The sequence below is a fragment of the Vanellus vanellus genome (assembly GCF_965231255.1).
Source record: "Vanellus vanellus genome assembly, chromosome: 3".
Taxonomy (NCBI): domain Eukaryota; kingdom Metazoa; phylum Chordata; class Aves; order Charadriiformes; family Charadriidae; genus Vanellus; species Vanellus vanellus.
The window spans coordinates 38,614,796-38,686,884 of NC_138907.1; the positions used below are offsets into that span (position 1 = coordinate 38,614,796).

Consider the following 72,089-nt stretch of genomic DNA (forward strand, 5'->3'; position numbering starts at 1 on the left):
CAATATAGGACTGTTGCCTTCAATAAATTATTGCTGGTGATGTCGCGGGCGCAAAAGCCCAAACCCATCCTATCTTTCAGTGGAACGGCAAACTTTGTGACTAACAAGTAGGCTTTAGGCTTTGTTTTTCCAATTGGCTAAAACCACATCCACAAAGGCCACTCCTTCTGATGAAGTGAGTCAAAGTGTCTCTGGCTGTATCTCCTGGCCGTAGAGAACAGTATAACCTGAATCAATATATTCCTGTGCACCAAGGCAACCAAAGATGAAAAAGCTATGTAACATTTGCAATGAAACATTCCTACAGTCATCCTACTGTCAAAAATCATGTGCAAAAGAAGGACAATTGATGTTAGTAATTCATCTAGCTCTAGAAAGCAGTTACTGTGTTTTCCTTGATTTAAATCATAACTAAATGATGTCTGTCCAAGGCTTAGTGTGCCCAGTGGGGCAGATGTAGCCTTGAACTGCCTAGAACCTCCAGTAAATCCATGGCTGCCTTAACACATCATTAACAGAACAGTTTAATACCGACAGCATTAAAAATGATCAGATCCTTCAAAGGCCAGCCAAACAACACACAAACTCATTTCCAGGCTGCCCAGGGAGGTTGTGGAGTCCCCTTCCCTGGAGATTTTCAAGACCCGCCTGGATGCAGTCCTGAGTAATGTGCTCTAGGCAATCCTGCTTTAGCAGGAGAGTTGGACTAGATGATCTCTAGAGGTCCCTTCCAACTCTGATAATTCTGTGATTCTGTGATTCTGTGATTCTGTGATTCCAGAACTGACCTCTACCTCTTTACAGTTACCTTCCTAGTCCTCTCCAAAACCTCTTGTACATATTTGCTACATGGTGAGAGGAAGTCCTGATTCCTTACCTTTTTGCCTGAATTCAGGAGCAAATTCCCATGTTACTGTGCTGATACAGTCTGTGTTTTTTTCTCTGGTCGGTCTAAACATTGTGCACAATTATACTCTTTGTCAGAAGTGCAATCCAAGGCGTGGAGAAAACTGGTCTTGCGCTCTTGGGCTGTGCCTGCACTGTCCTGTTTTGAGCTCTCCTTGGGCTCGGCAGTGATCAGCACGGTGTTGCAAAACTGTGCTCCAGATGGGCAAAACATAGGGGAAGACACCACAGGGGGAAAAAAGTGGGGGAGTCCTGGGGGAAAAATTCCCCTAAGAGCACTGGAAGACACGAGTAGGCAGGGTGTAGCCTGCATTCCTGATACAGGGGAGAGGCACGGGTGCTGTTGGTGATGGGTTTGGGGAGTGACCCCACCATTAGGTGTGCCCTTGGGTGGATGGGTTATTGCTGCCCTGAGCATTCTGATGGCCAGGGCTTGTGTTTCTGGAGCCTCCTCTCCTTTGGCATCTCTTGAGTCCTGCTCCAGGTATGGCCTGACGCTGCCAGGTCTCTTATGTGGTGGCCATCAGTGGCTGTGGCAGCATGCACGGAGCCATCCGAGGAGCACCAGGCAGGGATGGGGTCTGAATTCACCCTCTGCATTGCAGCTGTTGCCACATAAGAGATGGCCATCGGGGCAGTTGTGCTCGGTGCTGTGGCATGCCACTGCCTCAGGCCATGGCAATTGATCTCACCCAGTGTACTTTTACCTCCCCACCACCTCATGCAGCCTCCCAAGACTTGGGGATGATCTGAGTCAAACTCCAGGTGAACTCTGGCAACCTGCTTTTTTTTTTTTTTATTGCCTGGTCCATTCCCTAGTGACTCATCTGCTTTTAATGGAGCTGCTTTCAAGTCATTCCACTGCTAGTAAAACCTATAAAATCTGATGGTCTGAAGCAGAAGTGAGAATGGTCTACTAGGGTGAAAAATAAATGCAGGAGTCATAGACTTGTTCATCTTATTACCTTACTGAAAGCTAGAGATAGGTGAATATATAGTAATGAGAGTGCATCTGAATTAACAATACAGCAGCATTAACTAATGATACTGGTACCCCTCCTCCCCCCTAGTCCCTTATGCTTCAGGGTCTCAAGTCAGGAAGTATTGGTTTCCCCTCAATCAGTAGTTCACTACGTCTGACCTCTTTCCCGTGCAGGAATACACATGTGCTTGCTCTCTCTCTCTCTGCCTCTCACAAAACCCCAAAACATTTTTCTTCTTTCATCATTTCCTTGACATTCTATCATCAGTTTTCTATTTTACCATCCAATTTAATCAGAGTTATTTAATATTAATGTAATTTTAAAAACTACCATGTATTACAGTGAGGGCCAAGCTCAGAAGACTAGAGCAGAGGAAGTTTCCTATTAGGCAAATGGTCATGTCAAGTACAGCAGCAGCGAGACCAGTAGTAAAATTCATGAGTGTCTTCTGACAGGTTGCACAAAACCCACACTGAAGCAAGTATATAAAACCACTCTCTTTCCTTCACCTTTATCCCTAAGTGGTGTTCTCCTTTTCTTCCTCTTCTAGTTTAACTGGATAGCTTAAAAACATGAAAAACCTTCAGTCTTTCTCCCTCTCACACACTCGGGGGTGGCATCTTCCCTCCGTAGGCTGGAGAGAGGTCAAGTTCTTTTACTGAGCCATGTATCATATGTAGGGAGAGAAGAATTTGGTGCCACCTGCAGCAGCTTGAATGGGAATAAATTATACCTGTATTAGATGTCTGTGAGCTGCTGTCAGATCAGTGGTTCTGTTTTCCTTGTCTGTCTTCATTTTGCAAAATGGTAGGTGAGGACCTGAACTGAAAAGCTATTGAGAATCAGGTTTGTTATGCTTTTCGGCCACACATTTTGAGAGAGAGAAAGCTATTTACTGAGGAATTTCATCTGAAACCTGGAAAACTTCTTGCCAAAACACAAGTGGGAAGAAAAACTGAAATGAGCGCTTTATATTACAATCTTTAAGAAACATCGTGTTTAGTTTGCTTTTAGAAGCAGCTGTTTATTGCTGGGTGGTGACAAGGCAGAAGGTAGCAGTGGAGGGGTCGCCCTTCCACAAAGCCATTTACCAATTTCTACTCTAAAAGCAATCTTTAAAAATAAATGAAAAGTGAATGCAGTCTGTATGAATTCAGAGATGACCTAGCGTACAGTTTACAGCTGCTTAAAGAGGAGAATTCAGTGTGTATGTGGGATGCTGGAGAAGTGCCCTCTATTTGGATATGCAAAATAAAGATCTGTTTTGTGAAGGAGCTGAGCACTTGGAACTTTCTACTGGCATTACCCTACTAGCCAGATAAAACAGATAAATGCTAATCTAATCAATCTATTAAATAATTATTTTTCAATGAAATAGAGACAAAAACAATCTTAGTAGCAAAGCTCTCCAGTCAATACCTTTGCATAAGTAGTGTGTGAGTGCAGAATGCTAAACAGAGGCTACACTGATATTTGTGTATATACAGAATATACACACACATATGCCTTCTCCCACCCATATCTGTACTAGAAGTGGAAAGATAGGATAGCTGTTGTATGAGCCAAGAAAAACATTTATTTTGGACGGTACCTTTTAAGAACTGACTTCTCTGCAGAATTCAAAAAATGTGTTTGAAATTAGAGAGGTCTGTTTATGGAGGATATAAAAAAATAGATGGACAAGGAAATCACTTAGGGAAATGCTAATCCCCTCCTCCACAAACTGCCCTTTGCTATGACCCTGACCTTTACTTCTGTCACTTGAAAAGATCCTTAAATATTTGTTGTGATATTTTGGGAATAGACAGGTACAGATAGGGCTATATGCAGGCTACTCTGACTCATTCCCTCCCTGCAGATGAAGGTATAAGGAAAAATATATCTAAACATGCATACGGCCACATTATTTTCCATGCAGTAAGACATTCATGTTTAAATTCACCAGTCCCTCCCTAAGTTATTAGTTTTTATTAGTGCAACACCGAGATCTGAAAGAACACAAAATAAATAAGTAGTTATTTCAGTAATCATCATACTTGTATATTTTCTTACTACATAATTACTTAACTGCCAGTGCTGTATGTGGTCACATTGGGTGCACACTTATCTGAATGCAGTTGTTCTGTCACAATCTGCAGTCATCTGTACTGGAGATGTCCAGTTTGTCTACACTCAGTGTGATATGTTTCACACATGCGACTGTGAGACATGCAACTGTGAGAACAGTTTCTACTTTTATTAACGCTAACTGTTACCATGCCTGCAACTGCCAAGTGCTATGCAGCAATTACAGCAAGCTACTTAATATAGTGGCCAGTGGGAGAGGAGGAGACTCTTTCTCTCTTAGTGGCGTAGTCAAACACAGCAGCTGTTTTAGAGATAAAAACATGTACACAGCTGGCTTCTGGGTAGTTGCTTTTGTTCTCTAAAACATTCACTTGCTGTAACTGTACCTAAGCAAAGGATGGATTTCACATTCTTGGCATTATATTTGAAGATCTCTTGTTGATTTTTGGAGTGTGAGTTTCTGTCGTGCACTCCAAGTTTTCATTATATGAACATCAAACAATGCATATGTTATTATGTTTCTTAAACTCACAGTTTCTGAAAGCCTTTGGAATCTGTCCTTCTTTTCTTTGCGATAATCTCAAGACATAACCAAAACTCTTTTGAAAAAGAAAATACCTTGGAAAGGATATATTGTCCTAGTCCAAAGCATATTGGCTGCTACCCCTTTGGGAATAAGGCTCCTTTCAGATGTGTTGCTGTTTGTGTACCTGAAACTGCTGCTTATCTGTGCAAAAGTAAGCCACTCTGTTTAACTGAGTGACAGAAAACATAAAATAAATTTGATACCCTGTAAAGAACACTATGTTTTGTTGGGTTTTTTTATTGTTATCGAGTTTACATCATATCAGTAATTTGAAATTAATGCTGAACCAATAGTACTGATTTTAGGAAGAATGAGGACTGTGCCATTCTGCGATAATTCTTGATATGATTATTTGATTTACTATAGGGACATTACCAGGCACATGTACTTCCTTTAACTGTTTCTTTCCTTGAGTTCAGGGTTAAGTTGTAGTATTTCATACCTGCTTTGCATGACCACAAATGACCCGTCGCATGTGTCACATGTCACACGTGACAAAACAACTGAAACCCAAGCCAATACTTTGAAGCTCCTACTTGCAAGTTGCAACTCTTAAGAAGGCGTTGTGGCCGCCTCTGCTTATTTGTCATGTTTCTGCAGTTAAAGTCTTACTTATTACAACTAAAAGATAGCTTTTATAAGCTAACTCAAAGCTGAAATGTGACTTGTTTTCTGCGCGTCACATGGAGGAATGTGCTATCTTTTCAAAATTAATTTATCTTGCTTCTTGGAATTGCTTTGCAGCTATGCTGCGCAGATAACATAACAGGGTCAAACATGCCTTCTATCTCCGAGAGAAAACAAACAAACAGCTGGGAGTGATTCCCCAAACAGTCATTCATCATGCAACGTTCAGAAAGTCATGAGTAGAGATGCTAATATAGCTCTCGCTTCCAGGGTTGCTCTACATATGTAGGACAATTGTCTTCCTTACAATAGCAATTGGAAAACTGGAGCTTCTGCAGTTGTTGTGTGCTTATTTTTAGCCAGTTACTGTTAACCCAGAGTCTCCAAACAAGTCCAATAGCAAACAGATAGAGCAAAAATGTGAATTTGTGATGTGTGTTACCAGTTTTGTCTCTGACTTTTTGCACAGAAAACCCTCTTTTTTCCCCCATCTCTATATTCTCCGGAAGCAAGCTGATTAACAAACATCCTGTGCTAATGTTTTAGAACACACACACAAACATAAACACGCAAACACACACACTCCAAGTGACAAGTTCTAGGTTGGAGAGATTGAATATTGGTTAATTAGTTCTCTTGAAGCCCTATCTTTAAAGGACAAATGTTGATATTCTGAACATTTCTTGAGTGAGTTCTGGTGTTTTATAAACACAGTTGTAAATTTAAAAAACTGAGGTTCAGTAACATAAAATATACCACACTGGAAAATCCACATGCTGTGATTTTACCAGGGGTGAGAACTTACTTTTACTCTAGAGAGCACAGAGACTTCTAGCAGTTCAAATAATAGAAAAAGCAGAGTGCTTTACTGGCATTTTTAGGTCATGTTTCAATACATACTGAAATATTCTCTTTTATTCCAGAGTTGTTCCAGTTTGAATTATTTTCATATTTCTTCGAGCAAATTCTGTTATGGAGTGTCGAACTCTCATTAGAACTATGATTTATTTTCTCCTTTCAGTTATGTAGAGCCACTGAAGCTGTGTGGCTATATTGGGAGCTAACTGGGTGACAGATGCACAGAGGTATAATTAACGTAGCACAGACCAAATGCACATCTACTGTAAGAATTATATTTTCACTTAATCGAGTATGTATTCATTGCAAGAGTGAGGGCATGACTTCTTACTCTTTCACCTTCAGAGTTTAAAGTCATAAAATTCACTATGCAGGAAAAACACATCAGTGAATTCCTGGAGAAGAGAAGGCTGTGGTCTGGAGAAGAGAAGGCTCCAGGGAGATCTTATTGCAGCCTTCCAGTACCTAAAGGGGGCCTACAGGAGAGCTGGGGAAGGACTTTTTACTAAGGCATGTAGTGATAGGACAAGAGAGAATGGCTTTAAACTGGAAGAGAGCAGGTTCAGATTAAACGTTAGGAAGAAGTTTTTCACTGTGAGGGTGGTAAGGCACTGGAACAGGTTGCCCAGAGAAGCTATTGAGGTCCCATCCCTGGAGGTGTTCAAGGCCAGGCTGGACGTGGCCTCGGGCAACATGGTCTAGTGGGAGGTGTCCCTGCCTATTGCAGGGGGGTTGGAACTCGATGATCTTCAAGGTCCTTTCCAACCTAAACCATTCTATGATTCTATGATTCCATGATTCTATGAATAAAGAGTTCAGTAACATAAAGGAGAATCCGCTTTCATTTTTGCATGTAAAATATATATATATTTTTTTTTAAAAAGAAAGCTGCTATTACAAGTCCTGTTATGTGTGGCTGTAGCAGCTTTCCAAGTGAGTCATCAGTTGTGTTTGGATCCAGACTTTCAGCTTTACTGTGCAGACACCTGTGACTTGAATGAAAGGATTTCCTACATTAGCTGGCAGAAACAGTAGGCTTTTATAGTCTGAGGATCATCCACTTGAGAAGAAGAGCCAACACCCCAAAACAGTGAGTTGCAACCTTAGGAATTGTTTCGTGGCTACATTTGGCAGAGCCTTTCCCCAGGCGTCGTGGCTACTTGGTCAAAAGGAAGGACAGATGGATTGGATTCGCCTCGTGTTCTCCAAAAGGGCAACCTCCAGCTCCCCATTGCTCCTCAATAATACATGCTGCAAAGTGCATGGGGTCACCACAAGGAGGTGGAATACCTCAGATGACTCAGGATTTCCTGCACCAGGTCCAGTATCAAATGCCACCTGGACCTGAAATATGGAATATTTCTTTCCCCCATCTATAGAAATTATGTAGCTCAATGGCATTGGAAGTATCATTAGATACATACCTGCATTTTCCAACACCTTTTACTTTAATGAAGTCTGTATTTCAACATCTGTTTTACCTGTGAAGAGAACCTAAGATAAAGGTAAACCAAGTGTAACTGCTACAAAAGGAATTTAGTGCTTTTGGACAGACCCTGAAATAGAAGAGGATCTGGTTAAAAGTTTCTTATGACAGTTATTTTAAAGGATGATTTCTCTTTAATTAAAAAATAATACAAAACCTGTTTTCAAAAAAGAAATCTATTTCAGTTTTGGAAAACAATTTTTTTTTCATTTATACTGATTTTTGTGTGAAGGATTTTCTTCACTCTATGAAAACCAAAATGGAACAAAAGATTGACATAAGTGAAGATGTCAGTCTTTTAATATGAAGATGTCACATGGCAAAAAAAAAACCCCAAACCACTTTCTGAACAGTTTTAATGAGATTGGAACTATTCTGTTCATCTCAGTGGAGTTTTAGTAATTTCATGTTAATTTTCTTCATTTTTTTCCTATAAGAAAGGGAAGGATTGAAGATCTGCACAATTTATCGTGCTTGATATCTCATTTTGGCTGTCAGTCAGCAGCAGGCTTTTGTTCCCAGGGCAGGTCAGCTGCGAGAAGGCAGAACGACCACAGGTACGCCCTCGTGCCGGGCACCGGCCAGGCAGAGCTTGGCCAGCATTTCCAAAACCTACAGGCACTTGGGTGTCTCCTGAGGTGACTGTAATGAAATCTGGTCCCACATATTCAGTAGATGGAGTCCTTTAAAATGAGCCGTAGCAGCTAGTTATGTTTTTGTGTTCATTGGTCCTAATTGTATTCCTTGCTGACAGCCACAGTGTCAACACATGTGCTCCTGCAATGTGCTACGCAAACGTGAAATTACACAGTTAAGTAGTCAAAAGTCAGGATGTGCAAGCCGAGCTATACCTTTGCTCAAATACCATTACCCCTGAGTTTTAGTCGTTTCTTCATGGTTCTTAGTCATACTTGGCTCTGATTGATTAGAGCCTTAAGGGCACATTTCCCTTTGCATGGAAATCTCATTGAACTTTCTGTTTCATGCTGATTAATCTCATTCAGTTTATGCCTATTTCATTTTGGGACACATATCAGTCTCTGGGAGTGGAGAGTCCATCTTTGCCTATAGGGACCAATCGTTTGGTTGCAATTAATCTATAATAATTTGTAGTCTCAGGTCAGTTCTGTACAAGAGTGCTTTTCACAGCTGCCTCTGGCTTGCTGGTATGAATTCGGAGGGACACAAATGAGTAAAAATTCCCTTGCAAAATATGACTTAACTGCTGGACAGAAACAAATGTTCATATCTCAATTTCTGGGGTATTCCTCCTAAAAGGTTTGAGAGATTGCAGGAACATTTTTTCTCAACTGTAAATGAAATCCTTTTGTAAGTACAATTCTTTTATTATCCTGGGCTAGGAACAAATTAATCAGAAAGCTAGAATTTTTTTCAATTCTCAGTTATTACCATCTTACACACTGTAACTATGTTGATTTTGCTTTTCTTTTCAGAGACTGAAATAATGCCAAAAAGCCCACTCTTCACTTCATAGTATTTGAATGGATAGACACTTCAGACTTTAACTGTGCTGTTATTGTCATGTATCGCAGACTATTTTTTTTCAAAGTAAAACATTTCTTACGTAAGCAGTATTTTCCCACACTATCACAGGTTTAGAGGGTGATTTTATGAACTTGGAGGGACCATTTTAGGCTACTAGACTAGATGAACCCGTGGTCTGACACAGTTCAGTCATTTTGATGTCCATATATAAACAACTAAAACGACTGGGGGCACAAATCCACCTTTAACCTTAAGATAGAGACTGTTTTCATACTCCAGACCAAAAAGTGGCAGATTTGTGGTATCAAACTGCACTGATTTATTTGGTTACGTGTTCCACTCCGTGTTGTCAACATACTCTGTATTAGCAAAAATACAGTGTGTACCAGTCCCACATATTCTGTACAGTGCCCATTTACACCAGGTGCCGCAATCTTGCATCTTTACCTTCTTGAATTGCAATAGAGATACTCCACGTAAGCTTGTTTTCAAAAAAAAATTAAACCGTAGGTCATACGCTGATAAGCTTTTCCCACATGGTTATAAATGCAAGTGTTATTCTGCTTCCTCGTCACAGAATTTAATTAACTTACACATCTGTGTCCGTAGCACCCGTTGGGCCCCTCAGTTTGTTAGTCACCAGTTCAAAACCCACTCAGAGGCTGGCAACCCAATGTCGGCTTGCCGTAAGCCAGAATCTCTAGCATGCAGAGAGTCCATGTCGTTTGAAAAGAAATGCTCTTTATTTTCAGCAAAAAGGGCTGTTGTTGAAGTGAAAACTCGAAGTTATACATGCTGTGCCAGAATTTTATAGAAAAAAAGTTCTTAGATGAGCATCGTGCGGTCTGTGTGTGCTTACAAAGAGGTATGTTAATGGAAAATATATTGACAATGCAAGCAAAATTAACACAAAATGTGAAACATTAGGAAAATATAAAGCAGGATACATCTAAACAGTTGGAGATATCTGTTGGTGCTTCTTCCAGATAGTGAAATAAAATTATTAAGAGAAAACCAGAAAGATTTTTTTAAAAATTTAATATTGTTTTTCTGTATCAACTAGCAAAGAAGAGCTACACTTATAAAAACTATCCGACCATAGGCCTGAGTTATCCGAGAGCTGCGGGAAAGGAATCCCAGCACATGGATGTTAATGATGATGATAAGTAAGAGGGAAGGGGATGGCTGTTGCTCCTTCGGAGCCCTGCTGGAGGGCTGCAGGCTGGTGTGAGGGCATCTGCTCTGCTCCTGCTCACCAAGAGGGTGGAAGTCATGGGGCTAATTTGTCAATGGAGAACCTCATCCTCTCTTCCTCAACAGAAGTAATTATTCTGTGGCCTTTTTGTGTAACGAATCAGGTATTTGAATCTCTGACCTGAACAGTCTGAAGTATCACTGGACTGGCAAAAATTTCTTTGCTTAATTTTCCTTTTGGTTTTCACTTGAACTGCTCTCCTTTTTTGTCTCTAGAAGGCTGTATTGGGTGGCTGTTCATCCTGCAAACTTTGGTGAGCATTGGGTTTTCTAATAAAATGTCACTAAAGCGAATGTGTAAAAAGAGGAGGAGACAGGGGTGGAGGCTGCAACAAAAGGCTGAGGAGCGTCAGTGGAAACAAATGGTGGGAAGTAAACTTTTCAGTGTATCCAACCCCTCCCGGCACTTTTGGGAGGTGAAGTCCACCTCACTCCCGGCCTGGAGTGAGTTCCTGCACTCTGCTTCCATTGGCGTAAAACCAATTACTCCTGGCTGTTTGTATCTCTGCACATGGGGTGAAAGGCATATCAGGCCCTGCGTGTTTTAAATTCAGAACAGAATATTTTACACAGCTGCACTGTGAGATTTTCATTCATCCATATAATAGCTATATGCTTTGTCCTTATAAAGGTGGTTTATGATTTTTGTCGTTTGACACTATTGCCACTGGGCTATGCAATTCTTAAAATGTATTCCTTCCACAATTCCACAAAGAAACAATTATCTAAAAAGGAAAAAGAAAATAGTTATTTCTGTTTGAGCATAAAGAGGAATAGAAGAAACCTGACAGAATTGAATATTTTAACTTCTGAGAAGTCTGAGATTTACCAGGGGCATTCTGGTCTTGAGGTTTAAAATATAAATTATTGGGAAAGCATAAAAATATTCTTTTGACAGAATACTCTGCCTTTTCTATTTTCTTCCAGCTGTGTATTTTTGCCTATTTTTTTACTGAAATCTTAATTATGAAACTCACTCTACCTAACAATAGTTTTAGCAAGTAGGTCATCAGCTTAGTCCTTTAGCAAAACTTGTTGCTTCCTACCATATTGTAGGCAATTGTGTAGATATTTCAGTACGTTCAACTGGAGATAAATTATCCTGGAAGACATTCATGGTTGTTTTGGGGTGTGCACTAGAGCCAAAGCAGTATTGCTATGGAAAATCATCGAAACAGTGATGCCTCAAACTAGCAAGTCTCCATAGCAACTTAAAAAAAATAATGACAGCTGTACCAAGAAATTTGCTAATAGAAGCCCTTAACACATTTGTCTAGACTCAGTTATACTTCATACTCATTATAACCAGTAGAATGATTGTAAGAAAATGAAGTGTCGAGGAATAAATATGGAATATCGTCTTTTTCTGGAGTTTCACACTGACTTCAGTTAAGTTATCTGACCTTGTCTATGGCCAATATAACCATAACAGTTAAGTGTAAAAATGTTTAATAACATAGCTCAATTAAAACTTATTTTATTCTAATATGTACAGCATTTAATTTGTTGTGTGCTATATAAATAGTAGAAATTTCTCATTTAGAAGCATAAAACTAGGTCTTCTGAAAACAGATAGGAAGATTCCCACGCTCATAATGTTAAAATTATTGGCTGTAACAGTCTACGTTGAAAAGACTGAATGAAAAATGCAGCGGTAGGAGAGACACTGTTTTAAAATGGCCTCGCTCAAGCCCAAGTTACTGACCACTGATAAAAAATAGAGGAGGATTCTGTAAGATCAAAGTCACATTGATAAAGCACAAGAGAGATTGCTAGCTCTGGTCTGCTAGAAATGTCCAAACACGTTAGAGAATAAGGCAAATGGCTGTGCTGCCATTGAGCTACACTATGTAGCAAGAACAAATGTTTTGATGGGTTGACATCAGTTTGAAAGACGTATGACATCGGCTGCTGATTTTAAGGCACCCTCTGAACTTTTAAAATTCTACTTAAAAATTTCCTATATAAACACAAATTGTATTTAATGGGACAGAATTCTATATGGGACCTTATGAAGTGAAGGGTTAATGAGAGAACTGAAAAAATTGATGAAACTGATTTTATCTTGATTACATTTCTATTGTGAGTTCTGCCAAGAATACATATTCTTGGGGGTTTGAAAAGGACAATTTAATAAAGCTGAAAATAATTTTGAGACAATCAACTGGAGAATATGTAAACAGAAAAATGAGAAAGATAATTTTCCATTGTTGAATAACATTTTCCTAGATGCCCAAATTGCACTTTTCAGAATGATGTTGTCGCAGTGACTTAAGGAAAGAACAGTATGGGTCAAAGTAAAAGCATCTATAAATCATAGTGAAATGTGAAGAAAACAGCTGGAACAATCATAATAACAACTGTCTTGGATTTTAGAAAGTAGATAGTGGAAGCAAAATGTCAAAGACAAAAATCTATGGTTAGCAGGTTTAAGAATGAAAAGGTAGTCAAAGGAGTTCAGTCGTACTGGGAATGCTGATAGTATTATTGTTCTGTGACTGTTTCATGATAGCAGAATTGACAAGAATTCACGAAAAGAATCTCAGTCACTTGGTGTCTGCATTTGAGGAAAGCCAGATGGTAGAGTCATATGACATGACGATGTAGTCCTTTTAATTTTAACCAATTACACAGCAGTTTATTAAAGTTAGACATTTAAAAATATGCATGTCTAATTAACTTGCATCCTATAGTTTTAAAAGAACTAGCAAAAGACCCCCACGGGCATTTAATGCTGATGATTACAGCCTTGAAGGGGGGGAATTTTCAAGTTGGGAAAAATCTAAAGTTGTGCCAATATTTAAAATGATAACAGGACTAACTCAGGAAATTAAGGCCCTATCAAACTGAGATTGCTCAAACACAATTAATGTCCATCAACATTAGCTTTGCCAAAATAATTTTTGTCAGACTAATTTGATACCATCCCTTGATGAGATTACAAGTTCTTTTCAATCAAGATAATATTGTTGATGTAATAAACTTTTTGAAAGGACATGCATACACACCAGAAGACATTTTGTTAAGAAAATAAAGCAATAGAAAATCCACCTAATGTCCATGAATTTAATTAAAAATTAATAGGTCTTACAACTGTAAATAAGGAACCATCATGGTGAGGGTTTGTTCCTTGTGAAGTTTTCCCCCCTTACATTATCTTTATTAATGAGACAATAAAACATGACATTTTGTTGATGAAGTTTTCTTATACCACTAAAACCAGTGGAGAATTAAATGATAAATAAGGCTGGTGAGTGACAGAGAGCAATCTGAACTTCTTTACAAAATGGAACAAGATGTTTTTTGGAAGCCCGGGCAGTGAGGAACAGTGTGAGCCATGCTTGTAGGATGGAAGAGACTCCATGCTGGGAAATAGGGACTGAAAAGGATTTGATTTTATGATGGATAATCAGATACACATGGAGCTCCCGCAGTGCGCCGCGGCCAAAGTGCTAAAACGATCATTGGGCTATAATCAGGAGAATATGAATAAAAGCAGGGAGCTCGTATTACTCAGGTGAAGATTTACAATGAGAGGAAAGGGAAGGTGCTACATGGGCCATAGCTCCTTGGCGAGGTCTGGCTTGGGGCTTCGTGATCTGATGGAGGAGAAAGTGGGGCACGGCACAGCCCCCCCCTCATGCCTGTGCTGGGATTCAGCAGCCTGCCACCGCCGTGTTTCATCACTGCTCATGGTACCCTGTTCTAAAGGATGTGGATATTTTTAAATTTATTTTTAAAAAATATATTATTATTATTATTTATTTTGTTGTCTCTTAAAAAAAAGGGGGGTTGACAGGAACTCTGGATGAGTCTAATAGACTGGAAAATGTGCTGAAAATGAGGGACTAAAGTTCAAACTGACTTATTAAAGAACAGGAAAATGGTGCAAAGGCATCTTTAATTTCTCTGGCAAAGACTAGAAAAATCCATTGCCTGGAATTAGAGATATTTAGGCTTGAAGTAAATGACCGCATAGAAGGGAACTGACCACTGGAAAAACTTACCGAAGACTGCAGTGGACTTCCTCTGAACAGATAATTTGAAACCATGATCAGTTCCCAGTCTGGCTTAGCTGCACTACTGGTCTTGATACAGAAATTTAGGGGAGTCCTGTGATGTGTGATGAAAGGAGTCATGTTAGATAATCAACGGATCCCTTCTAATATTCATATCTTTCAGTCAAAGATGTGAAACGGGCATGTTATTCTGTTGAGATGATCTGTGACAAGGACTTAGTAGTGTTCTTAAAAAATGTGCTTTGCAAATAATTTTGTTTTATAAGCTAAATATCAGGCATGTAAGCCATGACATGTTCTAATTCTTCACTGCATAGTAAAAGATTGATTTTTCTGATTGACATAAAGAATAGAAATTTACTTAGATTACAAACGCTGTAAGAAGTGTGTTCAGAGATCCTCATTTCTGTTCATGTAGGAAGGGGAAAGAGTAATGCACTACAGCTCTAGAGATTAACTGTGGGAGTCGGGAGGGTCTGTCCTGCTGTGGAAATACAAACGACGGCCCCAGCCTGCCTGTGGGGCACCCTCGTCCCCTTTGCATGGGGTCATGCAGGAGACATGTAGGGCTGGGCTTGGGGACAAGGGGAGGAGGTAACGGAGGGTTTGGAGAAAGGGCGTAGACAGAGACTCCTGACACAACTGTGATTTCAGAAAATATTCTCCTTTGTGCTTTTACTTGCTCAAAGTGTTTATATTTTTGGTCAGTTCTACTTAAAATTACATATTAACTCAAGCCATTTTGTTTCTCCTTTCTCATTGCACCTGCTGGCACCTGTTTCACCTCGTTATACCTGCTGGCATAATGTTCCTTGCTGTTGAGTCATAGCTCTTACAGCTGATTCAGCCGTCCATTCCTCTGCCACCTTCCTGCTTGGAGTAATTCAGAGCCCAGCCTTCGCACACACCAACAAGTTAACAAAAAAGGAAGAAAGCCTTTTAAAACACACCAAGACATCCTGCTGCTCTTATGGTCGGTCATTTGGTCTGTGTTATAGAATGATAGAATCATAGAATAGTTGGGGTTGGAAAGAACTGTAAAGATCATCTAGTTCCAACCCCCCTGCCGTGGGCAGGGAGACCTCCCACTAGACCAGGTTGCTCAAAGCCCCATCCAGCCAGGCCTTGAACACTTCCAGGGATGGGGCATTCACAGCTTCTCTGGGCAATTTGTTCCAGTGCCTCACCACCCTCAAAGTAAAGAATTTATTCCTAATATCTGTTCTAAATCTATCCTCTTCCAGTTTGAAGCCCTTACCCCTCGTCCTATCTCTACAGTCTCTGATAAAGAGTCCCTCCCCATCTTTCCTGTAGGCCCCCTTTAAATACTGGAAGCCTGCTATAAGGTCTCCCCGAAGTCTTCTCCAAGCTGAACAACCCCAACTCTTTTAGCCTGTCCGCATAGGAGAGGTGCTCCAGCCCTCTGATCATCTTTGTCGCCCTCCTCTGGACCCACTCCAACAGGTCCATGTCCTTAGCAACTTAATCTGCCAGTTCCATCAAGACCCATGGTTGGATTTGTATACCTTCGGGTTCCTTAGATGGTCTCGAACCTGGTCTTCTCCTACAATGGGCAGTTCTTCATTCTCCCAGTCCCTGCCTTTGCCCTCTGCGACTCAGACAGCGTGGCAAGAGTACTTGCCTGTGAAGACCAAGGCAAAAAAGTTGAGTACCTTGGCGTTCTCCATATCCTGGGTGACCAGGTTTCCTGTGTCCTTTGCTCCTCCTTTCCTGTCCCCAGTGTTCCTTTTATAACTGACATGCCTATAGAAGCTTTTCCTGTTGCCCGTGACATCCCTGGCCAGATTTAATTCTGTCAGGGCTTTGGCTTTCCTAACCTAATCCCTGTCCGCTTGGACAATTTTTCTGTATTCTTTCCAGACTACCTGTCCTTGCTTCCACCCTCTGTAGGCTTCCTTTTTGAGTTTGAGTTTCTCCAGGAGTTCCTTGTTCATCCATGCAGGCCTCCTGGCATTTTTGTCCAACTTCCTGTTTGTTGGGATGCATCGCTCCTGAGCTTGGAGGAGGTAACCCTTGAATATTAACTAGCTTCCTTGGGACCCTCTTCCCTCCAGGGCTTTATCCCACGGTACACTACCAAGCAGATCCCTGAAGAGGCCAAAGTCTGCTCTCCTGAAGTCAAGGGTAGTGAGCTTACTATGAGCCCTCCTTGCTGCCCTAAGGATCTTGAACTCCACCATCTCGTGGTCACTGCAGCCAAGGCTGCCCTTGGGCTTCACATTCCTCACCAGCCTCTCCTTGTTGGTGAGAACAGGTCCAGCATGGCACCTCTACCTGCTGGTGTTATAAGCATGCTATCTATCTGTACTATCAGTGGAATGACAGAAACTGCTTTCTTGTACATTGTTGGTTGACAAAAATTCCAAGATGATCTCTACAGTTCGTGAACTCCAGCTCTGCTAAAAGAAAAAAAAGCTGAAGTGACTGTGGAACAGCATGGAGTAGATTTGGGTGGCTGGGGAGTGGTGCTGTGGGCCTTGGGAGGAGGCACCACTCCAGGTTGCCCCTAGAAAGACCAAACCCCCCAAAAGATGAGCATCCTGCAGAGATGAACAGAGAAGGGTAGGTTTCCTATGGCTTCTTCAGCCATCCGGTAGCGTTCACGACAGCCTGAAGAGCCAGGTCCCTTCAGAAGTTGCCTCAGAAAATGCATCGTATCTTTGCTTAATTCTCTAGGTTTTAATCTTTTCCCCCCCTTTTTTTTTGAGATTAATCCCCACTGGCCTTTTGAAATATTTGTAGAGTTTTCTTGGTTTACACTCTGCCTCAGAGACATTTATATAAAGGTGCAGCCTCAGCATTACTTTGCTTATACGAATGCTTGAGCGTGTGCATGTACTATCTACATCTGGAATGAGGGGCTGTATTAAAAATAAAATAATTACAAAAATAAAATGAAATGGCCTCACATGGAAAGCATTTGGAAAGGAAAATACCAGAGTAAAAATGGAAAAATAAGTACGTGTCAGGCCAGCTGCAGGTTAGGAGCAGCTCTCCGAGAAGCCAGTGGGATTTGCTGGTGCCCTGCATGGGAAGGCAGAGACAAAGCGAGTGCAGCTGGCCCGCAGCACTCTGGTGACCAAGGCTTTAGTCATGCCTGCAGGAAGGCTTTTAGCATTAACCTTGCTGGCCTCAGGAGTATTCCTCAGAAGCTAAAGACATCAACTTTTGCAAGACTGTGCCCATAGATAGTAATGACCAAAAGGGACATCCCTGGGGGAGGCGGCAGGAAGGTTTTGAAGGTGAGGGGGCCAGCAGATATCTGGGGCGTGGGGGAGCATCCGTGCCTTCCTCGGTAAGAAAGGGAAGTTCTCCTAACAGTCAAATTCATATATGAAACCCTTCTCACTTTATTCCTGCACAAGGGTAAAGAGACCCTGCACTGCAAAGCCATCGTACGCAGAGGTATTTGTCGGCCTCTAAGTTAAGAAAGGATTTTAATACTTCCCTTGAGGGCATCACTCACATGATTGAAGTTAGGCATGATTTTAGGAATCTCAGAAAATCAGCCACCTGATAAACTCTCTGCTTCAGGTTAAAATAAATGACATTAAAAAGCATGTTTTGTGACAACCAACATAAAGAAGAGATACTGTAGCAACAAAGCTTTGTCTTAAAAATTATTAAATTGTTTGGTCTTTCAATAATTGAAGAGGCTTCATTACCGTGCAAACAAAAAACAGGTTGGCTATTCACCTTTTGGAAGATGGCATTTGCATTGCTATAATAGAAGAGAAGAACCTTAGAAAACTAATGAAGGAGCATAAAAATGCAAATTACTGCAGCTAATTGGCTGTGCCTTCTTACACCTTCTGAATTATTAATTTATGACTGAGTAAATCTGCCCCTTTTAAATAATATAATAAAGGATAACATTGTGTTCTACGCTGTTGACTGTGTAGTGTTTGTTCCCTTAATTTTATGGTGAGTTGCTCTTGTTGTTTGCACTAGCAAAGTGCTTGCAGCGTTTTGTAAAACTCTGCAGGTCCAGCACTCTTCTCCAGACTGACATCATTATATTTCCTATTTCTAATTCCTCATTGGGAAAAAAAAAAAAAAAAGAAGGACAAAAGATGATGCCATGATTACAATAATGCTTATTACATCTTGTGCCATTGGCACTAGCATTTAGTTGGAAAGCAGGCACAGAACGCTGCAGACGCCTATTTACCTGCCAATATGTGAGTAATTCCATCCATTTCAGTGTGGTAACGTACATTCGTCAGTGGTTGCTGCCCAGGGGGTTGAAGAAATCAAAATGCAATAAAATGTTTGATAACAGGCTTGATATATGTGCATTTTTTCCTGAATATTATGTCTTCTGTCACGCAGAAAATTTGGGAACGCTCTGAGGAGCTGCTTGTTGTATCTGGGATTTCCAGCCCTTTGGTGTACATGAGCACAGTTTTGCAAGCGCTAGATATTCCCGTGTATTCGCTGTGTACACGTATTCACGGGGAGGCCCTCACGTTCGCTGTGTACACTCACCCAGGCTGTGCAGAGCCCGAGCAGCATGTCCAATACTTTTTTAAAGGGCCAGACTTTCTGAACTTGCGTTGTAGTGCCCGAATGCTCTGCGGTTACCTGAAAAATCTTGGATTCACACGTTTAAGTAATTCTGTGGGACAAGGGCTTAGAAATGAATCTCAGCTTGCAAGATTTGCTTTTTCCCTGATGGCTTCACATACATCCCTATGGCATGCCTAAATTAACAATTTTTTTCATTTTAAAAAGATATGTTCCAGCACTGGGTGCTTTTTCACAGGTGATGCCTGTGTGACCAAGATTGGAAGAATTTGGCCTGAGGGATGGAGCACTGCTTTAGAGAACTCAGGCAGCAATCACAGGCAGTTGGTGGGAATGCCTCTCCTTTTCTCCTCCCGTAAGTCCTTTTGAGATAAAACTTCTCATTTTCTATTTTAGCCCTGCAATGATTTCTCATTAAAATGCAGCCAAAACAAAAGTTTTGTTGCGTTGATTACATGGTGCTTAGTGCGTGCAACTCCAAAACGCGAAGAAACCCGTGTCCCAAGGGGCTCGTTTGCTTGTCCCAGCCACCGCCGTGGCTGGGGTGCCCAAACCAGCCACCGCAGGGAGGCACCTCATGGTAAAAGCTTTGCTCAGCTTTAAGTGGTCCGGCCAGATAAAAGCTTCAGTTATGAAGCACAAGGGAATAGCAGTGAGTCTGGGAATTTCTAGTGTTAGAGGTAGGCAAAGGAAAGCTGAAGGATATGAAATCTGACTTATTTTTATTTTGTTTATCTTTTAGGACTTTTATAATTTGACTGCACACTAGTTTTGCCAAGCTCTCCTTTTACAGTATCCAAATATCTCACTAGTATCACTGCATTTCCCAGGTGGGAAAGGACCGCTATCTCCAGTTTGTAGAGATGAAATTGAGAGATGTGGGGTAGGTAAAATAGCTGCCCAAGGCTGCCTGTGGAAACTTGGGCTGGAATTTGGACTGCCATCCCAGTTTCTGCACAAGCCACTAAGCCATCTTTTTTGCAGTCTGGGTTTTCGGAGTATTTTCTAAACAAAAGGAAAGAGTACAGGCCTCTCTCCAGGATGGCAAAAGGCATTGGCTTCTTATGCGCCAGAAACTTGGTGGCCATAGCATGCCAGTTGTTGTTGAGCAAATTTCCCTTTATTTATATATAGCACTGAGAAGCTCTCTGTGAAGGATCTGTCAAGCTCATCAAACCTACTACCATTTGAAAGGGTAATATTAAGCGTGAGGTGTATAGTAAGCATTACTTAAAATATTAATGAAGCATGTAATAGCTGTTAAACTAAAGCCAACAGGAGCAGTGGAGAAGATACCCAGATGTATTACGCAGAAGAGCAAGGAGGAAAACACTCCAGGGATAAGTATTTTGGTAAGAGCCTTTGGTAATTAAAGACATTTAGGCACAAAATGATTTGGTCCAGATAGATGTGTGGGGAACGTGGCATTTACCTAAAACTTGCTGATAGCGGCTGCTTCAGCCATCTCTGAACACCTGGAATCACTAGGAAGGAGGAGAGTAGCAGATGTGTTTATGCTCTAGGAGCTATTGAAGAAACAGAAAAAAGACTGGGAAGAGATAATACGTATCCATAGATCCACAGAGAGAATGAAGAGGAGTACAGGGACTACTCATTTTCATTTGTCAACAGGCCAAAACCTAAAGGGCTTAGCCTGCAGCAAATTAGATTTAATATCAAGGAAAAATATGAATTAGTCATGAAGGGAATATTTTAGAATCAACATCATTGAGACTACTTAAGGCTAGACTTCCTAGAGCACAGCTGGAGATGGTTTAAGGTCAATTTAAGCCTCCCATCACAGAAAGGGCAGTGGAGCTCACTGGGAACGGGCTCCTCTCATGTTGCAGCCACAGGCGGCCTTTGAACCTCAGCAAGGGTTTTCTTCTGCCTTCTGGAAAGTGACAGCCTGGTAGAGTAGCCCTCTCCCCTCCTGCACGTTTTAGCCCATTAGCTGTACAATTTTTAAACTGTTTTATCATTAGCACCCAAGGGAATGCAGTCCTCTGGAAATCTGCCGTTTTCCATGCCTTGCTGGGGAGGAGATGGAGATGTTCGTTCACAAAGGCATGGCGTTTTCTGCAAGATGTGCAAGTAGTCACAAACAGCCTCTTTAAGAATGGGCTTTTGGAGGTGAAGCCGGAGTAATACTCATTATCCCACGAGGAAACACCCCGCATGGTGACCGAGAAGTGCTACACTGACCACTCCTTCGGGAAGAGGCACATCACTTCTTCCCGAGCTTGCTCCTTCACACCTAAGGTGACTATTATTTATCTATGCTGACAAAGTTGTAGTACCACCTGGTCAGGTCCTCACTAGCAGCATAACCCCCTCCTTTACTGGGCTGAGGGAAGAGAGTGCATCGCTTTCATCGTGCCAAGGGTCTCTTGGTGGGAAATACGTGATGGGTGCTGGCGCGCTCAGCCTGACCCACGGCGACAGTGCCACCATCACATCAGGACACATCGAGCAGTGCTGCAATGTGCTGATCCCAGAGTGCCCTCTAGTGCTGACAGCACGGTGGGACTCCCACCCTGCCGAGGGGAGCAGGTCCCCAACATGGCAGTCTTGGTCATGGCATGAGCCGGGCTGGCCCTGGTGGAGTGGGAATGAAAGCCACATAGCACCCGGGGCTCCACATCTCCCGGGCAATATGGCTCGTCTGGTACCCAGCCCTGTGGAAAAGGAGCCTGGACTGGCCATAATTACTCCTACTTTTTCTTTTGCTGTAGGGTGTTCCATTTTCACCTTAATTTTCCGTAAAGCAGTTGAATACAGAAGATACAAGGTGATGGACAACCCACACTTGCAATATTTGTGAAGAATAATACCAAAACCTTTTCATTTATGCATATAATTTTATATAAACTCATTAGAATCTGTTGAGCATATTCACTACATTTGGATAGGGCAGCTTGCTCTTCATAGTGGTGTCACTGTTGCTCAGCAACTTGTATACCTGGGACTATTTGACCTAAAAGATGATGATTTCACCATGTGCAATGCAAACAGACTAAAAAGGAACATGGAAAATATTTTTATTTCTTCGCTACCCTCACCTCCTTTCTGTTGTCATTTAACTTCACAGCTGTTGGGAATTTTACTTTTAAAATGACAAATGTGAGGCCACCTTATAATAGTGGCCATTGCCAGGTGGCTTCTGATGCCAAATCCCATCTTTGCAATTTCTAAGTCTCCTAAAGTTTTAGTAGAATTAAGATGAGATTCTCTACCTCATCTTAAATTTAAGTCTACTACTCCCAGCTGGAAAAAAATTTTGACAAACCAGCAAACCTATGAGGAACAGCAGGGCAAAGAAACCTGTGTGACATGCCAGCTGTGGAACCTGCCACATCTTCTGTTAGGAGGTTGCCGGCCGTGTATTGGGGTTTTCTTTTCAAAGAAGATGCTATTACCAGTTATGACCACTGTGGAGATAGACATGGGGTGTTGTCCTGGTTTGAGAGACACAGGACTAATTTATCTTCTAATGCTTGGGAAAACTGCATTTTTAGAAGACTCCAGTGTCCGAATTTGTGAAAATATTTACTTTACAGCCAGCTATGGTGTGCGGGTCTCAAGGTCTCAGTGTTTTTGAGCTAGCCAGGTGCAGGGATGAGGAGGAGCGAGACCCGGGCACTTGACTCAAGCTGGCCAACAGGATTATTTCATACCATCAACGTCACACTCGTTATGAATTAGAAAGTTTGCTGCGAAGTTCGCGCTCTCTCTTCCTTGATGGCTGCCATCCTGAGAACTTCGTGCCCTGGTGCCGGAGCCCTGAGGCCTTCCCTTCCTCCTGAAGCTGTAGCGCTCGCAGTGTCCGACATTTGCTGTCCACTGCTGGGAGTGCACAGCTTCCTACTGATAGAATTGGCTGAGTATAATCTTTGCATATTCTGTATTGGTGTCGGGATCAATATCAGTTCTTTAGTGCTGTTAATGTTAATTATCTAATCTTATTCTATTAAATCTGTTTATACTTCAGCTCTCGGGTTTTCTTGTTTTTCCCGATTTCCCTTTCCCAGATGGGGAGGGGTCATCGGGTGATAGAATGATTGTCTAAATGACAACAAATTGTTATGGGTCTCTCAAACCATAACAGGTGTAGATGCAGATCCTGTTGTCGTTTGACATGTAGGAAGATGGGGTTATAAATAGGCTCAAGAGGCTCAAGGAAGTAAGTGACGTGCCTGTCTGTCTGTCTGTCCATCGCCGAAGGCCTGGATGGGCTCATCAGAGAAGAGCCTGGGTGAGCTCTTTTGGGAAGAGCTTTACATCTCTTCTCGAAAGATTCTCCAGCACTGAATGCACTGCTCTCTGACTGAGAAAGTTATTGACAACATGTCTTTAAGCACTTCTCTGGTAGGAATTTCCATTTTGTGTAATCTTCAGAGTCAGTCCATCCACTTCATTCTGTTTGTCACTTTACTCGCTGTTGTGAGTGAGGACTGCTACTTCAGTAGCCATCATTTGCTACTGCAGGTAGTAACCAAGCAACCAAGAAATGGTTACCTAGCGGGGCAGATCATTAGAGATGATTTATTTAATCAGAAATAAGTCATTTAGGAGTAGATGAAGACATGGTATTTACCCTCGCTGAGAATTTGCTCCTGTCTGTGTAATCGGTACCAAAATATACCCGAAAGGTTTTATGGACTTGTTTGGAAGTGCCTTCTGGCATTTCAACTAATATTAACAAAAAATTAAATACATCAGTTTTGATATAGTAAATGTTTTCAAACATGACATCTCACCACATATTTCATCTTTATAGCAGCAGAAGTTAATTGTCTCAAGAAGATAAGAGCGTCTTGGGGAAGGAGGCCATCAAAACTGGTAATAATAATGCTGAACGTTAACATGTTATTATTGAATTAAAGTGCATATTCTTTTTTCCTGTATTTGAAATAACTAAAACTCACATTCGATCACTATCTAATCTGTTACTTGGAAAAACAGAGGGAAACTACAGCTTTAGTACCAAAGCATGACAGCACTTATCTTTGTGTTGACTAGTGGCAGAGCCCTAATTAACCAAGTGATTTGTTAGGGGAAGGGACTTTAGATGAATGACTTGGGTTACATCATGTGAAACACAGAAGCAGCTTCTTAAGATATTTTTCTTTGACTTGCTCTAGAATTTCTTGAAGAATTAGAAGTTTCTTTAAGTATCAAGAAGTCCACTGTCTGTTAATTTTGTGGAAAAGTGACAGCTAGGATAAAGTGACTCAGAACTAAGTTCAGGGATTCCTGTCGAACTAAATGTTTACTCTAATAAAAATAATTATTTTGCTTTTATTTTGGATACTTTAATAATAAAAACTGAAATACAGATCTGTTTTTCTTTGACCCTATTTTTTTTTTTTTAAATTTCTTATGATTCTTTGGCATAGCTACTGACACAAAGCCAAAGAAGAAAGCTAGGGAGGCTCCAGACTAACTAATTTGATGTGGCAGAATAATGGCCTTTACAATCACTTTGCAAATGCTCCATCTTGCAGCCACTTGGTTTATGGGAGATCTGTAAAAATACCAAAATAACAAACCACGGATACAGATACCTTGTGCAAATTAAACTTTTAACTGAATTTCTGTATCTCGAAAACTTGTCACTGCTGGGTGTCAATCACAGCCCATGGTTCATAACTGTGCTACACCTACCTGATGAATACCAGAAGCTTTGTTCAAGCATTTCTCTTTTATTGAGTGATAGTTTCATTAACTGAAGTTAAGTGCTTCTCAGGAAAGTATGTCAATCTGTACATAGCTATAGGAAAGAAGGGCTGAGGTCACTAACTCATCTCTGGGGCTTTGTGTATGTTATATTGACGGCAGTGCTGTAAAAATGTCGGTAAGAAATATTGGTTCCAGAGGAGCAGATTTAAATTGCTCTGTTGTCTTTAGCAATTGGTTAGTGTCCTCAGATTTCTGCGCATAAAGTTTTTGCTTCGGAGTAGGCCGTAAAGCATGTACAGACCAGACCTGCTTTCTATAACATTTCTAAAATGTTGTTGCAAGCCTAGTTCCTTGGATGTTATTTGCTTGTTTTGGACATTTGGAGTGCCATGTAAAGTTTGCTTTCTTCCTCTGAAATGCTATGGTTCAGGACTTTAAAAATAACAGGTTTGCAAAGCCTTACCTTCAGATATCATGATTTAAAGATGCTGAGTAGTTCCATTTGGTGCCAGAGAGCTCAGTGCTTTAGAAAAATCAAATTACTTATTTTTCAACCTAAATTTAGACACTTCCATTAAGAAACCCTAATGAATGTTCCAAAGGAATAAGTTAATAGAAATTAATTATCGCCCTCACACTTTTCTTTAGAAAGAAATATTTTGTGTAATGAGAAATCTGGTGAAAAAAACCCTACAGATAAAGGTACTTTAAAATTTGAATATTATTAGAAACTAGTGTGAAGGCCACCTGGATGCATTTCTTAACAGAGATGGATACAACAGAATGCAGGATGGTAAGAGAAAACCCCCCAGATTCTGTGGCAAGACTCAAGTGGTTTTTCCTAAGCAAACAGGAATTCTTCAAAAAATGGTAATTCTGCCCAACTGAATGAAATACAGAGGACAAAAAAAAAAAAAGAAAAAGAGAACTCCGAGATGTGGGAAACGTGAACCACAGATAACCAGAGATACAAAAGACCAAGTAAAACTAAGTCTTCAATAAAGTGAAATCAGAAAACCTGTATGAAAACCTGTAAGTTTGCTGAACTACAGTTAAGGAGAGCGAGTATTGCAGTATGGTGAGGGATTTGTCTCAATCTTCATCACGTAGATTATTGGGGAATATATTTTTCTGAAACCTTTTCTTTCTAAGGAAAAAAACGAAAGGATGTTGCAGGTCAGGGTGCTGACACCTGGAGATACTGGAGTAATATTCAGATGTTTTTAAGCCAGATATTGTGTTTCATTTGATAAATCATATCCTTTCTATAAAAAATCACTGAACAAGTTAACACAGATCTAGTGAAGAATGGGATGACATTTTAATTGAATTTTCTTTTCAGAAGATGCTTCATCCCTCATGGGAGGGATGGCTGAGGAGAATAGGTGTTCATGGAATGAGAGCTGAAGTGCTGTGCCGTCCTGACTGAAAGACAGAAAACCTCACTAAAGTGGGATTAAATGGTTAATTTTTAGTATGGACAAAGGTTAATACCGAAGTCCCTCAGGCTCCTTCTCTGAATACACACGTGTTTACATGCATATTTTTCCTGAAAAGCAGGTGAACACTGAGATGAAAAATACGCAGTAGACAAAGTGATCCAGATTAGCTTGGATGAGAGACGACTGAGGAACTCAGGAGGACAAAAGCAAGCTAAAGCGTGGTACAGTGGAAGCTGAAAAACATTACTGAGTAATGCAAGGCAAGGCACACAGAAAGAATAATTGGAAAAAAAATAACCTCAGCTACTCAGGAAAGAGGAAAAACAAGGTGTTACTGCCATTTTAAGTGGAGGTCAAACTACAAAGAAAGATTTTAGAAATCTTAAGGGAAAAAAACCTAGGATAAACCAATTTGACAAATTAAGAACAACTCTCAGTCTCAGTTATGGGAGAAATTTTAATGCTGGAGAAGTAAGTGGAAGGAAATATCCTGCTGACAATCGTGGTGTCAGGAATTCACTTGTTTTCATTTATAGCATGCTTTAATCACAAGAATATTAAAGAGGAAGGCCAAGTTCATCATGCAGCTGCATTAACACTGTGGTTGTTATGAATTTCACCCGGTGGACCACTCGTCCAGTCCAGCATTGTTATCCTTCTGGGAAAGTAAGCATTTGCTAAAACTCAGTTTAAAAAAAGGAATCTCATGCAAACACGTCACAGTTAGAAATGCTCGGTGAAGGTGTGTGATAAATATATTGAAACGTGTGGAAAATTTTATTAATCTGTCACTCACTTTTCATGACAGGATGACATCTCCACTCTTTATTTATCTATTTTTGAACGTAAGTGCATGGTTTTAGTTGCATTTACCATATTTCTATTGTTTTATAAAACTGGCATGTTTATAAATAATTGTATAGCTTAATAGTTGTGAATGCAAGTTTTACAGAAACACAGCACCTTGGTAGCTGTCACTAATATTACCTCAGTGTTAAAGCAGATAATGTAAAGTACTCCAATTTATTTTTAACGTAATAACCACGAGGCTGTAGGTGTGGAGCTGAACGCAAAGCCGGTGAGTCATTTCAGTTCCCCAGTGATTTGTGTCATCTCTCTGTTCAATACTGATCCCGAGGCACGCTGTTGCTTTACTTCTTGCTGTGTGGCGCAGCGGGCACAGCTCATAACAGAGTTCTTAATGACTCTCTCAAATTTTGCCAGGGAAAAACGGGCACAGTTTTGACATTGATCTTGCCAATGTCACTGCGCCGGCATGTAGAGTTAAATGTGGGCACCACCCGCCTTTCCTCTAAGGCAGCCGTCTGAACAGAAGAAGGAGCATAGCCACCAGTCGCTTTCAGAAAGCCAAAGTGGCTATTGCTTTTTAGCTTAAGCAAGAGAGAGATCACGCCTTCCTTTCTCTTTCTCTAGTGGGTGAAAGAATAAGAGATATAATTAAAAAAAAGAGAAAATGTAAGCATACATTGACTCTGTCAGACCTTGGGAAAGCTGGCAGTACTCTCCAGAGAGCCAGTTCCCCTTGGCCCCCTTGGTCCCTGCAGGAGAGCAGCCTTTGGTGCCCACCAGCAGAAAAAAGATGCTGCTCTGCTTCTGCACCAGGTGAAAGCCGTGCTCTGGGGGAGGGGGCGAAGCTCAGCCAAAGAGGAGCTTGTTTATCTTAACATGCATTTCAGGCTGTGAGTTCACCAGCGTAATGGCATCCACTGGTTTATGTTTCTGTGAAGTTTGTAAAAGCTCCCAGTGTGCATTTTTTGACCTGATTTCAATTAGCGGGAAGCTCACTGTGTGGGAAACCCAACTCCCGGTGAAGTTGGACAATGCCACTTGCGGAAGTCATGTTTTGCAAGAGGTATTTTGCCTATAAAATTTTCAATTTCCACTTAATATAATATCTAGCACAGTACAAAGGGTTTTATTCTTTTCAGGACTTAGAGGATAGTCTGTGGGGTATAATGTACTCTCAGCTACCAAAACAAACCACTTCACTGGTTTTGAGGAGAGGCTTGTAATAGCACCATTTGTTCAAACACTGGAATAAAAGTAAAGCAGTTAATCTAAGGAGTACTGACAGACAAAAAGCAGTATCAATAAAAGCTAATTGTCTGTTAGCTCCAGGTATATTTTTATTGAGTGTTTCAATCCTAGCCTAAAAGCATATATTAAGAAAAGGCTCTGCTATCTTCACAGATCAAGCAGCAACCGGAGCAGACTGCAGTCTCGTTTCTCTCTATACTTTCCTTCCTAGCCCATCCCTCCTTCAGCTGGATGCCTCCATTTAGAGGAGCTTTTAACACCTCTGTGTAGTCCCACTGAAGCTCTTCTCAGTAGCTGTCAACCCACAGCACCGGGGTGATTTCCTTACGTCCCCACGTACAGCCCGCGAGTCATAGATTTAAGGAGGAGGTCACTGTAGTTTGCGTGTAGAAGGAGGGCGCAGCTCATCTTCACACGAGTTTGATTTTTTCAGTGACAGCAAACACATTCTTCACAATGTCAGCAGCACAGTCAAGGCTTTCATTAATTATTTGACGTGGTTTGTGTCTGGGACACGTTAGACATTTGATTGGTGGGTGGAGGACCTGCAGATTTTCTGATGCGTGCTTGTGTCTGATTTTGTCCGATGCAGACTTTCAGCCTGGCCACCAAGAAATTAGTTGCCCTTTAAGATGAGATGCCCCAAATCATCTCCCATTGGCTGAGACTGGAGCTTAGGAGCTGTGTGTTTATGTCATTGGAGCCCCCTCAGGTTTTCCAATAATTTGTTTATTCGCCCAACAAGAACAAAAGCCACAGGCTTCAACGATTTTGTGCTCCAACCCCTACCTTGAAATAACAGGGCTTTGTTGTTTTCTGGCATATTTATATTGATTATTAATAATAAATACATTAATTGGTATTGCCCTCCAGTAATGGATCATGCCCAGCAAGACTGTGTGCAGATAGAAAAAAATGTTATTTGCTATTTCAAGTGAGGCTTATGAATCAGCTAACCCTTAGCAGACCAAAGATAGGAAATCTTTTTTTCCTTTGAAAGATCTTTTCTTTGTCATAACCCACATTGATCAGCACAGTTGTGACTGTACAGTATTTAGTTATTTTTATCTAACACCTGGCAGCAACTTGTGCATCACTACTGAAACCATCAATTGAGCTATTAAGAAGGAAGACACATTTAATAACCCCTGCAGTTCTCATCACAGCAGGGCTAAGTCTAACAGTGACGTTCTTAACATCCGCACTGAATTTCAGTGCTTTTTATTACATTGGCCTTGTTTCATTAGAATTCAGCATTCTTCAGCCTACTTACAAAACATAGACTTTGTATTTTGCAGATTTTGTTGGCTGCCATGGGTGGATTGGTGTGGTCAGAAGACCAAGTGACAGTGTTCACAGAACGGAGGGAAAAATCAATTTAACTTTAAAATATAAGCACTTACTGAGGCTAGAGAGGAAATAATGGAGGCAGGCTCTTCTGTCTAGCATGACAGTGGGATCTCAAAGCATAATAAGATACAGAGGAAAAACAGGGTAAGCAGCTGGAGTGAAATGCCATGTTTGTTAGGCAGGAAATCAATAATCTTTGATGGGCAAATCTTATACAAACCTTTATTCTGGGCCTGCTATGTTTGGAAGTTACAACAAAAGAAACAAAAGCTTGTTACTTGGAAAAATCCAACCTCAGGTTACGCATGTTTACCAAGCTGAAGGAGTGCCTGGAATCATTCTTTTGCAGAAGAAAAACAAGTGAGAAGGATTTTGCTGGTGAGAGCTGAATGCATACTCCTCTGGGAACTGAAAACACATGGATTTGATCACACCTCTTTCTCCTGCTTCCAGATATCCGTGTTTGCCTGAAGAACGCCACTCTCCCTGGGATAGCTAAGAAAACCGATGTGGTCGTTAACTTTTCCGGAGATAGCAATGGGGGAGCAGTGGCGCAGGCAGCGCAGTGGCTCATGATGTGACCCTCTGGATCAGGCAGGAGTCCCTGGTGCATCTCAGAAGAAGGGCATTTCAGGAGATGCAGTCTGGTGGGGCGGGTGGGAAGTGGACCCCAGGGAGCAGCTGAATTGGAGGATGGTATTTTCCAACCTGCTTGGTCGGATTGCAGCACTGCCAATCCCAGATGTTCACAAATCACAAGGAAAGTCGGAGAAAGGCCTGAGATTGGTTAAAAACTTAAAACTGAGATTTTAAAAAGAAAATAAATTTAGGGTGTGGTTTATTGCCTTCAGGTTTCTTAGCCTTTAGGGTGCACTTGAGTCATGTTTTTAAGTTTCTCTTTGCTACCACGAGGTCTAGGAAACTTACTTAAAACCGTAAGCCAAGATTCTCACCTAATCATTTGACTGTGGGAGCTGAAAAATATAAAATTATGAGAGGTGCAGCACTGACTGGTGCGGCCAGGCATATGGCAAGTGCTTGGAAAAGGCCTCTCGAAGAGGGAGGGGAGGCAGCCTGGGAAGGGGGTGCAGCGAAGAGGCCTGGGAAGTTGGTGGGGAAGAGTGTTGAGAGGCAGTCACAAGGAGAGGGTGGGCTGTCGAGGAAAGCAAAGATGTCACGGTGAAAGCGTAGGGTGATGCAGCGGCGGTATGGACGTCAAGCCTCTCACTGAGGCCTTTGCCTGTTTGGGCATGCCAGGTCCAACTTCCAAAGGAGATGGGAAAATATTTCCTACAATAACCTCCACGAGTTAACCCCTGCGGGTCCTTGGTGCAACAAAATGAACTGTTTAGCAGATGAATTTGCTTTTCTGTGGAGACTGAGATTATTTGGTTGATTTACAGAGAGAATATTGCAATGTAAGAATTGTTACTTGGAGAAACGGGTGCTTGGCCTGAGCAGAGTGAGCTGCTGATGATGAGTGGCATGTCCAGATTAAAACTAACTGATAAGAAGGTGACCTGTGGCAGCCCTAACTTAGCTATTCAGTTTAGTAAGAGAGTAAAAATCTTTAGAGCCTGGAGAAAGCCAAAGAGCAACTGGACTGAAAAGATGGAACAGTCTTAAGATCGTGAACATTTACATTTTGCAATTTCCATCTTTTAAAATATCAAGTCTAGCCAGGAGTGGATGAGGGTGTTGAGAGCCATGAAAGGCCTTAGCTTTGAATTAGCCTCGCTTTAGCTGTGAGATACTTCTGAACTCAACGCAGAAGTAGAGAAGAGACTGCAGTTCAAGCACAGGGTGAAGATTTAGGAAATTGCAGTCCTGTTGCCAACTAAGCCACTGACAGGGGGATGAGTGTACTCAGTGTGAACAATTTTATAGGTGAATGTAGGGAGCTATGCATGCAGACCTTAATGACTCCTCAGTGTCCTTCACTGCGGAAAAAGAAATGGCACGAAGCACTCCATGACGTGTCTTCCTCACAGTTCAGCAATCCCTGCCTCCCACCAGAAAACCCTCAGCTGAAGTCAGAAATTGCATTTGCATTTCTGCATGCCCTGTGGACTATTTGCGCTACCCGGCGTTTGGCTTATAACTTGATGGGCTGGTCTCCGACAGGCAGAGGAAATAAATCCTTGCAGGTGGCAAACATGAGCACAGGCTCGTGTCCCCTCTTGCAGTGCAGGTGGCACGTGGGGACTGGCTGGCCACTTCAGATACCCCTTTTCTCTGTCCAGAAGCAGCCTTGGATGACTCTCACGGTCTTCGAGGATGGAGGCTCTGTTCTGTCTTAGGCATTGTTAAAAGGAATTACTCTTAAAAAAATAAAAAAATAAGAAAAAGTGAAACAAAGCCATGTGGGTTTTTTTCTACACAAATACCTACTCCATTGGCTGATGTTTTTATTATGCTTACCGCTGTTTGAACAAACTCCTTGCTGCACTAAGAGCTAGTTGGGGTTTTGGGTTGAGTAGCTGATACTTACACATGTCTTCAAAGACTCCGCAGTGGTGCTGCATACTGAAAAAATTGTGCAGATTAGGCACTTTTGAAAATCCTATTAGAAGTATCAGTTCAATACATTTTGTTAAGAAACTTGAACTAAAATAGAACCATGAAATCAAAGCCAATCTAGCATTAATATTCCACGAAAGTAAAAGTGGAGCATTACAGACATCAAATCAAAATCAAGTCAACAAATTGACTGCGGCACTGGATCAAAATGAAACCAAATTGCCAACCTGATGAAAACCCACAGTGTTTATGAACTCCAACAATCTATGAAAGTGCATGTATGTTTAGCTAGGAATTTCAAAAAGCACATTTTTTCAGAGCTGGACACAAACGTAGCGCTGAGTTGGGTTATGCAAGGTGAAACCACCATTTCAGAGCCAATTATCTGGCTTCCTTCTTGGGATCCTGTTCCTCAGCAATGAGTAATTCCTACCCCCGCCCGCACGAGTGCCATCATACGTAGCACAGGCTCAGAAGAGGACGCTCCTGATAAGCAGAAGTTTGACAGAAGTTATTTACCAGAAATTGAAGATGGTAATTTCAAGTCTTTCAGGATTAACCAGAAACCCCAGAAAATACATTAAAGAGCAATTTTATGCAATGTTATATATAACTTCTAAGCCTCGGGAACTTTCCTTCCCACCTCTTTTTTGAAAAACTTGTGCACATCTGGAAATATAAAGCTGCACTTTAACACTAGGAAACTGAAGAGTATAAAAAGACCTGGGCGTCTTCTACCTAACAAAATAGGAAAGGAAAAAATAGATGACTGTGGTGAGTGTGGCGTAGCTACTTCTTGAACTCTCTCACTCCTTCACGCTTATGGAAGAGAGGTAAGGGCTGCAGCCGAGGAGTGAAATGGCAGCAGTCGCAGCCCTCATTGAAATCAGGGCTTTCCTGGGTTAGGGAAAGACTTGTGAAATCCTGATGCTGCTGGCTGGGGCCATAATTCCTATTAACTAGAGATTTTAGAGAATCTGAACTTTCAGTCCTTTTCCGGCAATACAGGCTGCTGCCCTGGAGTCAAAGCCCGTTTGAATTTTCAGATGTCCCTCAATCAGATTTGCAGCGCTTTCCTCCAAGGATGAGCCATGAGTCTGTGCTGGCCTTGCAATTTGGTCCAACAGGGCTCAAATTCTCTCTCACACAGCAAGTATCATTAAAAAAAAAAGCTGTTTAAATCACGAGCATATCGTGTTTTGAATGCCATAGAAATGGATGCCTTAATGGGCTCAAATGCATCATAAGGAAGACTAAATAATGGGAGCACTTCTGACTGCTTTTGAGGGAGCTGCCATTATCTTCAGTGAGGCAGAGCTCCCAAGATGACACCGTGCCATTATTTTATGGAACATTCAACATTTAAAAGTTTGGGGTTAGCTCTCTGGGAAAAGTAAACTACAGGAGAACTTGACAACAAGCAGTGTCGACAGTGTCTGTCAGCAAAATTAAGAAAGAAAAATGTACTGTGTGTCTCATCACCTCAGCTACTTTTCAGAAGTTCTTGCTTTCTGTTTGGGAAATGAACTATAAGTCAGACAGCTTCTCAGCAGGAATCTTGGTCTTCATATGCTTTATGCAATAACATTTATCAATATGAAATTTACTGTAAAATGTTACGTTTTATCTGCAGTCTACATATAAGCTTTTTTGTTTTTTTTTGTTTTTCAAAAAAATCTTGTATCTTGATCCCATATTTTCATAGTGCCTTTTTTGAATTTGTTTCCATTGTTGATCCTCTTGATTTTTATTGCCGGAGTCACTGCTAGATCTTAAAACGCCAGAGGGACCAATGTCTGACCTAAAGGGCAGTATAGTTCTTGCCTGAAAGCTAGTGATTTGACATCATGTGCCCAATTGTGAAATGGGAAATTCTGCTATTTTTTTCTGTTTGTTTTCCTTTTGTTTGGTATGGTAGACATCGTTGCGTCAACACTCTGTGGAAAAAAAAATGTACAGCTCCCAATTTGTACCCTTCTTATAGGGAGTATGTTTGCACACAGAGTTGCTTCTCCCTTTGAACAAGCTCTTGCACCATAGACTCATGGCTCCTGTCTGTGTAACAGGGGTAACAATACACATTTGTCTCATAAGATCTACTGCTTTAATATTTGAGATTTGAGGCATTGTGTATATGTACCATTTTATTAAGAATAAAATTAATGTTTAGGTTTGAAGTTTTTTTTCAGTGGACATATGTATATTGTTTTTCTCAAAATTGTGCAGAACACAAGAGAGGAGGACGACTGGAGGACTGTATCGAGAATCTGCATCTAAACAAGAGTAGCTGAAGGTGAATAACCTTTGGGTCAGTAATCTTCATTCTGATAAAGTTCCTTTAGAGTTAGGAAAGTGTGAGGTTTTCTTTATTGGCTTTTACGCTTTAAGTGAAAACTCAGGATTAAAGTCAGCCAGCAAAAGAGAAGCCTGCCTTGAAGATTCTTTTAATTAAGATAAATTTTACCAACGTTTTCACTTGGCATGTTGAAGCTCTTAAACTGAGTTTACAATTGAATTTAAGTTACAGTACACCGGAATGTTAAGAAATCTTAAATATAAAACCATCTCCAACTCAGAAATCCCACAGTCTGGAATTGCTTTGAGGGGGAAAGGACAAAAATCTGAGATTATTGGAAGTCTATGAATGCCTCCAACTCCAGAACACCAGTTTTGTATTTTAATAAAATTTGAAAATTACAGAGTTGATCTCTTGCTTGTAGAGATCAGCTGAAAAAAAAAAAACCACCAAACTGTGCCCAGACTGAGTCTGCAGGTTACAAACATGATGCTGTTATTTCTCCTATACAAAGTTTTGCATAGGAAATTGCAGTTGTGTATAAAATGATAGTTCAAAAATAGTTTTCCATCAGGGAACATACCTAAGCATAAATACAGAGGAGCAAATTAAATTGGAATTTTTGGACTGAATTTCCTCTGTGGCAGAGCGAGGCATGAATGATAAAGTGACTGGGTAAAAGCTCTCTTCCCAGTCTGTGATCCCAGCGATCACAAACTAAAAATATTTGTGATCATATTTGCAAGCCATTCCCTATAACGGCATTATGTTGCATATTTTAATAAATGCAAAATCACCATAATAGCTGCCTCAATGAATACAAAGGCTAACTCCACTGCTTTCTTCCCATCAGAAAATATTTTCAGCCATTTTAAAAGCAGAATTCAGCAGATATTTGAAGCTAATGGCAAATTTCCCATTGGCCCCAGTGAGGACTGGGACTGATTTTTGTTCCTTTTAAGAGTCATCTTTTTTTATCCTATTCAGCATAAGAAATAGTTAGAGACGAGCTTTCTTTTTGATCAGAGAGTTGTGAGTCTCTCCCAGAATCAAACCTCAGGTCTGGCTGTCTCCTGCCTCCCTGTACCCCCACCTGTGTGGCTCTCGCTCACATCATCCCTCTGATCAAAAAAACAACGCTTGCACTAGTTATGCAGGTTTTAAGACATTTCCTTGAGAAAGTTCTGTACTACCGACTCACGAATGTTTCTTTAGTTTGGATGAGGGATGTCAATCAGCAACATTGCCAATTTATGAATGGCTCCTATTTCCAAAATCACTTCTATTGTTACAGTCTGACAAACTACCCAGAGAGTTCAAAAAAATTGCTGGCTGCAAGGGCTAATTCAGCTCCTTTTTTTGTGGTGTTTCATTCTTTCCCCGCGCCATGATTACCGTCCTATTTTTTCTGACGGTTGTAAAGTGACCAACTAATTATGTATTATCAAAGCTGCACGTAACAGTGGAATTTGTCTCGCGGCTGATGTATGTAAAAACAAGCCGTGTGAGTCAGACAGTCGGGGTACGGATGGCTGTGCCGCTCCACCTGGTGCCTGTGTTAGCACTTATTCACGCCTTCCCTTTGTTCCTCCGGGCTCCTTTTACTTTGTCCGGCTGCACAGCTAGAATAGGTACTGACTGCTGCATTGTGTATGCCTTCATGTTTTTTTTTTTTTTATTATTACTACGGGGGAATAAAACCGCTCAAAAAGGTGTGTTTTCTTTCTGGGAAAATTTCTCGGTAATGCGGTAGCTTGTACGTTAGGGAACTCGAGCCTTGAAGAATGTGACAAAGATTACTAGATGCCAGTTTGGTTTCACTGGTAGTCGCTCAGGCAGTTATTTGGAAGAAATGGGAAAACCCTGAGCCTCCTTCCAGGCTGGAATAGGTTCAACAGTCTGTGAATATCACGGTAGAAATTTACACGCTTATCCCTTGAGAAGCCTGTGCACATATGGTATTCTTTTGCAAATTATTTAATTAAAGCTCAAAAAGCACATGAAATCTGGAATGCTCACTTCCAAGAACACCTACCGCATTAAATCAGACTCTCCAGGTTGAAACACGGAGGTGTTTTCTAAAATGTCATTTACTTTTCCTTTCTGCATTCTTATGTTTTCCAATTCCCTCGCCTTAAGCAACAATGAGAGACCTACATTCCCTTTGGTATCTACTCAATTTCACCTGGTAGACCTGTGCAATACTGAAATGTGGAGGTTGCTACCTCATGCGTTAACTCGTTTTTGATACAAAGGTATATGGAAGGGCTTTTGTTGTCTGCAGAGTCTTGCTCGTGTTGATTTATAGAAATTCTAAACTTTCAGGTCTCAATGTGACCCAACAGCATTCCTTCTATTATATATGCTTAAGTGCTTGGCAGTGAGGTAATACGCAGTGAGGGAAGACGGAGATTACCCACTCTGGGTTAGGAGGTTGGGAATTGCCTACTATATTCAGATGCCACTACTTGGAAAGAGATACTGTACTTGCCAAAGCACACTGCCTATAATTATCAAGCCTGTCAGTTTGATTTCTGCTTTGAACAAATTGGAAAAAAGAAGAAAGCAAAGAAAACGCCCGAACTCTTGCTACTCAGATCGTAGCTGTTTTTCAGACCATATGCTATTTCATTTGACAAGATGCTTATCTTGCTGCCCGAGAGCACTGGGAACAAATGCTGTTTTTTTTTCCTGGGCTGTTCTCAATGGAGCACGCACCTGCATGTGGAGCCACTGCTGGCTTTGAATCGAATGCCCGCAGCCTTCATGCAAGAAGGTCACCCAACCAGAGCCCCTCTCTCTGTGTTGTGGAGGTGGGCTGGTGGGTTGCCTCCTGTCTACACCCCTGTCTGTAGTGTGCTCTCCCGGGCCTCCTACTTTTGTAATAACCAAGCCAGTTCGCAAAGCGATGGGATCAAGCCATACCCACTTCTTCCATTTCACACGCAGATTCAATACCTTCTGCTTTTTGACTTTCCTGCCTTTCATATGTGGTCAGAGAGGATCAATGTTTTTCACCCTCAGCGTTTATAACTTGGTGGTTTTTAACGGAGAAAAAATGGTGTCACATAGCCATGCCTGCTCTCTTGCCAAAGCTGGTCCTGATGTTCATATGTGCATACCCAACCTGGCTTGAAACAGATGATAGTATAAGTATGGTAGCTCACAGCCAAGGCTTTGCCAAGTATTGGGCTTCCCGGGCAGCCACAGAGCTCGCTGCTGTGGCTGCCTGCCCGGCAGCAGTTGAAATAGGTACCTGAAGACTACCTCCTTTATGATGCGCATAAGCTTTAGTCACAGCAGTAACAAAAGCTATACCTACATACATACAGTTATATCCATAAATACAAGAAAACGCAACTCATTGAAATCTCTGAATTCCACAGGAGACCTTGTTCCCCCCCCGCCTTGCTTACCTCCCAAGGTGTCCCTCTGGAAAACATCAAGCTAATTTTAGCTAGTCAAATTACTGGGGAATCTCAGATAGCTTAGGCAATTAACAGAAGTTTCATTTTGATTACTTTTGCGCAGGTTTTGTGTGGAAATGGTGCTCTGAAGACTCGTTTTAGGGAGAACACTATTGTATCAATGTAGATGGCAATTTCTTTCTGATGCAGTAACTTTTTTGCTTTCAGTGAGGGCAACGTCAAGACTGCCCCTTCCAGCAATGAGATCTGATGACCCTTAAAATCAGAATGGGAATGCGAGAACTTAATGATCACCTTCAGTTGTAAACAGTGCGAACTGTGGAAGTAAAGGAATCATTAAAAGCTGTAAAAAGAGGGTTCTGCTACTTCTTTTCTGATTACACGCGCTGTAGTCAGATGGACCCATTTGGTTCCGGGGACCCAGCAGTCGAAAATGCCGCTCTGCAGCATTCACCTGAAAGCGGCAGCCCAGGGAGAAATAGGTTCAAACTTGCATGGACAGTCCTTGGATTATTTTCATGTGAATGGCAGAATGAAATAATTTGTGATTGCAGATAACGCATGAAGCAATTACCAGAAATATGGTATTTTGGCCCAAGGAAATTCGTGTTCAGGCAATAATTTCAAATGTTTTAAATTCTACACTTCTGTAGGTAAGTGACACAAAATCCTTTTTTGGTAATGATTATATCACCAAGTCTGTCCTTGCATGCCCTTCCTTGTTAGCTATTCAAGCATTAAAAAGATTTATGAACATTGTCTTACTTTCAGTAGCCTCTTTTTTTCTACTTTTTTAGTTTGCAATATCTGACATGCCAAATGTTGTGCTTTTTTAAATGAAGTCCTCCAAGTGATAAACTACTGCGTTTAAGATTAAATACATGACTTTATCTCTGCTCACTTGGACCTGGGAAAGGCTGTAGCTACAGAAACTCCGACATTTCCATCCCTGGTCAGACTAGTCCAGCTAGTAACTTAACAATGAAGCTGATAATACTAGATGCTGCAGAGGTATAAGCACGATATTTAAAGATTAACAGTATAAAACAATCAATTGTTGAAAAATGCATTGAATATAATGTGTGAGCTTTTATTGTGAATTACTTTTAAGCCTACCCAATGACTTTGTGAAAATTTTATAATCTAAAGTAATAAATAAACTTTCAGCAAATTTTGAAAAAAATTCTAGTCTACAGTGGTAGTATCTTCTTTCTTTTATATTATAGAATATTATAGAAAAAGGATGTATTGAATTACTTTCTCTCAAAGTCTGTTATTAGATATACCTCTTGCATATCATCTCGGAATCGTTTCTCTCTCTAAATCTTTACAGTCTCTCTTCGTATCAATAGTCTTCCAGTTTCTTTATCCTTTCAAAGTATATTTTCAGAACCCTTCCTATATCTACTTTATCTTTTAATATTTTCTTTTCTTTTTGAAATAACATAAGAAATACAGCATTCCATATACAACACTGGAATGAAATAGAATAAAAATGTCATTTTTTTTTCTCATTCCCTGTGCTCTCTGCATTTTGCATCCTGTCATGACTTTGGGGTTACACAGGTGATTCCCAGATCATTTTTTTTCTGAGTACTGCTACTTAATTTATGTGCATAATATTTGAGGAAACCAAAATCAAAATTAATCCAGAGCAGAAATTGAAATCAGAGGGAGAAATAAATGGAGCTACAATAAATGACCGGAGAAAATAAATAAGAGCTCAGCCAACAAAACCCACGCTTTTCTATTATTTATACCTTCTGGAATAAAAATAAATTGGCTTTGAGGAGACATGCATCAAAATTTTCAGCCGGTGTAAATCTTTGCATCATTGCCTCTACTGGGAAGGGAGGACCTGTGCAGTGCCGTGTGATGAAAGAGGCCACCTCGGCAGCCCTTCCACCTGGGCGCAACCTGAAGGACGACACATCTGCGGGAGAGAAGCAAGCTGCAGTTCCTCGGTGCGCACCGAGAGGAAAGCCAGGGGTGGCATTTACCTCGGCCAGTTTTTTACATGACTTGAGGTGGCAGTTGTCTCCAGCAGCTGGTGGGAAGATTCCAGTAGGAGGTGGGAAGCCCAGCTGGTGTGGGCTCTCCTCTACTGCTCCAGGTATTTTTGGCACACACCAGAAGGTGGCTGAGGTACCAGCGCAAAGTTTACTGTTGAGGGCAGTTGGTGACAATTCACACGCCTGAGGTTGCAAAGGTCTAATCGGTGCCTGAGAGAGTGCAGGGCTGGGCTGTGTCCCCACCACTGCCATCCCGGGGAGCTGTTCTTCCCAGCTGTCCCCGCTGTGGGCTCCTTGCCTCAGGGTCCGGGTGGGCGATGTGGAGCTGTGGTCTGGTGCATATTTGTAAATGTCTTCATTAACAGACGCTCGTGGGGCAAGTTCCTGGAGAGTGAGCCTGGAAATGTGACTTTTCAACCCTGGCTGAAGTGCTTCCTTCCCTGGAAGCGAGGATGACCCAGCACCCCGGGGTACCCTTGGTAGCCCCTACTTTGCAGAGTTTCCCACTCTGGCCATGAAAGCAGTGAGCATGCAGGCAGCAAACACGTGGGGATCTGCTGCAAGAGAGAGCGCTTTTGGGCAGAGGGGGAGCTCCAGCGGTGCCAGGCCTTCCTCCACACCCTTTGGGGCAAGGCTGTCGCCACGGGATGGAGGAGAAACCCTGGTCCCTCGGGCAGGTAGCTGCCTTCAGCCAACAGATGGGGAGGTACAACTCACTCCTACTGTCCCTGCAGCACAGGGAAAAAGTAGTTTGGGAAATCATGTGCTAAGGACACTCCTCCTACCCCAAATGGGACACTAGCAAGCACTGTAACAACACATGCTATAATACAGCTGTCTGCCCCAAGTATAGGCGGCGTGCCTGGGTAGATGCTATTTCGTGCTGAACTGATACCATCTGTAAATTTTTTGGGGATAACAGGAGTCGAGGAGACATTGTCCCGGCTGTGGATGAAGAGCGAGCTGAAGATCCGTATGCATATTGCTTATGCGCTGTGGATGCGTTAATGTGCTTTCTTCCCTCCCAGGAGCGACGTAGCGTGACAGGGTGGGGATGCGACCAGTCGCTGGCGTTACTGTCAGCTTTACAATAACGGTCTTTTGATATTTACTCTTAAACTCTGTCACATATTTTTATTCCATTTTCAACAGGTGTTAATCTCTTCGCAGAAGCAGCTGAGCATTCGGCTTTGCTCAGCTGTCTCTAATCAGAGCCAAAGGCAGTCCTGAAACCATTGTAATATTTCCCTTTTTAAATTATCTATGAATATTTAAAAGGAAACGCTGCATGTCTGCGCAACCTCGGCTCAACGCGTTTCTCCCTCTGCCTTGGTAGTACCTGCTTATGATAATGCAGAGCCAACAGGAGGCCGGTTGCCCAATTTTGCTCTTTCGATACACACTGAAACATCTGAGGGACAAGAAGGAGGGGAAGCGCGAGCTGGCGAGCCTGCCCGTCGCTCTGAATTGTCGCGGGGACCCCCTGCTCTGCAGGGCAGCAGGGGTGGACGGGCAAGGTCCCTGAAAGATGGGGTCACCTGTGCAGTGGTGGCAGTGGCATGCACAGCCACTACAGAGCGGGGCGGCGTCACTGGCTTTAATAACTGGAGGTTACCATACAGTGAAACACCTCTAATATCCTTGAAAACTACTCATCTGGAGAGCAAAGTATATATTGCCTATCTCTGCCCCAGAAACACACTCTCTGGGCAGAAGCTCGGGCAGTGTCTCTGCATTGCTGGGTTTGTGACTGCCCCCGGGGATGCTGCTGCCTCCTCTCCCTGCCGGTGGGTTCATCGGGGAGAAGATCCCTTCCAGGGTGGCCTTTTGGGATTTGACCACAAGCGGAAATTTCATCAGTCTGCACCATGTGTTTGCTGACAGTACGTTAAATGAGTTGCGGCCCGCAGTGTAGCTAACCACTGGTGGATTTTATCAGTCCCGTCAGAGGGTCATGTCCACCGTGGTTCAAGTTAACCGACTTGCCGTATGATGTGCATGCATTTGAGCACCATGTTCTAACACCACCACCACCACTGCCAGGCTCTACTGGAGGGGTATTTGTCTATCCGTAAATCTCAAATTGCTCTACAAAGGAAATTCCAGAAACATAAATCCAGGAAATTCACAGTAAATGTCAAACCTGGAAGAAATCCAAACACGTACTGGTATTAAAATGCGCATACCTAAGAAATGTTATTAATTTGGTTTGCAAAGCAGAGCATGCCGGTAAGTGGTCAGTTAGGCATTCCCCTCTATTGATCAGCAAGCATCCCTATGTAAAAACCCTGGAGCAAGGCTACCTTGCTGAAACGGTTTGTGGTCCCGTGGCAAACCAAATCCTCACTTCACTCTCTTTCCCACTGCAGCTGCTCTGCCCCTGGCATCTGAAATGCCTTCATCGCTTTCCGGGCAGCTGAAACCCTGAGCCAGTCCTGGTGGCTGCAGAGCCCTGGAGCTGCCTGCAAGGAGCTGGGGAGGAGGAGGCACCCACCAGGGGTGCAGGAGAACCTCTGGCACTGCTGGGTCGCTGCCTGCCCCAAGGCTCAGGAGAATTTCCCTGTTAGTCCCCCATACCAGATGGCCTGCATGGAAGCTGTAACATGCAGGAAATCAAGGATAGGAAAACCTGTGTTCCTGTTGCCTCTCAGCGTAACAGCAGTCCCTTGGGGTGGTTACAGACAGAGTGACTTAGAGCACCACTGAAGATGTCCTAATGGGTACAACCATTTCTCCACACCTAGGTTTTTTATACCAAATAGATATGGGTGCAGTCAAAGCCACTGGTTGGTTTATATTTTTTTATTGTTTGACATATTTTAGACGCATCTGTATAATCTTTGTGTTCTATATTAAATTGTATGAATCATTTAAAGTGTTATTGAAAAAGCCTATATTAATTTTTGTTACATTCTGTCACACAGAGAAAAATCAGGCTCCAGGACTGTCTGTTGTTGTTTCATGTGAAATACAAGAGGGAGGTAGAGGGAAGAGGATACTCTTAGAAAGCCCCGAGAGGCAACTTGAGTGTCATGACAAAAAAAAAAAAAAAAAAATCTTATCATTAGAGCAGCAAATGTGGAGAGTCCATTGCTGAGACGTGCTCCACAAAATCAGCAACATCCCCACCCCATCTGCAGGTGGGTGACTTGCTCTGTGGCCACCAGCTTCTCCACATCCCCCTTTGAAATGAGGACCCAGAGCTGGACTTCCCCACCACCTGCTTAGCCCCCAGCCTGTTTCACAGCATAGAGGGAGAAGTTTTATCTCTCACCCCAGAGTGAACTCATCCAGTCCTGGTACCTGATCCTGGTGCCCATGCAGGAGGCTGCATTCTTCTGGCAGTAGGGACTGAAAACAGATTTTTATCGTTTTATCCCAATCCTACTGCCCAGTGGGAAGCAGGCTGTATGTATTATTTAGAGTAATGCGGTGGGTTCGCTAGAAGGGTTATTCGGGAGCTAGTACATCAGTGCACTTAGTATTAACGTTAGAGGAGCCTGGGCTGGTGCAGAGCAAACTGGTAATTTGCTGCAAACTGATGGGCTCTGTGTGGCAGTGTGGAAAGCACAGACCTTTGGGCAGGGCTTGTTTGCCCTTGACTGTGCAGCCTGCCCACGTCTACTCTCCATGTCATCATTTATTCATGAGGATCCTGCTTACGAAGTCATTGGGTAAAGGGTCTCGAAGGGACAGGGAGAGAAAGAAAATGTTAACTTTTTGATAAGTACAGGAAATAAAGAAACACAACTGGGAAAGCTTTAAAGAGTTAAACAGTACTTGCTTGTTTTCTTCTTCAAGAATTATTAAACCAGCCAGTCTAATTATTTTGCTTTATCAGTTTGTAGATATTGAACCAAATAGGAAAGTAATGAAAATGGGCCTCTCCAATCGAGGCATTTTCAGTGGTATTAAAACAAAGGTTACTTCTGATCAAGTGTCAGGAGAAAGATGTTACTTACTGTATACTGTCAGAAAAAAGAATTTTCCCATTCTTATTTCTGCTCAGATGTTGCACTTGCATATACTACACAAAGTAAGAAATGAAAATTGAACACTGCAGAGAACACACAGGGTTGCTTTTCTACAATAGGCAGCCTATTAGAAAAATCAATGTCTGAGTTTCTATTTGCTTTTTCCTCCTCCTCGGATCAAATAAAGCTATTAATTAGTGTTATTCGTGGTGCTGTTGCCTTTTGCAAAATATCCTCATTAAAAATACTTCTTGGTTCAAATAGTGTTTCATAAATTGCTCTTAACCATAGTTTACAAATGAGATCGAGTTTGAAGAAAAAGTACATAATGTCCAAGAGGTAATCAGACAACAGTAAATAGAAAAAGATTTATGTATAGAATACGTGTAGCCCAGTAGCATTATTATACTTCAAGCCTAAACAATAAAATGAAGAAAATCATTAAGTAGCTATTAGGATTACCTAGAGTGGCCATAAAGAGTTGGGTACCTCATTAAAAAAAGCAGCATTATAAAACTGCACCAAATTCCCCAGCTCAGCCTGAAGTTCATCATGGGCCTTATTGCAGACACCCATCTGCTAGTTAAAAAGAGGTCTTATTACACAGCCCTTTGTGCTGGAGAGTTCTGGTCATGCAACACCTCAAAAATGGGGCTGGGGGCAAATTCCCTGAAATCTATTTCTTTACCGCTTGAGCAGCTGTCTCGGGATGGCTAGACACAATGAAGTGATAATACATAATTATTTTACCCATGGCTGAACAATGGCCCGCTTTGCTCAAAAGCCAACAGCTGTTTAATAGCGTATGGTCACGTGCAGTACCAGTCTATTGAGGGAAGGGATAAATATATAATCCAGCTGATGTTTTAGGTCATAGTTTAATAACCCAATTTGGAAGTGAGTCAGGACAGACAGTGCATCGTGATGGGTTCAGAAATACCACGGGGCCCTTAGTAGCATCAGGGGTGCCCAGGTGATGTCCTTCACCCAGGCGGTGGCTGAGGAGCATGGTGTCTCAGAGTAATATCCTGATGAATGCATGGCATAGGGCTGCTTAACAGCTGTGACACTCCTCAGAGTATCTTTTTCAGACTCGAACGTGTGTCATACAGGACGTCTGAGAGGCTCTGTTTGTCTTGCGCTGTATTTGTATCCTTAGCAAGGCTCCTTGCTCCATGTTTGGAAAGTACAAGTATGTGTTCCCCAAATCTGGTCAGTGCTTGGTCCTGCCTCGGGCACAAGGGATTAAGGTAACCGGGTTTATCAAACATTTCCCAGTTGCTCTTCCCAGGTGACGGAGACATCTGCAGCGACCACAGTGGTGGGAGGGATGTGAGTGAGTCACATCTACGGTCTTCCTGGAGGCTCGTCTTTGTGCGGGACCCCAGAGAGGACAGGGGCTGAGTCTCTCCCCAGGCTGTGCCTCTTCCCAGAGGAGGACGGAGAGGATGAGTAGGGCTGTCTGCTGCCCTGTGGCTGCCACGGCTGCAAGGCTGGATATTGCCCCCGGCCTTGCCCCGGCCCTGGGCAAGGGGACAGTAGTGGGGACAGCCACTTGCATGAGCCCAAAAACGTGGGGCATAGGACTGCAGCTACCTCTTTGGGGTACTGTTTTGCCCTAATACCATTTTTTGCCTTTCTTAAATTCAGCTCTGTATTCGTTCATATATCAAATCCTAGTCTTAAAAGTAATAGCATAAATCAGGTACAGGTATGGCCGCAGTCCTCTCTCCCCAAGAATTTGAACAGCTTATGGCAGCAGGTGCCAAATGTTGCTGTCCTCCTCCTTCCCTTCTGGTGTTGCATTTGGTCGTCAAAGCAAAGCAGAGGAAGGCCAGCCAGGTTTCGAACCCTTTTAACAGTGTGATGGATCCCACTTCTAATAAAACTTTACTATGTCAGTAGAGCCTAAAGGAAGGAAAAACCTGACTTTCTTCTGCCTCTTCTCTTTTACTGCTACCCGTCCTGTCTCAAATTTCCTTCCCAGAGCTGAGCGGTTTGGATCGTACTCCTGTCCTTCCGTCCCAGAAGGTGCTAGCTTTGAGGAGGGAAACTAACTTGCTAGAAGCAGTATACTTATTTCATTTACAAGATGCAATGAGCTGCCCCTATGAGTGAGTCATGCTATCTGATAGGGTGAAGTCATTAGCCTGACAGAGGAGTAGGGCAAAAGTAGGCTCGCCAACTGCTGCTTGAAGTTGCTCTTTTTGTCTGTCAAAAGAAAAAATAAATTAACCTTCAACAAATGCATTTTTCAGAATCCAAAAACCCTATTCATCGAATAAGAACCATACACCCAGAAAGTAATGAAAAGTCACTCTCAGAATTGCCATGGAACCGTAGTACCTTATAATACGCAAAGAGACTGTGTTTCTCATAAATGATTTTTTAAACAGGAACTATGAAATACATTATATTAAATCAGCTTTAATGCTAATCTGAAACCTAGGCTCATTTGTTCTCAGAAATATCTTTGAAAAATAATGGCATCTTGATAATTCCCTGTTATGCTTACCATCAGCTAAGACTATCATATCAGAGTGTTATCAGTGTGAATAAAATGTCTTTCCTTCAAGAGAAAGGATTTCAAAACTATGATTGGTGATTCAGTGCGACAAACAATGGGAAAAGACAATCTTCAGCACTGTCATTAAAGAAAAAAAAAATCACAGCATTAAAAGAATAAATTATTCTCCAAGGAAAATGTTAGGACAAATGGGAAAAGTAGCCCTTATTTTGCAAAAGGAACATTTGAGGTCTTTCAGTATTTTAAACTACATTAGCTGATAATAATAATTGAAAATAATTTAGCCTTTTTCATGTATTCTTTAGTGTGGAGTAGTTTCTAGCTCTGCACTCCTGGTCCAGGATCCTGTTTGAGAGCTGATGTGAAAATACTGATTGTGTTTATTAGCAAACAGAACTAAGAGATTTGTCACCCAAGCAATGAATTAACTAAAAATAATTGATTAAGATAGTGTACAACACCACAAATATGCATGCTGCTGTGGAGCTTTATGTCAATCGAGGTATTGTCCCTGCCCATGGCAGGGAGGTTGGAACTAGATGATCTTTGAGGTCCCTTCCAGCCTAAACCGTTCTAGGATTCTATGATTCTATTGGGCTGCTTTCAATTGGATGCCGTGTTTCTATAAGGATCTCTTGCAGGCACATCTTGTGTTGAGATTTTACTCCTTTACATTAGCATAAAAATGGGTGACTTTTGATCTCTTTCGTGCAGTGTACAGAAGCATTTTCACAAAACCCAGGATCCAGTCACTGAGTCACAGTAGCAAATAATTAGAAATGGAAATGCCCTGCTGGGTTATTTGGTTCTCTCCTCTAATAATGCAAATATATTTCCTGAGATACATTTTTTTGTTTGTTTTTGTGAAGTTCACTCTCAAATGATGCATCATGACCATTTCATCATTTTCCTGTGTGTACCATCCCACAGATTCAACTATTAAGTGCCTTACTTATGTCTCATTAATCCTGGTTTTATCTCTTGGCTGTATCCTTGTTACCATATTCTCTAAGAATTAAGGAGAGCTGTGGGAAAATCTGTTTGTATGAAATGACATTTAGATTTCTCCAAAACCGCAAATGTAACATTTTTGAGGTGCAAATGTATTTTGCTAACCTTTCACGTTTGCTCATCCTTTGAATTTTGCATTTCTGATCAGGACAAGAATCAGAAATAGCAGAATACATCAAGAAAACTATTCTTATGGTATTTGGGGAAAGAAAGAGAATTACTATCTCATAAAAACTCCCTTTCATAAAAGGTTCTAAGCATGTTTTGAGAACCAGAAGGAAAATTAATGAATTTTGTGTTCTTCTGAATACCCGTGGAATTTATCCCAAGTAGTGTTTCATTTGGTGGGCTGTTGCCCATATGGTGGACATTAAATATGACCTGTTCTTCAGAGCAAGCCTGAAAAATGGAAATAAGAAATATACATCTTTAATCTTAGGCATGAAGATTATTCAACATACACTTTATCCTCTTAGTTTGGAGATTCTCACCTGACAGCATTCTTGGAGGGTGATGATCTACTAATAGCCCTGGATACAGTGAAGAGAATAAGCTAGGAAATTACCAGTGCACTTTCTTGATAATTGAGTAAAGTATTTTGATGATCTTTCTGTGTAAGGCAGCTGTAGCCCTAATAAGTCTAAATAAGTTACCTTAATATGTGAGTATCGCTGTGCCATGCCTCGCAGCCAGAAGCCCCTGAGGCACAGGCAGGCACAGGAGTCACTCCCCGGAGCGGAGAGGAGCTTCAGAAGGACCTTGCCATGGAGACCTGGTGGGAACCAGGCAGATTTTGTGGCCGCTCACTGTCACGCAATCACCAAGAGTCAGCAGAAGGAAGTGTCAGCCCGGTAAGAGTGTTGCCCAAGGAGAGCAAAAAAGGACTGTTGTTGGCTGCTTCGTAGACGCTATGAAAAATATGGCTTTATTTAGAAATCCCACAGCTCTTCTGTGGGCAAAACAGCTATTCATTTCAGGTCTGAGTAGAGACTCCAAATTCAGGTCCTGTCTCTGAATTATTCATCAATGCTAGCTTTATTTCTCCAGCTCCCTGTGAATGTCTTGTGATCCTGGAAGCGAGGGATTTGATATGCCAAAGTCCTACCTAGCTCTCGGTGCAGAGGGCTGCCTTTCATCTCCTCTTGTCCTGAATGCAGCAGCTCACCAGGGAAGTGCTGGGACACCAATTCCTGTCCTTTTGTCCAGCCACAGTTGATGGTGAATCGGATAAAATTTAATGGAGGTGATAATTACTTTTTCCACTCACTGTATTCTTATTTTTAATTTCATTGTTGGCTAATGATCTGTCTATTCTTTCATCTTGCATGTCTGCAGGGCTGCAGAACTGCTCCTCAAATTGCTCCCAGATGAATACATCGGCAAGTGGCTACTTCCTAGGCATTTTATGATACTCCACAACTAATTAAATCTATTTCAGGAGATGTAAATCAGGAAGGATTTTTCTTATCAAGCATTTTACAGCTGCATATCTGAAAACTCTCTACAAACAGAAGGAAATGCTTTTATCCCCTTATGACCAGTGAAGCTTCTTTTTTGCTGATTTCATTTGTATCTCAGATGTGTGCCTTGTAGGCCAGATTGACGTCCCCGTTCTTGGCCTTGCGCACGTGGACCATCCTTATCCATGTTCTGGACACTTCTGGGTTGCGGAGAGGCTCCGCAAGCGACACAGGTTGTCACTATTATGTATCATTTACAGCTGGAGAGACAGAGTTATTGCATGATGCAGAAAATCCATTGGAGCGCTAGGAGTCCTGACTCAGGCTGCGCTTGACCATCACAGCTCTGCTTTTGGTCTGAGCCCCTGTGCAGACATAAAAAACAGATAAAGCCATAATAATTGACAGATGAAGAAATTATACAAAATGGACTTCTACTTGCAGATTTGAAGAGGACAAAGTGCTCTCCAGTCCAGTAATAGTTTTGTCAGCTTTTCATGGAGAAAACCAGTTGTTATGGGGCATTGCTTTCTTTTTCTCAGGGTTGTGCTGCCTAAGAGCAGGGAGGTGGCAAACTGAAAACAGCAGATGACAGAAAAGTGTGTAGGGGCGTCTAACCAAGCTACAGAAGCCCTGAAAAAACAGAAGAGGGGGTTCAGGGGGCTTTGGAGAACAGACAGGGATTTTACTCGCCTTTGCAGGAACACTCTGGCGGTCCTTCATCATTTGAACGTGAGGCGGAGTTCGTATCTTGGCAAAACTATTCCTACCTTTCCCATTTCTTGTCTTCCCCATCTTCTAATGAATGGGATGTCATGCCACTCATTCACCATTAAGGGTACCTCACTAAGGTGGTGTAACCCCATGTGGCTATTACAAAATCTGGAAGGCTTAGGTAAATGTTAATAAGCCAAACTTCTCCAAAATGGTCTCAGCCCACTGTCCCAACATGCAGCTGCCTGTCTTCCCTTCTGTCTTCTGCATTCGTGTGCAGATACAGCCCCTTTTTAGTAACTGATCACTTCAGGTTTAGGTACCTAAATGAGATGGGTGTTCTCACGAGATGATGGATGCTTTTGTATGTTTGAAGAACCACAGTGGAGGCTTGCTTTCTTTTCCTGGTCAATCTTCTTAAGATGGAGAAATGGGAATGCAAATTATTACTAGTATCTTTTCTGTGTTTGCATGTCCAGAAAACTATTTTTAGGAGAATTTGCTTTGATAATGATCTCTGAACAAAATTTTCTGGCCATCAAAAAATAAGGAAATTTGGGATACAAGAGGTAGAGAGACCAGACAACGACAGCCTGATTAGGGAACAGAAAGGGCTGATATTAAAACATGGAAAATGTCCCTTGCCTTCTAACTTAGCCAAGGGGAACTTCTTTCATTATGATTTGCAGAGTAGCAAGTCCACGATGCAAATAGTTTATATTGGTTTACTGCTGTTTTCTTCTAATTGTTTCTGTTCTAACAATAGGTGCCAGTATATCAGCACAAAGCAGAAAGTCCTTCAGTTATCAAAACATGGATTTGTTTTACACCTTCTTTTTGTGGGGCAGAGACATTTTCTTTCTTCTCAGATTAATTATGCAGTTTAACATCCCCTTGGTTCTGCCAGTGCAAATGTTAGTGGAATTGTGTTGAAGAGCGGATCAATGGAATGAGAAGTCAGCACGGGAAACACCATGTTGGGGCTTCCCCAGTGATCCCCAAACCAGGATGATAAGTTTCTGCAGGATCAGCCCAAACGAAGGGATCAGTGGTAGTGGGGAAGTAGGATTTTAACTATGCAACCATCCAGGAATACAGCAGGGCAAATGATTAGGTGGAGACTACTGAGAAGAGTTGGTGATTTTTTTTAGAAGATGCAGAAAGCAGAAGAGGGGACCCTGTTTTTGGATTAAATCCTAACCAGCAGGACAGAGCAGGCTGCGAACGCCAGGGAGGGAGGAAAGGATGGAGCTCCTTACTCTTGGGGTAAGAAGAAAAAGGAACAAAAAAGCAACCATGGGTGGGCAGAAAGCTGGATTCAGCCGTACTGGAGGTCGGCTTGCCGAGGTCCCGCAGGGAGCAAATCTGGGGAAAAGGAGCCAAGGCGAGTTGGCTGTTGCTTGCAGAAACAGTACGAAGAGCACAGCTGCAAACCATCCCTCTGCAAGGAAGGTGAGGAAGGGTAGTGAGAGACCCACTGGCTGAATCACAACCTCCTTGCTGACTCAAGCCTAAGAAGGATTTGTACAGAAATTGGAGACTAAGTTGACTTACTAAAGAGGAGTATGAAAAGTTAGTATAGACAAAATAAGAAGTCTCTATTTTAAGGTTATAAGGTTACAAAGACCACTTTGGAAATGAGCAAAAATAGGATGTGTATAAACCACACCAGAAGGAAAAAACATAGTACTTGCCTCACCCTGTCCCTTGATTATTTTTTCTGTTGTTCTGGAGTATTTACTGAACTTATTTTTTTACCTTCTCATATCCCTGCCCTTTTTAAAAAAAGGAACATTTCCTTTTATATTACTATATTAGTTTGAAAGCAACAGGACAGACTTTGGTACAATGAAGGGGGAAAAAAATCCAGAAGTGACAAAAACAATGAGAAAAATCGGGTTTCTTAATTTAAAATCCCAGAGGAAGTTGGGTTATTTAAATTAAGGACCACTTGCAAAATCAGTGATCCTTTATAATCTACCATCAAAGGGGTGAAATGTGCAACATTGATCCCTTATAAAATTTCCAAATTACCCAGACCAAAGCAAGCATCTGAAATGCAGACATATCTGAGCAGCTTAAAACTCCCAGCTCTAGCAAAAGCCTGGGACAGACAAAGCCCCCACCCAAATGTGCTCCTAAGCTTTTACTTTAGGTCTTATGTGAGAGAAGGGATAGGAAAAGGTGTGCTCCGAGGGACTTCTGTCTCAGCTGGAGTCTGACCCCTTTCTCAAGGAGCAAACCTTAGGGTTTCTTAGCCCTATTGCCCAGCCATCTGAATGAGCAGCCCCATCATCTGGCCCATAAAGGGAATTCAATTGAGAATGAGTTTAATCTTTCCAAGAATTAGCTCTGGGTCTTCCCACCTGTTATCTGTGACCTCTTTTGCAGCTTTCATCTACTCTCCCGTTCTCCTACTTTTGCTCAGCCCGTTCTCTACTGCATCCTTTCCTCTTCTGACTTGTCTTCACTCCTTCCTCATTGTAATGTTTGTCTCCCGTGCCATGCCTGCTCATCTCATTGTCTTTGACTTGCCTGGTTTGGTCTCTCCCAGATGCCTCCTTTTTCTTTTTTTTTCTTTTTTTTTTCTTTTTTTTTGTTTCATAGCATTATATATTTTCTTCTTTCATCCTTCACCTTAGGAATAGCTCGCTCTTTTTTTTTTTTTTCCAAGCAGGTGCTTAGCAGGTAAAGTTAAGTTCAGTGATAAAATTTCACTCCCTGTGAAGAGAGGATTGATTCTTCCCAGGTGTGGATATGCAATCGGCTTTTAAGCCACAGTTAGGGTGAGAACTTCAGCTGGTGCCTTATATCCATTGTTGATTGGCAATAGGGCAGGTTCTGAACCTCAAGTGCATACTTGTATTTGAAGTCAACATAGAGACTTACATCCTACACATTAATGATGTTTCAAAATCTTTCCTCCTAGTTCCATTACCAGCCCATTTTTTTTCTGTGTTCTGGATGGAATGTGCATTTTATAGAATTTTTAGTCATTTTTTGGTGTCTGTGTAAAATAATCTATTCATGCCATTTATTTGAAGAATTTGGGGACTGAGAAAATATTTTAAACTATTGTCACATCAATGGCAATGAAACTGAAGCAGAACCTGTGATCAGGAATCCTTGTCCTGTTTTTATGCTGGTTTTTATTTTAACAAGAGCATGAAAAAATGCCCTCAAGTGCAAGCTGAGTGTTACAATGGAGGCTCCCTTGCTCAAGCCTTCAGAGCTTCTAATTATGTCTCTCTAGTAGCACATGTTAAATCCTGTCATTTGTTTCTTGATCACTGTTCTACCTGTTGTGGGGCGGGGAAGAAAAAGCTCATTAGGTGAGTCACATACCCTGAAAACATAACCGTGATATGAGTTAGGGCAAAGGCTTCTTTTAAATGCACCCTGGCCCGCTCTTTCAAACACCTCATTGCTTGCTTATTATTAGATGTCTGCTTGTATGTGAATGTATGTGTATTTAAATAAAGTATGGATGGTTTGTGGAGACCTGCATTCATTTATAGAGATATGATGGGGCTATTCATGTCACACTTGGCTGCGATAACAAAGTTGTCTAAAATAAGAATAAAAAAATCTAGGGGGGAGAAAAGTGAACAGGGAGAGTGCTGCCTGATGACCCACTGGTGATCTGGTTGCTGCTCTTGGCTAAAATCAGAAGATGAAAGAAAAATCACGAAGCTGTTGTTTCACTTGTTAGGGGCTACATGCCAGGAGGTTGCCACAAAATGGAAGCAAACCCAGCCCCATGCACAAAAAGCTAGTTAGGAAGTGGAGGGAATGCATTATTAATGAAAATCCAAACTGGAGGAAAACCCAGGTTCTTAAGAGACTGTCTTGCAAGATGTTAACACCCTTATAAGTTTGAGAAAGAAAACCAATTCACAGTTAAAGCAGATACAAAATAGTAAGTAATTTACTGTGTGACTTCAGTTCATACTTGTCAATGACATGACGTGCTAATAATCTCCTGTTGCTTGAAGGACCCTTGTCACATGACTTCTTACAACTTTCTCATTTATATATTCCTCTGGAAACGTTTAATCATGTTATGAATCTCATTTTAAAAAATATACCTTTAAATGGAAGATGAGTACAAAACATGAAAAAAAAACCAACCCAAGGTATCAGTTTGGATTTAAATTCTTGGGCTTTTTTTAGTTTACGTTTGTTTTTTTTCCTTTTTAAAATATGCCTGGATCCTGATCAGGGTGTATTTCCATGTTTTGTCTAAGCCTTTATTAATATTAGAAAAACAAATGAATCTACAAATTGCTGTTGTAATAATAAGAGTAAATTGCTCCATCTGAGTCAGGGTCCCAATTGTCTTACCAGAGCCCTCCATCAGATGAAAGAACACACTTTATATTATTATGTTCATTAAAGTAAGACTAACACTGAGTTTGAGTTCAGTACTAAGCAATACACAAACACATTTTAGGAAGTAGTCCTTGTCCTTAGAGAGGCAGGAAGGACAAAAGGCAGGCAGCGTGGGTGGATGAAGTGGCAACAAGTCTGCCTCACAACTGACGCTCCTATCCCAAAGCCTCGTGGCTCACTACCAGGCCATTTAGCCTCTCAGGGTGGCAGAAACCTGCCAAAATCTCTGGGCTTGATGGCAGAATCACACCTTGTAGTATTCTTACTTTTCTGCCTTACCTAGTCCTGCTCTAAAACTGCTGCTCTTCCTTAAATGTGTCTCCAGCGTATCTTCTTTCTCACGCCCATCCAGCAATCAGATGTATTTCCTCCATACGTCATCTGCTCTAATGTATTCTTCGACTTTGTGTGCCTGTACCCGTTGTCTCCCCTTTTACCTCTCAGCTGCTTCTTACTTTCCTCTGCCCTACCGCTGGTGGGACGGCGTGCTCTCGGCAGCATCTCTGTGCCGTCTCCTCGCGTAACCCCCGGCTCCCCGGCGTCTCCAGTCTCCAGCACCTCTATTAACCTTTCCCGACAAGATCGGCTTCCTGTGCCTTTCCTCCATGAAATGCCTTTTAACGAGGGAAGGGACAGGGACACTTATTTCCCCTCGCTGTCAAGTCTGTCGCTACCTCTGTAAGCCTTAGGAGGCTGCAGGGGCAGAATCATTCCCCCCTCCACCACCTTCGGGGCTACCGGTTTTACTTTCATATTTTTTTCACTTTGTACGTGATCCTTATTCCTCTGATCCTCGAAACATTAAAGCGATTTGCAATTTTTCTTGCGATATCCCAGGATATTGTCCTAAGACTTGAAATATGAAAGGTTTTGCACTAAACTTGTTGAAGAGGCCATGGGGTTCCTTTTGTTCTTTGAAAACACTCAAGATGTAGCCTCACATTTTCCAGATTTTTGGGATTAAGTTGTTTGCAATGCTATGCTGTATCCTCTGGAATTCATGTCTTAAAAAATGTGGCCCATATTGTTTATGGTAGATGAAAATGTAAAATGAAAGGAGTTTTAGTCAGGTTTATGTGTGATGGGGGATTGCTGCCACATCCTTTGGAAATCATCCTGGAGTGAGGATAACTTCCATATTTTTGTTAATTGTCTTTGCCTTTTCTACACACTTTGCTAATTTCTTAGGCGTGCTTTTTTTTTTTCTAACATTGATAATTTGCTCAAAACTTGGCCAAATGACAATAATTGCATGGGCAATTTAACCACGTTATTTTAAATGAAACTTAGAATTTGCTGTCTAGCCTAATACTGTAGTAAGAGGAAAAAAGAAATATTTGAGAGTCCTGTTAGTAATGGGTAAATTAATTTCAGCTCAGCTGCAGAAACATTTTGAAGAATCTTTTTTTTTTTTTTTTTTTCATTTAATAGGATTTACGGCATGGAAAATCAGGATCTAGATTCTCTTTCCTAAAAGTGAGTCCAGTGGGGTAATTCAGAAACTATCTGGTGTAGCTGAGAGAAGAATCTGATCCTTGTATTTCTGCTGGATTGTGCACTGGCAGAGAAGACTGGGAATAAAAGAGAAAACCAGACTAAATTTACTAACAATCTGCATGACACAATTTCCATAAATTGTGCTAATAGAGCAATTTATAAAAATTGTGGTAGTATATTAAGGAAACCAATTTACAAAATCCATTTAGAATAATCAACTGAGCATTGTTGGTAATGCAGCTATATTTTCCAATAGTGTTTATGTATAAAACAAATTGACTGTCTGTTCTCATTCACTCTACGTTATGTTAATACCAAGTATAGACAACTGCAAATAATGAAATACTCAGGTTTTTTGTTTATCTACAGATTGCATTGATGGTCACTACATATTTTAGAGACATTACACTTTGTTAGGTGCTAAAGATTTCTCAGATCGGCCATTGCCAAGGTTTTCTTGTTTGTGAGAATTACTGAAAAATGGTTTTCTGAAACTGTTTAGCTTGTCACTCAGATGTATAGCTCAGTATATGAGATGAATGCATTAGAACTCCACTAAACCACTCTCAGCTAAGTGAAATGCTTTAAAATCCATTTGGAGTTTAGTTGTCCCTCCCCACATATCAATGAAGATTTAATAGCAGATGCTATAGTGAAATTTTACATGGCTGACACTGAGTAAGCATTTAATAAAAATCCTTAATGGCCAAAATAAATGAAAAACCTGCAAGACGTGCTGCTTTATCCCTGACTGTGGATGGATAAATCTTGCCCTGTAGTTCCTCAGCTCCTAGGGGTGGGCTCACATGAAGACTGGCCGCAGTGTCCCAGGTAGTTGGGAGGATCAGGATGATGTGGAGAAGTCCCAAAGGCAGCTGAGTTTGCACCCCCGGTGCAGGAGACTTCCCTTGGCTGAGCACAGAGCCAGTTGAAGGCCTGGCTCCACACAGCCAGCCCTCTGCTGCCTCCACCTCACTTCTGGTCTAGCACCTTGCTGCAGTGTGCGGTGACCCTCAGCTAAGCAGAACAGGCTGAAACCTCTGGCTAAAGTTGGCCAGATGGTACTTAAAAGGCGTTGTGCGTATCCAGCTGTGGATTTGGCTGATAAGGCCAAGAAGAGGTGGTGGTGGGGACAACTCTGTCTGCTGCTTTCAAGGCACCAGTGTGCATGGGATGATCCCCAGGGCTTGCGTGTAGGGTTTCCCTCTTGCTGAGCTCCAGGGTGCCCAGAGCTCACCCCAAGGAAGAACTGTCCCTGTGGCTTGGGTGAGTAAAGGGTTGAAGGTAGGCTTGGGCTTGTTTAAAATGAAAATATAGAGGCAGTTGCGGCATTTTCTGTTGTGTTGTTTTAGCAGGGAAAGACAGACAGCAGGGCTGAGGAACAAAAGGAGGAATTGAGGTGGGTTGGCATGCACAAATACGGATATTATAAATATGACGATGTGCTCCAGGGGTGGGGGTAATGGTTTGCTTCTTCCCATCCCTGATGCATCAGGGTGGTGGAAACAAGTCTGGAGCTGCAAAGGCCCCCAGGCAACGTCTTTCACCTCCCTGCAGGGAAACAGCATGTATAGACTCTCGCTGCTTATGGATGTGGTTCAGCTTGATCTTTAACATCCTCTCCTGGAAGGAACTGCACAGCTCTTCCCCGTAGCCTGCACATTCTGCTACCACAAGACAAATAATTTAGTTAGAGCCCTGGGGCAAGGAGCAGAGATTCACTATGTGATTCTTAGTGGCTTTGTGGTGACTTACCTTTAAGGAACCCCAAATCTGCTTAAAACTGTACAAGGGATTTTTTTTTAATAATAGGATAACACTGAAATATTATGGGAACATTCTTCATTCTCATGCCGTTCTAAAGAGCTCTACTTCCAGCTCCACCAATATCAAACAATTTTCAGCAGAAAATTTAATTTAATTCTTTTTAGAAGGCATTGTTCAGTTGACTTTGACCAAGTGGCAGAATAGACGACCAGTCCCTCACAATTCAGAATAGTGAAGATATTTGCATATTCTTTTAAAGCACAGCTGAGAGTGGACTTTTCAAGATAGCATTTTTTAATATAAATTAGAATAATTTGTGAACCAGTACATATGCCTGAAAAAAATCCTACCAGACATTAACATGATGAAATACATAAAGGCAGTCTTTTTCAATACATAATATTTGATTATGTAGTTTGCAAGCCTTTGGAACGCTGTTTTTGAACACTGAACAGTGCCAATTTATCAATTAATTATTTCTATGCCTACAAACACATGGCACTCCTGCAACATCTATTTTCGTGCCGAGAGAAATAAAGTATCCATATACCTTTAAAAGCAGTCTTTGCTCTTCCACTGCCTACACGCTTATTTTATTTCGATTCTTTTCTTCTCTTGCACTTCGGTGTTTAAGAGATTTCTGGGCTGTTAGCTTTCCTGTCATTGCCACCGCCAGCTCCTGACAATGACTGATAAGTGGACGTCCCTCCAGTCACTGCTTTCTTCGCGCAGAGTGGTGCACGAGGGGGGAGCAGAAATCAGACCACATGCACACTGTGCACCCAGTGAAGCAGTCTCCAGCAAGAAGGCATCCTCCAGCCACAAAGCCTGACAAAGAATGTGAAGATAAGACAAAGATGTAGTGGGATTTTCTTGTTAACGAAATGCAAGATGTTATCTCAACATAACTTTGAAAAGAACATAAATGTATTGCTGAAGACTACGGTTTTCAAACAAAAAAACCCCTAGGACTTGTCCTGTCTTTGACTGTCAAAACTTCTGCAGAAAAAATCAAGATCATATAAGTCATATGTTCAGTCAGTGTATTCATTTGAGAAAATATGTTATACCAATACAGTTAAAAACCTTATTTTCTCTGTGTTGAGAGATACAGAATAGTCTGACTGTTGTGGAAACATCTAATACAGGAAGGCACGTTCTTCCTAATCACAGTGCTTTTTCAGTCGGTTAATGGGTAAAGGTATCTCAACAGCCTAAGAAGCTTGGGCATTATAAGATAGGGAAATTATAATTAGTAATCTGTGTGTAAGACGACTGTTAATTCTGAAGTTGTCGTGAAGTGCATATCAAAGTACCTGTCCGAAACAAGTGGTGACCATGGGTAGTTGTCTTAGCGTGTCCACAGGTTACATAAGAAATAAAATGAGGATAATGCATCTTTTATCTATAATTGTTTTGGGGAAAGGACGAGTATAAGAATCTGAGTTCTTGGCTTTGTGTGGGAAAGGGCATGGGCAGGCAAAGTCCATGAAAGAGAGTATTAACCAGGACTAAAGTATTAGATTTCAGGTCCATTGATCTGGTCCATAACCTTGGTTATGGAGGTTGAGGTGCTTGTGACAAAGCTCGCTCTCTTTGCTCGGTGTTATTTAATAGGACCCTTAACAATAAAGTTCTTGTACCTATATACTGAATTGCAGATGAAGCTGCACCTTTGTGCATAGCCTAGAAAATGAATCAGATGGTGCTGGAAGATCTATTTTAGTAATACCATTTGGGGAGATAACAGTGTATTGAGCATAGGGCACTCAGCCAGAAGGCAAAGCGCTTGTTTCCTATGGGTAACCTAAACTGAAGGAATTGCTCTTTGCCACTTCTGGGTTGAACGCAGTCTGTTCTTTCAATTGGAGGTAGATTTTGGCCTCAAAATGTCCTCAAAGCACTAGATGAAGAAGCAGATTCCTTCACTGGTATAGCACTGCAGTAGCCAGGGCAGTCAGGCTTCCTGGCTAGGTAGTAGGACATCTGTGTCAGCTCAGGATCTCATACTTATGGTAAAAATATCCCAAGAATTTGTTGGCTCTTGCTATACAAACTATTTACTCTTGAGAGAAGCTTGAAAGTCAGGCAACCACAAGATATTAACCATACCACAAGTTCATAACTGTTTCACGTAGCTGAGATGTCATTTCCCACTTTTAGTGGGGCAACGGACATTTTTTTATAATCTCTTTTAAGGAAAGTAATTGATTTGGCTTAATTAATTTCAGCGAGTGAGATGAAGAGAACCGGTAGATGTAGTTTTATGGAGTGACTCGCCTTGTGAAAGCATGGCCGGGTATGCAAGAAACGCAGCCTTCAGTCCGAGTTTTCAGAGAGCCGGATAATGACACAAGGGGACAAAGAGTATCAAATGCGATCCTCATACTGTAGATTAGAAATGGTGAAAGGTCACACACATGCGACCATAACTGCTTTCGAACAGCTCTAACCTTTTTCTTGGAGAAGGCATGGAGGGTATAGTTAGGCAGTAGTTTCCTTTAGCTAATGGTGTAGGGATGCTTTGGGAAAGGGATTGTGGATTGATGGGCTATTTTGTTTTCCAGTGAAAGCATGATTTCTCCTGATTTTCTCCTACTAAAATGATCGCTTAATGGATATGGTGGTAATTGCTGCTAGCTTTATGTTTATAAATGGTTTAAAAGCTGGGCAAAGTATTTGTAGGAATCTTTGTCTTATTAAGGGAAATAAAGGACCGCTTTCTATAAGATGTAATAGAGTTGACTCTGGGGGGTGGGTGGCAGTAGACATAATGGTGTAGGGGGAAGGAATATGAACCTGGTCATGACGCACGCAGCATGGTGTTGTCAGATCAGAGACAAAAAACCCCATTTGTTCTTGAAAGAAGGAAACACAGCCACAGAGTGTGTATATCTCCAGTTTAGATGTAATAAAAAATAAAATGCAGAAAATCTGAATTCTGAAGTCTCAGAGACTTCCTGAAATAACTCAGGGAATCCTTTGTTCTAAAGAATGTAGAAAATAGGTATCTGAGACAGGAAAGTGTTGTGAACTTCTTACCAAATAGAGATAGTGACCAAGGGAAGAACAAATACGAAACCTCTGCCAAATGCTTCAACTTGTTACAAGAACCAATGACATAAATTATATTTCTGTAAGCAGGTGTTGAAATAATGGCCAAACCAAAACAGGATGGGACTAAAGTGGAAGGGTGTTAGCCTTCAGAGCAGGCATACACACCCAGCTGCAGATGGGTACTTCCTAGCAGGTGACGAGAGACAGAGAGGCATAAGGCTGGCGCATGCTGAAGACACAGGGATCTGAGTGAAGGTGACACCCTGAAAACATGAGAGGTTCAGCACCGAGAAATGAGGAAATCGGTACAGTAATGACCAAAGCCTCTCAAGGGATGTTGGCACCTCTGACGTCTCCTGGCTACCCCATATTCCTAAACCTGCTCCTTTTCCCTGGGGGTCCCCTTGTAGAGCCTTTGTTTTTGGGATGGGAGTTCCTACGCGTTTCCCGGGGGCTCTCCTGCCGAGCCGTACCATGGGCTGGTGGTGGGTTTTCTGTGCAGGCGCTAGCGGAGTGCTCTGTGCTGAGGAAGACAAGGGCGTCCCGGCTGCTGTGAACTGTGTGTGCAGTACTGGGAGCTGCGATCACTCATCTCGGATATATCTGGCTGGTGTTGGCTCATGTTTCCTATTAATGCAAAATAATAAAAATATTATTATTACGAAAGTTCAGGCTCAATGACAGCCTGAAATAATGAGGGAAAATTCTTGGCTGCCTAACAAAGTCCTCTTCTGAATAGCATAAAAGTATTTTTATTTTAGTTACTGTTTTATTCCGAACACAAAATGTGCCCTGGAAGTAAAGGGAATGTATTGTTTTGCAGTGACTCAGTATCACATTAGCTCAGGAATTCTTTTTAATTTCTAGAAGAAAAATCTCAGTTCAGGATTTGAGAAAAACAAACCCAGAGCAATAACAACAGCAAAACCACCCTGAAATACCACACTGTCACCTTCTGGATTTCTGTGGTGTTTTTGTCGAGTACTCAGCACCTTGAATTTAACTGACAATCATCAGCAATTTCACGTGCTTTCCCTCACCTATATGCACTCAGTGCAACTAGCAGAGAAAAGTTTCAGCCTTTTATTTTTTCTCCCCTCTTTTTGTTTAACCCCACTAAACAGCACTGAAAGTCTACCCCAGAATCAGAGGTGTTGGGCCCATGTTGCTGTGTCTGGAGGGGGAGCGGACACTGCTGGTGGAGAGCTTCCACGGAAAGCCCTGTCTGTAAGCAGCCTCTCAAGGTGATCTCAGCTAGGGACACATTAAATGCAGAGGACAGTTGGATTATTGTCAGCTCGGACATGGCGGTCTGAACCTGAAATAACTCCGTTGACTTTGGCCATGCCGCTCTGCAGAAAGAGGTACAAAGTGCAGGGTGAGACCGGCTGCGGAAGGGCAGCGGGGCGGCAGGCCTGTTTATCCAAGGTTATGGCTGGTGTACTTAACTGTCCGGCGCCCTTGGTCTTCCCTGTGAATGCTTGACTGAATCAACGCTGTGCAGAGCTAAGCCCAAGGTGCTGCCTCACGTGCCGGTGCCCTAACCAAGCCAACTTTCCTTCTTCTGCAAGGAGGGAATGGTCTGTCTTGACAGAAGGTCACATTTTGCTGAACAACTTAAAAAAAGGGGGGGAAGAGAGAGAGAGGAAAACAGGCCCAGCTTGGTTCTACTTTATTTCGAACACCTGTAATAGGATTTTATCAGAAACTACATCCATGTGAAGATGCACCCTCCTCACAATTGCAGCTGAAAGTAAGTACCTGCTTCAGGACCATCAATGAAGGAGACCTGAGAGTGAGGTTCATGTTCAAGAAGAGATGGAAGCCAACATGCCAAAACACTGACCTGATCCATATGAATGGGAAGGTTGCAAAATCATCATTACCCAGTTCTCCCATATGCCAAACTCAGCCAGATTAATGAACTGACCAGCTCCACCTTGGGCAGGCAGAAAAAGGAGTGAAACCAAACAATGTGGAGTGGAGAAAAGACAGAGGCAAACTTCCCTTTCTGTGGCAAACCCACCAATGTCCCTTCCCGTTAGCAGGGTCTCCAACCTTCAGCCATGGAGTTATGAGACCCAGGTTGCCTCTTTGTCCAGTTGTCTCGATGTGAGGTAGGTGCCCGATCCTGTAGTCCAACTACCTCACTCTTCCTCGGTCCTCTACATGGAATCCAGTGTACATTTGTCTTCGCAAGGCCAAGTTTCATGGAGAACGGAAAGCTGAGGAGGTTATTGAATGAACTTAAACCATACCTTTCGGATAATTAACACCATCAATAAAAATGAATATTAATATTCTGTGTTATTCCTGCTTGCTCTTGGACGCTGCAGTTTGGTGCCGAATTCAGAGCAGGTCTGAGGCAGAAGTCAGTGAATAGTGATGTGAAATGGCGCCAAAGCAGAATACAGTCCTGATAAATGTAACGGGCTAAATTTATTTATTTGTTCCCTATCTTACACATGCAAGTTATGCATTAGTGACTCAGGTACCCGGCCTTCCTTCTGATCTGTCTCCATGTGCCAGGTGTTCCCATACGCTAAGTCAGAAAAAGGGTGAGAAGTCTTAGCTAGATCAATCCAAACACAATGACTAAAATAAACTGAGATTAACTTCTCATTTATATTTTTTGCAATAAAAAAAAAAAGCGGGAAAAATTGCAAACATGTTTTACTGGAACTATTGTTTACTTGCAGAAATGAAAACGTTATGTTCACAGAGATCTGTCCTTGCGGCTCGGAGCTGACCACTTGATGCTGTATGAAGCTTTAGGTCAAGAGTTGGTTTTCCCAAGCATAAAAAGGAAATGCATTCATACTATCAGTGTTAAAATTCAACCCTATTCACCAGTGTACTGAAGTAATTAATTGAGAATCTTCCCATCGCAAAAGTAATTAATGTAAAGTTTGTCAGTGTGTTTACTTAGAGAGGATTTTGTGCATAAAATCTCCAAACAGGACTTAGAAAAATGGGAAGTTCATGTCTGGAATGGATTGGGGAGCACAGGGGGAAATATAATAACAAGAAAAAAATGAAAATAAGAGGATGAAATTTGCTCCTCATAATTTATTTTAAATTAAAGCATAAAAGCTTGGGACTTGCAGTCTCAAACAAATCTGCCACAGGACCTGATTAGCATCTTTGAAGGAAAAAGAATAAATCCGTTTCTTAGATAATACAGTCAACACATTATAATTAATGCATTTAAATACGTGCCTTCCTTAAGGGCAGATACTATGTTAGCAATTAGGTTTTTTAGCGATTTTTGCAGAGGAAGCTGCATCTCATTATATAGTCTTTTAGACCCAAGTTATTCTTTCATAAAGAAACCAGTTATCTTGTTTATGGATTGTTGAGAGTGCAGAGCTGGAAGCATTAAGTATTTATGCAAACGCTTGAAAGTACACCACTGGAAATTCAAGCTCTTTCTTTTCCTTCTCGTCTTATTTCCTTTCTTTTAAAACTGTTTTTGTTATACACAGAATATTACGTACGTCTGTGAAAACACAAGCCAACTTTTTCACAGAAGCTATACACTGAGCCAAATCTTGTACTTTGTAATCAGGCATAACTCCTGTCTTAGAATCTTTCCCTCTCAGGTTTCATAATAAGTAGATTTCAGTAATTAAAATAAGAAATCAAGTCATTGGTATAAAAACAAATTAACTTTTTTAATATTAAGTATGAGAAAGGGCGCCTCATGTTACAGTGCTAAATTTGTATTTAGTGTCTCCTGGCAGTTCATGGAAGAAAACAGAAGAGGATTAACTCTGTTCTCAGTTAATTGAATATGGTTTTTCAGTTACCTTCGGCAGCAGCAGAGTTAGAAGGAAACAGAAAGGCTGTTACCCTTGTCTCTCAGTGCCCAGTCTCTGAATTACATTAGATACATTGCTGACAACTTAGAATTGCATCTGAGATGCTGCAAGTACAAAATACAGGGGCAGTGAAAGCTGTTTAGACAGAACAGACACTTCTCTGCAAATTTACACCGGAGTGAGTTTTATACACTCACAGTCTTTTGGAGCAAGTCCATGAGACTGGTGCCCTTGAGTGACTGCTGGTACGTGTACCCTTTCTTTGCTCTGTGCTGGCCATGGTCATCCTGTTTGTTGCCCATCAATCCTCATCTGCCAGACAATACCGTGGGGAACCACTGAAAACCCAGAAGTGTCGCCGTCTGCCCGCAGGTAAGGACAAGCGGGCTGTCCCCGTGGAACAGGGTTAGGGCACAACTCTGCAATCGCTCGAGATTTCCCCGACTGCAGTGACAGTTCCTGGCTGAGGAGCTTATAAGCGGGGCTTGCATGAGACAGCATCAGGTGTCTTCTCCTGTGTAAAATGAGAACATTATATTTTCTGAGTTAGTGTATGGCAACTTGGAGCTTACATTTAATTAATTTAAATAAACACTCACTTTGCTCTCCGTCTCCAGAAGTGTGTGTAACCCAGAAGATGCACACTGGGGCACTCAGAGTTTCTCAGGAAGGAACTAGGGGCTCCTTTCCTCCTCCAGGTTATTCTGAAGTTTTCGTCCTCACAGGTAAAACTGCAGACAGACACTGAAAATTCCCATGTCCTGATTTACACTTGCACCGTGGTACTCCCTCATTGGGAGTGAAAAAAAAACAACAAATCCCTTTGGCAGCCAGAGGTTCCAGTTCCTCTTACTTACCTTTAGATGTCCATAAAACAGTAATCTGAGTCATGCTGTGATCGCTTTATAATCAATGGAAAGAAAGAGAGGCTCCAGGGGTACGATTTATTCCATCCTCATGTAGGAGTCAAAAACTGGTCAGATGAGACACACCCTAAAGGACCTATTTTCTTCCATTGACTATAAAGACAAAGATTTGGCTGAGGTGTAGATATCTCTGCTTTAACTGTCTTAGGTTAAAAGAGGTGAATGCTATCCCAAGTGACTTCATTGGGCATTGGATTAGGTCTGCTATGTGCAGTAAGAATGTGCATCTGAAATCAGTATAATTTGTTCAGATTTGCTCTTTTAATACCACTGTGTAGCATCAGTACTTAGCAGCCTTTTGGAATGAGGGCAATATAACTGAGTGCTTCATTGATGAAACTGCAGAGCAGACTTGGCTTAACCTAAAGGTCAGAAGGACAGAATGTATTTCACTGTTTTCTATTTCAAAGTCTGTGGGTTAAAAGGTTTCAGGGAGGGAGGAATCACATATAGCATCACTCGTGATGTCAAATGACTTCCACGAATAATACAGAGTCCAAATAAAAATTTTTCATAACAACTCAAAGATTAAAAAGCGTTTTACTCAGATTATTTAGTAAATCCTCATGTTCAGATCAAAGTCCCATTACTTAGCTCTTGGACTATTTGAGAGCAAGCACAAATTAGAAACATTTAAACATCAGTAAATTTGCTCATGGGCAGGAGAGATAATGTTTGCAGAATCAGGTTTTTAATTTGGAAAAATAATACTATTCCCAAGGAAAAAATAAAGCATTTCTACTGATAAGGTTCTATTCTCCCATTCATTGAGATGTAAATTCCACGTTACGTACTTGGCAGCTGCACAGAGCACAATGGTTTTCCAAGGTAGCCATCATAGATCGGAACTTCCCTAGATAAACATATAAATGACAGTTTATCTTAGTTACAGTATAGCAATTTTCTTCCTGTATATAATAGCATTTTCTTGCATTCTGTGTCTGTAATTGCCTTTTCTCTTTTATAGTATGTAATAAATTACTTTTTATAGTCAGGTACTTTCATTTAAGTGAATTGAAGTGTTATCATTGTATTGCAAGTGTTCATTAGACTTCACTTTCCTACAGGTGAGAGTAATTTCTGGCCTTCCCCAAGAGAGGCAGAAAGCTGATGCCTATTGATTTAGGTGTTTCCCTGAATTTAGCCCGGCTTGCTTACATCCAAATACTTTTAATCTGCCTCCTCCTTTGCACCCACAAGCAGTGGTCCTTCACTCCTGGCAGGTGAGGCAGGCCTGGGTCCTCCTCTGTTGTGTGATAGTGTCACGGACCAGATTTCAGACAGGATTTATATTAAATATAGTGCTGATAAAACAATGGAGTTTGTGGTTGATGGACTAAATTCCCTTGCCAGTCTGGGAGTATATTTAAGCTCTAAATGTGATATGGATAATACAGCTGTGTGAGTGTATATACACATATATACGTACCTACAGTGTTTCTGATGGTATAGAAAAATGGTCTCTCAGAGACTGGATTGGTTGGGAGATATATATACATATAAAAATAAAAATATGTTATAGAGTCTCCTGTGCAGATGTATTTGTTGGAAGTTGTACATCCCACTCATATAGTTCCCATGCTCTTTTCTGTTATCCCACTCCATCCCAAGGAAAGAGGGAAGGAGAGATGTTCTGCAGCTATGACTTCCCTGCTACCTGAAGCAGAGTTGTTCCACAGCATGTGTTGCAGCTGAAGAGACAAAGATTTATGGACAGGGTGAGGAGGAAAGAGGAGTCAATGGGTCCGCGGCTCGCCCACCAGCCCTTTGGCAGTGCACGCCCCCAGCCATGTGCCATGGTTGTGTTTGCAAGGAGTGCTTGCTCATATTATGGTTGTGTCTTCCCACAAATGATGCCTGTGTTATTAGTTACTGTAATCTTACATGTCAAAGCTCCTAGGCTGTCTAGTGACTGTCCAGTAGCCTTTATGTAGCTCTGGTGGCTAGGACTTTTTTTGCATTCTGGAGAAACTCAGTAAGATAACGCTCCACAAACTATTGAAAGGCTGGGGTTTTTTTTTGTGATCATCCTCTGAATATTTAATGGAAATAAAGAAGTAGGTGCTTGTGTTAGTGATCTTCATAGATTTCAGGAAGACAAGAGTATGTTCCTGAAATTGAGGAGCGGTTCAGTTATAAACAGGGAGCTTATTACCTCAGCCTAGAAAAATGGATAAAACCTGTGCGGAGGTTATAGGCTGAGACAGAAGTGCTGATAATTGTCTCTTGTTATGTCAGAAAAACAAGGTCCTAACCTGACATTTCTGTTCAATACTGTCTTTATGAGGAATGAGTTTATCTGTTTCCTCTAATGCTGTCCTGTTCCAGTCTTGCTCAAATGTTCCTTTACCTGCAAATAGAGAAATGGGAAACTAAGGGCTGATCATAACACTCCCTTCTGGCCTTAGAAATCTATGAATCTGCTTAACCGTGGTGACAGATCAACAGGGCATACCCGCTCCGCTCTCTCAGGAGTCTCCATACTGTGCTGCGCTGGGCAGCGAGGAGCCCAGGGCTATGCATAGCAAAGAAATCCCATCATGTTGCAGCGACATGTACTATTGCAGGCAGGCGCATGGACACATGAAAATGCTAACAAAACATCCACGGGAAGTCCCCATTGGGAGCGCTATTGTATGAGAGGACATAGTTCATGTTTGCATTGGAGGGGAAAGGATCTTGATTACTTAAGAGCTTCCTTTAATCAAATCCAACTTAAATCTTACCTACATAGTCTACGGCATCCATCTGTCTTTTCTTTCTGTTGGGTGGGAGTTAAAAAGACAGATCTATTTGGAGGATTACAAACCAAGTTGGACATGGACTGTATTTATGTCTTTGAGGGAGTTGCATCATTCCTTTTTAAAACTGCAGTATCGGCCAAAAAAAGAAGTTTTTGAAAAGGTAGGAAGGCAATGGGCTGATGCCAGGCTTTGAGATGCGCTGTGTGCTCGGTGGGAGTTTCTCTTAGAAGATCCCGTCTGGAATTTATACTTCCATTCAAAGCTCAGTAATCACCTAAATACAGAGCTGAGGACCTCTGTATTTGGACGAAATAATGGCTGGTTCATTCTCCTGTACTTAAGTGCTCATGAAGTACCAGTGATTTTCTCAGAACCGTTAATTTTTTGTATTTGCTGACAGTGACTCCCTGTCCTTGTCTGCAGGCGCCAAGGGAAAAGTCCCCAAGCGACGGGTGGACCTGTTGCAGGGGGCCTGAGCTGCCCCTCTCTGCTTTTCCCAAGGGCCCAAAGCAGCTCAGTATTGGGGGTCCTGTGCAAGGGGGGTAGCGTGACCCACCTGGTCCAGACCGGCTGCCTTTGACCTCACGATTGACCCTAATGGTTTGTGTAGAAAATCCTTTTTTGGCTCCTCTGTGTGCGTGTGTGTGTGTGAGTGAGAAACGGTTGATAATCTCCTGAGCCATTTAGATATTTGATGAATATTTTAGCCTATCCACTTAAAAATACCTGCACTCTCCTTGAGAGAGAAAATTCACAGTCAGTCTTAGTGCCTGCCACCTGAGTTTAGATACCGTTTTCTTTTATCATGACCACAGTAAATAACATTAATTTACTAAGGTTATATTAGTGCATTTTCTGCTCTGGCATTCCTTTAACTCGTTCCATGTTAATATGCCAGGGCTCTGGCCACTGGAAATAGGAAGCTGCTGTGTGTTCCCCATACAACCAAACACATCTGTCACATATGTGGCTCTAAAAAGCCAGGCGACTGTTTTATGTCACTTCCTTATCTAAGCCTTTCACTTTATTGTGAGCTTTATAAAGGGTCTGTCCAGACACTGCTGTGCCTTTTCCATTGATTTCATCGTAACAGAAGCACTGGGCTGTGGGTGAGTCTGTAAGATTTTTGGCGTTGTTTGCTAGGGGAGGTGTTGGAAATGCGTTTAAAATAACATTAAGTGGTTTCTTTATGACCAATTCAACAGAGAAAACTGAGAATGATTCAAATAATTGTGGAAAGTATGTTTTGCTCACAAATAAATTGTTTGCAAACCCCTTAAAATCACTCAGCTGCATGTGGAGCTCTGCCTGCTGCCAGGCGAGAGTGGCGAGAGGGGAAGCTTGTCCAGGAGAGATGTGGCTGAGTCTCACTCACATTTTTCTAGCAGCCAGTACTTAGAATCATAGAATAGTTTGGGTTGGAAGGGACCTCAAAGATCATCGAGTTCCAACCCCCCTGCCATGGGCAGGGACACCTGCCGTTAGACCAGGTTGCTCAAAGCCCCATCCAGCCTAGCCTTGAACACCTCCAGGGATGGGGCATCCACAGCTTCTCTGGGCAGCCTGTTCCAGTGCCTCACCACCCTCAGAGTGAACAATTTCATCCTAATATCTAATCTAAATCTACCCTCTTCCAGTTTAAAGCCATTCCCCCTCATCCTATCACTAAATTCCCCTGTAAAAAGTCCCTCCCCAGCTTTCCTGTAGGCACCCTTTAAGTACTGGAAGGTGTCTACTTGGCCTTGCTTTTACAAATCCTGTAAATTAGCACAGGTGCAAACTGTTGCACCAAATAATTTTATGAAATGTATTGTTTATTGGGATCATTAGCTCCTTCTGTAAGGTAAAGAAAAAAAAATGCAGCCTGTTTGCAATTTATCTTGTGCCTCTTCAGAGAATGAAGGAAAACAGTGACCCTTACACTCACCCTTTCCTTAGCCTCATCAATCACCACTGGAAACCAAAACGTTGCAACTAGCTCTTAATAGCGCCAGAGATTCATCACGTTCTTTTGGTTCCCTTCATCATTCACTCTCTGCAGTCTCCGGGGGATGTCCGTGGGCAGGACTGAAGCTGTCAGGAGCAGGATTGCATACCTGCCTGGTTTATCACCAGGCTATTGCAAACCGTGGACCAGACTACAGCAGTATCTATTTTGCAGTGGCTCGCTGCCACGTTAAAGGTAATCACATCTGTGATCAAGCAACCCTGTGAGCTCTGGAAGCCCTCACCTATAGCTCATCTGTGGGTATTTAGCATCTCTGTACACATGCCAATTAAATCTTCAGGGTGGGACACTGGGCTCTTCATCAAGAGCACACAAGAGACTATGCCATTAGGCAAATATACCACCATGACCACTGAGAGACATAATGAAATATGAAAGCACAGGAGAGACAGCAAAACAAGTAGACATGCAGGCAGGTTTACTGCCAGATTGGGGTGACTTATGGCTCTCCTGGTGTCTGTGAGCTTCTGGAAAAGGTCAGAAGGTTCCTTCTATTTAGAAACTTGGACCCAGCACTCAGGAAAGAGCTGCACATAAAGACTGCTGTACAGACAGCGAGGAAGGTACAGCATTTTAGTGAGGAGGCGAGGATGTGGGAGATAGTGAGGATGATTTTAGCTGCTAACAGTAAAAAAGTTCCATGGTGTGAAAAGGTGCCAGCAAGTCCTCTGTGCGTCTTACTTCAAGGCATGGACTGAGCAACGTAACTGGTGGAATACTTAGGGTGAGTCTGGAAGCCAAAAAACTGAACAGATGCTTCTGAAAAGCAATGTACGTATAAAACTGGGAGGGAAATCCCTCTTCGATAACAGGGCAAATGTAAAAGTGGCTCAAGAAATGCAAGCATAAAACTATAGCTTTGGCACAGGCTTTTCAGCTGCGTCTATTTACGTTGGTATAGTAGCACTAGAAACAAACTCTAACCTGAAGGAATTCAGATAATAGTGAAAAATGTATTAATAATTTTGTTTATTGTAGCAATAGATACAAATTCTACATGCAAGATAATCTCTGTTGTATGACTCAATGGGCTGTGCTGAAAATAAATCTGGTTTGTGGGAAATTCTTCTTCAGCTGAGCAAATATTTTAGGTGATGTGAGACTGGATGCATTTCTTGCAGCAGGAAAAGCTCACAGTTAACTTAGAAAAGAATTGGAGTAAGTTTTGATACTTGGCTTGGATATGATCTATATTTTCTGAAAGCACCCCTGTGTAAACTTTACACAATTGCCAGTGCTGTGACAGCTTTGTTTTTATGTATCACCAACATAAAAATTGAAACTCAAAAAAATCAAGATTTTGGGAGGTTTTTCTTTACTACCTGGTGTCAATGATTTTATTGCTTGGTTTTGCCTGCTCTTTTACCTGTATTCAGATGTTTTGAATGCTCCCGTAAACAAAAAAAGTGCCCTAGGCAATCTCTTTATAAATTTTATGTAAACACTAGGCACAGGTATTTCATTATTTGGCTGCCATTCAAGTTCGAGCCTTTTTTTGTGAAGAAATGGGATTTGAGGAAGGAGGAAAAGGAACTGGTTGAATGTCCCATCAGCTCTTTACTGGCTTAGGAAGGGACACTTTGACATGGGCGTGAAAAAGAGCATAGAGCATAGTATTGTAATGGTAACAGGAAGAGTAATAGTAATGACAGTAATAGCATTGCCACCTACAAGTCCCAGCTGAAGTCCTGCCCTAATTGTCTTTCACGCTGTACGATATAGTGGAGCAATTGTACACTGCTCAGCTCAGTGAGCACAAGGTGAGTGCCTGCAATGAAGAGGTACAGCACATAATATGTTTATCTGCATAAAAGAGCCTTGCTTATAATCTTGTGTTGTACCTCCTTTTACAGACATAGATTTTACCCCCCAGCTTCTTTATATATTACTTACATAGTGCTTAAATGTTCACCTTAATATAATAATACATTTGGAATTTTCTGGGGCATACAGTCTTCTGATCAGAAACTACTGTCTTTCATTTGGAAAAGAAAGCATATATGATAATTATACAGCTTGGGTGCGTCGTCTGGAACATACTGAATTGTTATCTCAACTTGTCGAGAAGAGTGTAACTTTTAGCATCTGCTCCCTGTGGAACTATTAGCTTTAATTAACTAAAAAAGCATGATGTTCTGGGGGAATTTTCATTATTTGCCTCATTTTAAGGGTAAATTTTATTCATACACAAGTAAAAGCACAATGGTAATAGCTTAAGTGAATGAAAGAAACAACAAAAGAGGAGGAAATCAAATTACACTTTCTATATATAAAATGAAGAAAAGGAAAGGTCATAATTTAGCTCAGTTAAATCAAAGACATTTCTTCATAGAGTAATGTACTTTGTAAAAATAATTCATTTAAGTAATATAAAAATATGAAATAAGCATTCACATTCATTTGTAAAAACATGATCCTAAGCATTTAATGAATAGAAACCCTTCATAAAACCATCAGAACTCTAGTTTTTAAAACCTCTTTATGGCTTGTTAATGGGATTTGTTGAAAAATAAAAAAGATATGCGGAACAAGACTCTACTGATATTAAAAAATGTGCAAACAG

General features: G+C 41.6%; 1 long non-coding RNA gene across 1 annotated transcript; it reads left to right on the top strand.

Annotated features, from left to right (window-relative positions):
* Positions 1-21,034: 21,034 nt before the first annotated feature.
* Positions 21,035-34,139, top strand: LOC309669635. The gene is made up of 3 exons (XR_014268926.1): positions 21,035-21,102; positions 23,621-23,682; positions 34,119-34,139. It is a non-coding gene; the product is annotated as an uncharacterized lncRNA (long non-coding RNA).
* Positions 34,140-72,089: the final 37,950 nt, after the last annotated feature.